The sequence below is a fragment of the Eumetopias jubatus genome, unplaced genomic scaffold (genome assembly GCF_037043125.1).
Source record: "Eumetopias jubatus isolate StellerSeaLion01/CBP00866 unplaced genomic scaffold, mEumJub1_p1.0 scaffold_5, whole genome shotgun sequence".
Lineage (NCBI taxonomy): Eukaryota > Metazoa > Chordata > Mammalia > Carnivora > Otariidae > Eumetopias > Eumetopias jubatus.
Genome location: NW_028274811.1, coordinates 133215911 through 133287999, shown reverse-complemented (window position 1 = coordinate 133287999; position 72089 = coordinate 133215911).

Genomic DNA, 72089 nt, shown 5'->3' with positions numbered 1-72089 from the left:
TGCATGTAGGCGATACCAAGACAGACAGACCTGCAGACAGGGAACATACCGGGGAAAGGGAGCTTTCTGGTGTCTCTTTTTATAAGAACACTAATTCCATCAGTTAAAGGCCTTATCCTTATGATCTCATTTAAACTTAATTACTTCCATAAAGTCTGTCTCTCATATAGTCATATTGGAAGTTAGAGCACCAAGGTATGATTTCGTGGGAATACAAACATTTAGTCCATAACATGGAGTTTTATCACATACATATATTTTATTCTCTAGTAGCATTTCTCTCAACCCCTCAACTATAGTACATCATTTTTAGGGTTGTTCTTGCTATTTATTCTTATTTCTTTTCCTATGTGAACACTATAATTAATTTCTCTCATTCACATACACAAACACAAAACTACTTAATATGAAGTAAGTTTACCATAATGAGTAAGGTATTTCACGTATGTGTATATATTTACATTTATATGTATACATGTTTTTATTCCTATAATGAAAAAACAACTTGTTTTCCAGGAAACTTGAACATTTACAAAAACTGTATTAATCTATATTAAATCATTTGTGAAAAAATCACAATATACCATAAAGTAAATAAATAAAATGCAGTATATGATAAAAATCCCACCCAAAAAGGAGATATTTATTTAAAAGAATAATGGATTTCCCACTTAAACATTTTAGGTCAAAGACAAAATAGAAATAGATGGAAAATAATTTTTTAAAACGTTAATGAATATAATAAATACTAGAATTTAAGAGATACAGTAAAGTTAGAGAGTGAAAGAGAATTTCAGTTACCTCCATTTTGACCCCAGTCTTGTACTTTCCAACTGATTAAGTTCTTTTCAGCTTACCTCTTAGCTCAAGCAAAAGACTCTACCAGCAAAGCATCCCCTGGTGGGAACCGAAACTACCCTTTGGACCAATAAAGACCACCTTGATTCAGCAAGGCCCCATGTGATTGACCCCAAGACAGTGATGGGCCTGACCTTTACTGCCCGTTTGTCCTACATTTCCTTATATAAACCTAGGAGTATTTTCAGCACAGTATATTCAACACTTTCAGCACAGTCTTTGAGACTAGTCTGCTGTCTTCCCTGTGTTGGCCTCAATGAAATAAATTCCTTTCTTGTTTCACCACCATTTATTTCTCTGCCTTTGGATTCTGACAGTGGCGAGTGGCTGAATCTGGTCTGTTTGGGACCCCCAAGCCAGGTGCTCTTGACCCCCTGCACCCTGGCTACAAGAGTAGTGTTCAATATTCATATAAACAAAAACAAACCATAGGCCCAAAGTGGTGTTACCTAAGGCTTTAAATCAGTAAACCAAGACTTAAACCTAACCTGTTTCAACCCCTTAAGAAATGGATCGTTTAACTGGATAATATTGGAATTTCCTGGTCAGCACTATGTAATTTATTGATAGACCCTTTCTATTCCCCTTAAGAGAGTGACCTTGACTACAATAGATTCTTTGCTAATAGTTTCCTTTATTTCTACTCCCTCTTTATCTTTAAAAATCTTTCATTTTCTGCAGTACTTTGGAGTTCCACTCTACTTGCTAGACAGGATGCTGCCCAATTCATAGATCAATTAATAAAGCCATTTAGATCTTTAAAATTTATTTGGTTGAATTTTTGTTAACTTATAAACACAATGAAAGAATAAAAAATAAATGAGTTAAGAAACAACTTCAAAAATACATAAAACTTTGACAAAGAAAACCAAAAGAAAGCAAAAATAGGGAATAATATAAAAATAAAAAATTAACTATCAAAAACATCCATAAAATGGAGCTGTTTAATGAAGAAAGATAACAAATATGCCCCCAAATAACATTCACAAACCATTCATTAACCTAAAGAAGAAAAATAAGAATAAATATAAGAAATTATACTACAACGCTATATAACTAGGTATCAACCACAAGAAAAAAATCTGGACAGAGCAAAGTACATGGAGGTCAAATAACATGCTACTAAACAATGAATGAGTCAACCAAGAAATCAAAGAGGAAATCAAAAAACACATGGAAAGAAATGAAAATGAAAACACAATGGTTTAAAATCTTTGAGATGCAGCAAAAGTTGTTCTGAGAGGGAAGTTTATGGCAATATGGGCCTACCTCAAGAAGCAAGAAAAATCTCAAACAGCTTAATGTTCCACCTAAAGGAGCTGGGAAAATACAGACAAAACTCAAAACCCGTAGAAGGAAGGAAATGATAAAGATTTGCACAGAGATAGATAAGATAGAAACTAAAAAACCAATATAATGGATCTATGAAACCAGGAGCTGTTTCTTGATCAACAAAACTGATAAACCTTTATACAGACTCATCAAAAAAAAAAAAAAAAGAGGACTCAACCAAACAAAATCAGAAGTGAAATAGAGGGGTGCCTGTGTGGCTCAGTCAGTTAAGCATCTGACTTCAGCTCAAGTCATGACCTCAGGATCTTAGGATCAAGCCCCACGTGTAGCTCCATGTTCAGTGGGGAGTTCGCTTGTCCCTCTGCCCCTCCTCCCACTCATGCCCACTCTCTCTCTCTCTCTCTCAAATAAAATCTTAAAAAAAAGAAATGAAATAGAAAAATAACAAGCAACACCACAGATACAAAGGATTATAAGAGAATATTTTGAAAAGTTACATGCTGACAAATCGGACAATGTACAAGAAATGGATAAATTCCAAGAACTATATAACCTCCCAAAACTGAGTTAGGAAGAAATAGAAAATTTAAACAGACTGATTACCAGCAATGAAGTTGAATCAGTAATCAAAAAACTCCCAACAAACAAAAGTCTAGGACTAGATGGCTTCACAGGTTAATTCTACCAAACATGTAAAGAAGAATTAATACCTCTTCTCAAAACTACTCCAAAAAATAGGAAAGGAAAGAAAACTTCCAAATTCATTCTGTGAGGCCAGCATCACCCTGATACCAAAACCAAATAAAGAACTGCAAGCCAATATCCCTAATGAACATAGATGTGAAAATCTTCAGCAGAATACTAGCAAACCAAATCCAACAATACATCAAAAGAACCATTCACCATGATCCAGTGGGATTTATTCCTGGAATGCAAGGGTGGTTCAATATTTGCAAATCAACATTGGTTGATCATATGATCATTTCAGTAGATGGAGAAAAAGCATTTAACTAAGTACAACATCCATTCATAAAAAAAAAAAAAAAAAAAAAAACCTTAACAAAGTAGGGTGAAAGGGAAAATACCTCAACATAATAAAAGCCATAAAGGAAAAACCCACAGCTAACATCATATTCTATGGTGAAAAAATGAGAGCTTTTCCCTTAATGTCAGGAACAAGACAGGATGTCCACTCTTACCACTTCTATTCAATATAAGACTGGAAGTCCTAGTAGCCACAGCAATCAAACAAGAGAAGGGAATAAAAAGCACCCAGATTGGTAAGGGAGAAGTACAACTTCCAGTATTTGCTGATGACATGATTGTATAGAAAACCCTAACAACTCCACCAAAAAACTACTAGAAGTGATAAATGAATTCAGTAAGGGTGCAGGATACAAAATCAATGTACAGAAATCTGTTGCATTCCTATACATTAGTAATGAAGCTGCAGAAAAAGAAATTAAGAAAGCAATCCCATTTACAGTTGCACCAAAAATAAGAAAATACCTAGGGATAAACTTAACCATAGAGGCGAAAGACCTGCACTCTGAAAACTATAAAACATTGATGAAATAAATTGAAGACGACACAAACAAATGGAAAGCAAAAATAAACTATTGGGACTACATAAAAATAAAAAGCTTCTGCACAACAAAAGAAATACTCAACAAAACTAAAACTATTGAATAGAAAAAGATATCCAATAAATGCATATCCAATAAAGGGTTAGTACCCCAAATATATAAAGAAATTATACAACTCAACTCCAAAAAAAGACAAATAATCCAAATGGGGAGAAAACATGAATAGACGTTTCTCCAAAGGGGACATACAGATGGCCAACACATGAAAAGTTGTTCAGCATTACTCATCATCAGGGAAATGAAAATCAAAAAGCCTGAAGAGATACCACCTCATACCTTTCAGAATGGCTAAAATCAAACACAAGGAACAAATTTTGCAGGGATGTGGATAAAAAGGAACCCTTGTACACTGTTGGTGGGAATGTAAACTGGTGCAGCCACTGTGGAAAACAGTATGGAAGATCTTCAAAAAACTAGAACTACCACGTGATGCAGTAATTCCATTTCCCAAAGAATATGAAAACACTAATTTGAAAAGATATATGCAAAGTATCCATGGATAGATGAATGGATAAAGGTGTGTGTGTGTGTGTGTGTGTGTGTGTGTGTGTGTGTGAATATTACTCAGCCATAAAAAAGAATGAAATCTTGCCATTTGCAAAAACATGGCTGGATCTAGATGGCATTATGCTAAGCAAAATAAATCAGTCAGAAAAAGACAAATACCATATGATTTCACTCCTATGTGGAATTTAAGAAACAAAACAAACGAACAAAGGGAAAAAAAAGAGACACACCAAAAACAAACTCTTAACTATAGAGAACAAACTGACGGTTATCAGAGAGGTGGTAGGTGGGGGGGGTGGGTTAAATAGGTAAAGGGGATTAAGAATACACTTACCTTGATGAGCACTGAGTAATATATGGAATTTTTGAATCACTGTATTGTACACCTGAAATTAATATAACGCTGTATGTTAACTATACTGTATTTAGTATTTTTAAAAAATTCCAGATGGAAACAAAATATAAGAAATTACAAAGGAGAAATGATTATTGGAATGAGAATAATTTAATATATTTATAAAATACATATTTCTAAAACTTCATCAACATTTTTCAAAATACTTTTATATGTATCATTGGATACAAAAAATAATTGCTAAAATTGCCCCCAAAGATAATTTTTTAAAGACAAAATTTGTAGTTTTATTTTTTTAAAGATTTATTTATTTGAGAGAGAGAGCAAGCAGGGGGAGGGGCAAAGGGTGAGGGAGAGAGAGAATCTCAAGCAGACTCCCCACTGAGCACAGAGCCCGATTCGGGTCTCCATCTCAGGACCCCAAGATCATGATCTGAGCCAAAATCAAGAGTCAGACACTTAACCAACTGAGCCACCCAGGTGTCCCAAAGATAAAATTTTTAAACAGATCAATTTCCAAGGGAGGAATAGGAAAACTTTTTAAGGAACCAGCCCACAAAAATGCAACTTGTCAAGCTGGCTTCACAGGAATTCTACCAAACATTCAGAAGCCCCAACCATGTGTTTTTTAATTATCATAAGACAATATAACTACTATGCTTAGTTTGTTCTAAGTTCCTTGTGGAAAAGAATCTAAAATGAAACAAAATGGCAAACTATAATATGCCCATTTATGCTGTTTAGGATATGACTTGATGTTTGAAACTAATTCTTTATGTTTAGAAACAGCCACATAGAGAGAAAATGGACTTTCTACCAATGCCTCCAGTTACCTCAGTGTAAACTCCCCAAGGGAGTTTTAGATGTTCTTTACAAACTTTGGGAGAGCATTTATTTGGGAACACTTGTTTATCTGAGCACAGGGTGATTTGATGATCCCTCTTAAAGAGGACTTAGATGGTAACTAACATTCTGTTATGTAGATAGCTTTGCTTCCATAATGCAACTTCTTGGAAACAAATGAGCCTCACTGTGCTTGCTGTTAGAAAACAGCAGGAATATGTAGGAAGCAACCTGTTTAATTGGAACCATTTATAAGTTGTTTGACTATATGGGCAGTCTAACCATATGTATTTTTCAATATTTGGTTGCTTTTTTTGGTTTGGCCAAAAATAAATCAGGGCTCTAGAAAGAATATTAAGATGAAATCATTATGAAATAGTATGGCAAACACCTAAGAAATTTGTACAGTATGCCTCCAAAGTGCTAATGGCTGTTTGAATTGAGAATGTTAGGTTTGGGGTTTGTTGTTCGTTTTGTTTATCTCACTTTCTTCTACCTCAATGTATGTTGAATGGTTAAGTGTTTTCATAACCAGGGAGCAAATTAGTTATGCAAGATGGAAAATTTGAACAATTCTGAGTAGTAATTTTTTCTTTCTCTCCCAATATTTACATACCTTTAATTCTTCTAGCGTATTTAGGAGAGTCTCTTCTCTTAATTGAATTTATTCTTGTCTTTTTTTAGTTTACATATTCTGGGTCAACATATGTCTGTAATTATTTCATTGGTGACAATTTCATCAATCAAAGCAAAAGAACCTCAGTATGATGCTGAAACTGTGGGAGAGTCTGAGCCATGAACTCAGCCGTTCCTGTCTGTGTAGAGAGCTTTCTTCCAGGGATTATACTTTGATGAGTCTTTGTTTTATCTATATTTTTTATGGCTGTTAATGCTTTTATTGGAGTGGGTACAAAATGCATCAGTGCCGAAGAATGTTTTACATACTCATTATGAGTCTTTGTTTTATCTAAATAACTTGTTATAAAGGCAGAATAGTTGCGATATTGAAGTAGAATTAGCTAAAAGTTAGTAAGTAAAAAGATACCTGTAATAATATAGTTTTATCTCATTTAGATATGTATAACTTTAAAACACAGTCTGACTAGAAGTATGTTGGGATTACCAAATGAATTTTATTCAAAAGGGAGATATAGTTGAACTAATAATACCACACTCTACTGACTGGGTCCTACGTGAATATATTCCTGTGAGAGTTAAGCTTCCAATTTTTTATATAAGAATCTTGGGAGAATTAAAATAAAAATCCATGCTCTGAGATTTCTTTGTCATGCAATAGGACCTTATTACTAGAGAATTTACTTAATTGCTATAAAAAATTGTTCAAATAAGCCTGTTCTCCAGAGGGACATTAAGAAGTAAGATGAACTTTTTGCATACTTTAGTACACAAACCCCCAATTTTGAGAGTTAAGGCAATTTTCAGGATGGGTAATAGAAACAGTTCTTATGACAGATCCATTTACTTGCTTTCTCATTACCTATTGCTTCTATGACATAATTTACCCCTTATATGGCATGCTTTACTACTGGTCATAAGATCCTGTTTCCTTGTATTTTGTAGGCAGTGGTATTAGAGTTAAGTGCTTTTTCGCTAGAATTGGCCATCTTAAATCATAGCTTAAAATCTTCCACATTCTCCTTTTGTATGTCTTCTGTACGTATTCTGAGCCTGCTCTTGTCTTCTAATAAGGTATCTGGATAATACTGATTATATAGCTCTCTGTGATGAGTGCTGAAGTATAATAAATTTCTCACTTCCTCTCCAATTTTGTTTGTTATCACAGTATTTTTTTTAAATAAGAAACTGGGAGATGGTCTGTCATTCAGTTCCATGAGTGCATCCTTCTTATCCATACCACTGCCCTCATTCTTCTCTATACTTCCCATAAGTTTTCTCTGCTTTTGCAATACTTCTTGCGTTGAAGCTCCACAAAACCACCCCCATTTTGAAGATTTGTTAGGAGGACTTGCAAGACTCCATATATAATCACAGTGACATAGTAGGAGTATATAGTCAGATCATAATGGGAAAAGACATGGTTGAATTCTGGAGGAATTTGTATTCAGACGATCTTATGCTCTCACCCTCCTATGAGTGGTCACAGAGAAAATTCTTCTTCAAGCAGTGAAAATGCAGCAATATGTATATGATGTTTCTGCCCAGGTAAGCCCATTAGAGACTCAGTGTCAAGTTTTATTACTGGGAGCTAGTCACATAGGCACCTTCTACCTAAAATTTATTACAATTCCAGAGTCCCAAATGAAAGCAAATATTGAGTATAAATCATTTGCACAGTCTAGGCATGATGAAACATTATCATCATTTAACACTCAAAATCCTGGATCTGAGATTTTGACCCAAGGACCAACCTTGCAAGCGACCGTATTAACTCTTTTCTGTGTACTCTCCACCCTGTCTTACTCTCTATTATAATTGTTTTTTCCAATCCATTTTCTACATAGCAGAAAAATGGTTTCCTAGCCATGAATTAAATTACGGTCTTAAATCCTTGAAGGCATTCCAAAAATCCCTTCCAGATGTAGGAGATCTGTTTGGTAGCATCCTTCTCAGGAAATTATTTTGATGTGTCCATCAAAAATTTACTACTTAAACCATGATCATTTTTCAACCCTCACATCCTCTACCATTATCAGAGGTATTTTACGAATGTGTACATGGCTGTGTGTGTGTGTGTGTGTGTGTGTGTGTGTATTTTTCCACTTAGTACAGAGTTGACAGATTTCTGTAAAGGGTCAGATAACCAGTATTTTTTTTTTAAGATTTTATTTATTTGTCAGAGAGAGAGAGAGAGAGAGAGAGAGAGCAAGTGAGCACAAGCAGAGGGAGAAGCAGGCTTCCTGCCAAGCAGGGAGCCCCATGTGGGACTCGATCCCAGGACTCTGGGATCACAACCTGAGCTGAAGGTAGACGCTTAACCAACTGAGTCACACAGGTGTCCCAGATAACCAGTATTTTAAGCTTGGCAGGCAATACAGTCTGTCACAACCACTCAACTTCATCATTGTAGCAGGAAATCAACCATAGACAACAGGTAAATGACTGGGAGTGTGTGTTCCAATAAAGATTTATTTGCAAAAACAGCTGATGAGGTAGATTTAGGCCATTGGGGGGTAGTGAAAGAAAGACTGAGAATGACTACATATATGGTTTTGGAAATATTTATAGAGGAAAATGAATGGAGAAATGATGATATTAAAACTGATACACAACAACTGTGTCAATGTTGTGGACTGGTAAACAGTTTACTTGCTTGTATCTAAACAACTTTACTGATAGAATCAGCCACATTAGCTGTTTAGTTATTTATACATATTTAAAATAATATCTATAGCAAAGGTAGAGTGAAACTAAATGATCATGAAACCAGAATTATGTGTTTGCTTCCTGTATCCTAGAATTTGCAATCAGCTAGTTATCACTTAGATTTGCTCTCTTCATTTCAGGACCTCACAGTTTACACAATTGATGCTTTGAGCCCACTTAGAACAATCTCAAGAGGCTTTACCATATCTATTTAGCATCTAGGTCAGCAATCTAGAAATGTAGGGTCTAACAAGTTTTACTAACATGATATATTGCTGCTCTGTTGTTATGCAAATACTGAAAAATTTAATGTTCCTTATACTCATGAAATTGGTTATATATCTCTTCAGTTAAAGGATCCCCCATCTAATAATGCCTATAATTCTTATTACAAAGTAAAGGATAACAGTGTCAAGGTTCTTGCTAAGCTAGAACTTAAGAAGGTAGACAATGACAGGGAAGTAATAATTTAAATAAGTAGATTAAATATATGTAAATTATTCTACTTTGGCATAGACAGCAAGGGGAATAAGAGTCCAGCTGTATTTAAATCATCATTTTGGAAAGGTTTACTCCTAAAGGTATTGCACTTATTCTGCATTTGCCCAACCTGAATGTGGAAAACATTCTACTTTGGATTGCTTACACTGCAGAAAATGGAGAAGAAAAGAAAGTTTTTGTCAAGAATTGAATATAGGAAAAAAAAACCCTGAGGTAAGTAATTGGGGTCCATGTGTCATATAGTTCTTTATAAGGAAATCTTTAAAAAAGAAGAGGGAAGTAGAGAGGGAGGAAGAGGAAGAGATGGTTCAAGTTTGTAAATATTTACAGTAAGAACAGCATATCCAGTGTCAATCAGAGGAAAAGAAAGTAGAAACAAAATGGACATTATTCTGATGCTACTTTGAAGGATTCTGGATCTATAATTTAATGGACCAGAATGTCTTGTCCCTATCAGAAAGTATCAACTCAGCATTCTCTAGAAGGAAGGATAGTAAAGTTATTAATAAGATATGTTTTTGAAGAGATAAAACCAGATTATTCTGCTGGCCCTTACTAGATTTATACCTTCTGTTGAAGCTACTTATATAACCATAAAGCCTCAGTTTCCATGCTTGTGAAAGGAGAGCAGCAATTTTTAATTTATTAAATTTTTAATTTATAAACTGGTTGAGATGATTGCATCAGATCATACATATAAAATGCTTTTTAATTGTTTATATTATTTATTGCTGCTTCTGTCATCTGATCCTTCCAGTGTGACTTTTGGTAAAGTCACAGAGATTCACCATATGGGTATTTCTCAGAACTTATAGTCTCTAAACATAAGCAAAAAGAGAGAATCTTAAGCAGGCTCCACCCCCAGTGCGGAGCCTAACTCGGGTCTTGATCTCACAACCCTGAGATCATGACCCCAGCTGAAATAGAGTTGGACGCTTCACAGTGCCACCCAGGCACCCCTAAGCAAAAGAGTTTTGAATGTATTTCATCAAAGGAACATAACTTTCCAAAAACCACTTTAACTGTGTACATTTAAACATTTTCTTTCTTGGTTGTGCTTCCTGATGCAAGTAATTCTTGGAGCACTGACAGATTAGTGACACTATGTGATATACCAAAATGATTCCATCTCCATGGGGGAACCTGTTGGTGGTTGGTAAGGTCAGCAGAAGAATCTGTTTTTTACCCTGAGAACAATATGTGGGCTCAACATAATGAGGTGAGATTTTATGAGAATGTTTATTCTGGATGCATTGTGGGGGCTAGAACAAAGGGAGGCAAGTATGAGGGCCTCTTCCCACACAGCTCCTGTCAGCACTCCATAGCAACGTCTTCTCTCAAGAACAAATTTACTGTTGACAGGAAGAGCAGATTCCATAATTTCCCCAATTTTAATTGGAATTAAGTTTTGGAATTATATGGAAATATGATATTGATTTTTATGGTAACCACTTGTTGGGAGGGACTAGAAGTTAGGCTATTTTAGAAAAAAATGAATATAATAAATCATTCAATTTATTGTGGCCATTTTCCTTACCTCTCACATTGTGGTTCTGTGATTTATGAAACCTGTGTTCAGTTTTGTCTCATTCCCTTGCTTACTTTATTTTTAAACCTTATCTAGAGGATGATATTATGCTCATTGATTCCACATAACATGGAGTTGCAGAGAAGGGAAAAGGAAGTTTCAATGTTAGGGTTGTTTTAAGTAAGATCACATCTTCACGGTCATTTTGAGTGATATTAAGGATCTCCCATTTCTTAGAAACCCTTTTACATTGCTTTTAGGATATTAAGGAATAGAAAGGGAGTTAGATTTTGTTGGTGGTGTTAGGAGATGGTGCCTTTGGGTAGTAGTTTGGTTTAGATGAAATCATGAGGATGAAGCCCTCACAATGGAATTAGTAAGTTGATAAGAAAAGCTGTGACAGAGCTCTCTCTCTTTCTCTCTCATATGTGCTCACACATGGTGAGGACTGCTATCTGCAAGACGAGTGCTCTCACCAGGAACTGCACTGGCTGGCACCTTGATCTTGGACTTCTCAGCCTCCAGAACTGTCAGAAATAAATGTCTGTTGTTTAAGCCAACCAGTCTCTGGTATTTTGTTAGGGTAGTCTGAGCTTACCAAGACAAGTATATAACAATTATGAATCTTTAAAAACAAAAAACAAAAGCCAGCCCTGAATTACAGAAACTTTCTCCATTAGCACATTGAAATATTTAATTTTTAAACAATGTGAAATCTGCTTCTTTCCCACCTCCTTATAATCTTTCTCAGCAATAAACCAAAGGAGAACAAAAGTCAAAACTTCAAATGCCTATAGAGTATTTTTTTAAAAACATTTTATTTATTTTTTATTTTTTTTGAGAGAGAGTGAGAGCTAGCGAGATCACAGAGGGAGAGGGGGAGGGAGAAGCAGACTCAATGCAGGGCTTGATCCCAGGACCCTGAGATCATGACCTGAGCCGAAGGCAGACACAATTGAGCCACCCAGGTGCCCCGCCTATAGAGTATTTAAGTAAAATCATCCCATTTGAAATGTTGGTAACAAAATCAAACACAGTATACCCTGAAGTCAGCCCACGGACTAATCTGACTTTTTGAGCTAGAGTATCATTTGGGTACTTTATAACTTTCATTCCTTACACATAAGATTCAAGCTTCAAACTTTAAGCATATATAGCTTTCGAATTGAAGTATATATTTAAAGAGATGCATATATATGCATATATATGCATATATATAATTATATATATACAAATATATATTCAATAACCTGGAAATATAATAAGGAATATCAAAACTTAGAACTGTTTTAGCTTGAAGTGAGTATAGCAAGATATTTAAAAATATCCATACCAATATTTCTGACCCAGAGAAATAAGCAACTGGAAAGATTAAGAAATTTGAAAAAATAAGTAATTACTAAGATTCCACAGGTAGAATTTTTTTAGCTAGATTAGAAATTAGTAAATAGGTAGAAAAATCCTCTCTTAAAGAGTCATCTTTAGTTATTTCAAGATTTGTTGGAGTGACTGTAACTAAATAAGAGAGCAAAAACTCTGGAAAGCTAAACAGTTTCCTTCAAAGACATTAACTTGAAATGAGTATGAAAGGTTTTATTTCTATAATAATGTAAAGAGCTTTTTGTCAATGCAAAAAGAAAAAAAAAAAAAAGAGACTTCAAATGCAGCTTAAGCACAGAGATACCCTCCAGGCTAGTGAGAAAAGTCTACTTAATTTTATTGATTTTTTTCCTTCAGTTTAAATTCCCCAGTCCCCATGGTCTTTTATCATTTTTATTCAGAGGTGAATATGAGGTCAAAATTCAATTTTACTGTATCTTTCATATTATCATTTATAATCATATTGTGGATTATTGAATATCATTAGCTACCCATTGAAAGTTTCAACCCAAGAAGCCAGCTTAGAATATTCTCTAGAAGAAATTGAAGTTTCCATTTATTTTACACAGCTTGTATATTTTTAAGCAGATACAATCATTTTGAGAGAGAAGTGCAATAGCAGGAGCAGTGTATATGTTATTAAGCTAAGAGTGGGTTTTAAAAAGCATAAATGACTTTTGATTTGTATTTCTTAATAATTACATAACTGTTATAGAATGATGGGCATAACTCTCACTATGCATACATTGTGCCACATTCCACAAAAGGTTTTATGCTATTTCCAAAAAAATATTCAAAATGTCATGTATTTAAGAGAGGCCACTCCCTTACTACTTGAGTCAGTCCCGTTGAGAAATGGATTTAAGGATTGGCAAAAATCAGCTTTCCAGGGCACACATAAAATATGCACAAAATGAGTTTTACTTTCGTTATTCATAAGTTTCAGCCCGAGGAATATTCATGAACATACATTCCCCTGTTTCCCTACCACATTCTCTCAGGAGCAGTCACTCTGCCAGCATGAGGAAAGTGGAGTCCATGATCTCAGTGTAGGACTAAGCTTTTCAGATTTCTTGTAGCCTAGCCATGTTTCCAAGTTATTCCAATATAATTTTTTAAATATAGATGTTTTCAAAAATACCTTTTTGATGAGCTATTTTACTCACATGTAGCAGCTAGGTCCTGGTTCGAGATCTCTTAGGCAATCAGTGCCATGTCACTACACTATCCAGTCATGTGGTGGTGAACAAGCGTCATACACAGCTGATCACGCCACAAGTATATAATGTAAGTTTTAACAGTTAGGAAGGATGTAAAATGAGAAAATACAGGGAAAAATCATTTTTGAGTAAAAATCCATTCAGAGCACAAGACAGACCAATGGATTTTATCATTGATCAGATTCTACATCACATTCAGTGTAGGATCAAAGAATATCCACAATTATCTCAGAAGTCTTTGGAAAAAATCTTGCTCTTATCCAACTACATATCTCTGTGGATTTCTTAAAAATACCATTCCACCAAAATAACATGATATAACACTGAATGCAGAAGCAGATGTGAAAATCCACCTGTCTTTAATGAAGGGAGACATTAATGTAATCTCACATTTTTTTTTGTATTGGAAATGTGTCTTAAATAAAAATATTTATGTTAACACATATTGGGCTTCTTATGGTTTTTTTTTTTTTAATTTATTTATTTGACAGAGAGAGACAGCGAGAGAGGGAACACAAGCAGAGGGAGTGGGAGAGGGAGAAGCAGGCTTCCCGCTGAGCAGGGAGCCCGATGTGGGGCTCGATCCCAGGACCCCGGGATCATGACCTGAGCCGAAGGCAGTCGCTTAACGACTGAGCCACCCAGGTGCCCCTATTATGGTTATTTTTAAGTCAATTAATAAATATAAATATCTTGGGGCACCTGGGTGGCTCAGTCGTTAAGCGTCTGCCTTCGGCTCAGGTCATGATAATATTATGCCATATTAATGCACCCCAATGCAATATTATTTTTCTTGGTAAGAATACTTCATACTTCATTGTTTTTTAAAGTTTCTTTTTATTTTTAAATTTATATGGTTCATTTTTTAAGTTCTTAATATTTACTGAGTTTTGTTTTTCTTTTTCCTGAAACAACTATTTAAAGAAAGTTTGTGTTGTAGGGAACATAGAGTGATATTATTGACTAGTTAGGAAATTCCTTATTTTAAAAATATGTTTAGTCTTTATTTCTATCCAGCCAATTGACTTTATGAGCTCTTTTTTAAACAATGCAGTCTCTCTTTTCTGTTAGTGCCACAACGAGAGACTGTTTTTCTGTAAGTATGAATTGTCTGTGTGATCACTTGTTTCAAAATACTTTTGATTCAAGTGAGTGTCATTACTTATAATTTCTGTTTGTACATTCATAAAGAAAGAGATTTAGGATTTGCCATAGGATCCAAAAAGGAAATTCACTGTAATTTTAGAAAAGTTTAATCAATTATGGTGATTTTGAAATGTATAATATTCTTACACATGCCTATTTTATACCAAAAAAAAAAAAATGCTATACTTGCACTTGAGGTGTGTTTTTCAATGGTCTTATATATTTCATTCATAGATTTATCTGGAAAAGCCAATATATGAAATACATTTATATATACTTAAAGTATGTATATATATATCTCAATTTGTTGCTTCATATTTTTTCTATAGAATGAAATATTGTTTTGAAATACACTTTTGATTTCAGAACTGACAAGCATTTTGTGTTTATTGAGTCTATTTGTGGTATTTGAGTTTATTTTATATATATCTATTTTTTTTCAAGTAAATGTATGTCAGATGTCATGAGGCACAGTATTTTTCCTGAGATTTGTTTTTAGATTTGAAGTGATTGCAACCTTTTGTACTCCACTGCTAACAGATACTCTATTTTATATCTAAGTATAGTAACCCATTACATATTATTTATAATAGGGATATATCATGTATATATACAGACAAAACATGTTTTATATGTATATATCTATATGTAATATTTCTTATATTTATACATATGCATGTATATGTGTTGATTTTTGCATACAAAACTTAGATTTTATGTATCTACATAAATATATCTTTTTATATATTTATCTTAACATTTCCATATATTTATTTATATCTTAATTGACTATTGATGATATCTATGCTTTTTACTTGTGTTCAAAATTTTAGAAATCTAATGAAAATGGAGAAGTATGTAATAGAGATTTGTAGACCTTAAAGTTGCTCATTGGGGGGGCGCCTGGGTGACTCAGTCAGTTACGTATTGGATTCTTTATTTCAGCTCAGGTCATGGTCTCGGGGTCCTGGGATTTAGCCCCACATCGGGCTCTATGCGCAGTGGGGGGGTCTCCTTCTCTCCTTTTGCCCTCCCCCTGCTCACTCTCTCTAAAAAATAAATAAATCTTTAAAAAAAAGGTTGCTCATTGCTTTTTATATACATATTTGAATCATAAAAATAAATATTCCTGGGGCACCTGGGTGGCTCAGTCGTTAAGCGTCTGCCTTCGGCCTAGGTCATGATCCCAGGGTCCTGGATAGAGCCCCGCATTGGGCTCCCTGCTCAGCAGGTAGCCTGCTTCTCCCTCTCCCACTCCCCCTGCTTGTGTTTCCTCTCTCACTGTGTCTCTCTCTGTCAAATAAATAAATAAAATCTTAAAAATAAATAAATAAAAATTTCTTAGTTATTTGACATTTTTTTCTTTGTGAACTTGCCAATCATATCTGTGCTTTTGAGCAAATATTCCCACTTCTTTATTTTTCTAACATAAAACAGATACCACATCTACTCCTTTTCTTTCATTAAAAATTTTTGTCTTATTTGATACTTCTGCAAAACCACATCACTCTGCCTTTTTAATTTTTTTTTAAAGATTTTATTTATTTATTTGATACAGAGAGAGAGACACAGCGAGAGAGGGAACACAAGCAGGGGGAGTGGGAGAGGGAGAAACAGGCTTCCCGCTGAGTAGGGAGCCAGATGCGGGGCTCGATCTCAGGACCCTGGGATCATGACCTGAGCCAAAGGCAGATGCTGAACGACTGAGCCACCCAGGTGCCCCTGCCTTTTTAATCTTTAGATGGCCTTAATGATGGTTCCTTGTGATTTCCTGTCAAATATAAGATATGTTTGGTCAATTTTTAAATAATTATGTTTCAAAGTTGTGTATGTAAAGACCACGTCAGATACAAATAACAAAATCCTCCAAATAAGTGGAGTCTCTGACTACTCAAGAAACCATTAACTTTGTTGAATAACATGTTCTGCCTCCTGCCATTTTGAAGGTCATGCTGATTTTATTGATCTGGTTTGCTATTTTTTCCCATTAACTTTTCTTTTAAAGGCAATTGTACTGAAGAAGCGGTATTCACTGACAGCTTCAGCTCCATGTCACCCATGGAGATCTTTAGTTCTCTGTGGTGTTTTCGTGGTTTAGGTTGTTAATGAGCTGTCTTCTTCAAGGCTGATTGTCAGTTCATAATACTATGCTGATTCGGCAAAGCCACCCCTAATCTCCTTCTGTGTGCACTTGTAAGGAATGGTTATCAGTTTTCTAGAGTTTCTTTGTTACTAATATCTAAGAAGTTGTGATGATGCCCTTGGCTTATTGGACTAGAGAGTTTCCTTAGACAAACTAAGAAATGGGAAATCTGTCATGGCCTTCAGGATGTCTTGTTGCCTTTTTGTACATAATTATATAAAAATGATTGAAATCAATCTTATGCTGCACATTTCTAAACTTTCTTGGTGAAGAAAAACAGTTTGCTCCTATATTCATATAAACTCAAGAGATGAGTAGCTAACATAACACACAGAAACATACTTTTAAAGGTTAACACCAGGCTCTCCAAAGATCTTTGAGGAAAGTACATACACAGATGCTTTGCTGATTAGAGCCAGTATCTTTTACACCCCACTATGCATTCAAGGCAAGGAATACTAACTCCTTAAACGTATTGACATTTTATTGCAAATTTGGTGTCAAATTTATTGCAAATTTGATTGTATATTTGTGTGAATATGTGAATTTTGATATACCTTTTAGTAATTTTAAAATGAATTCTGCCATGTAGAGTTAACATTAGGAAATGTATATGTATGACTTTGGCATTAACTTTCTACTATAAACGTTTTTGTTTTATAGGAACCTGATTATTTCAGTGAATACATTTTAATCTGAAGTCTATAAAGATCTTCCTATGAAATATCTAATTAATTGATATTTGGAAACCCCACTATTGACATAATTAACTTATTTTTTTTAAAGATTTTATTTATTTATTTGAGAGAGAGAGAACACAAGCAGGGGGAGTGGTTGAGAGAGTGGGAGAAGCAGGCTGTCTACTGAGCAGGGAGCCCAACATGAACCCTGAACCCAGATCCCAGAACCCTGAGATCATGACCTGAGCCAAAGGCAAACGCTTTAACCGACTGAGCCAACGGACGCCCCAACAGAATTAACTTGTTAAAAACAGATGCATGACTATGGGCATTTCAGGGTAGTGGGTGCTTGAATTGGAATTGTCTTCCTTCATCAGATTAGAAGAATTTACACACCACCACCCCCTTTTTAAGGATTTTTTTTATTTGGGAGAGAGAGAGAGCACATGCAAATGGGGGGTAAGAGCAGAGGGAGAGAGAGAAACTTTAGGAGACTCTGTGCTGAGTGTGGAGCCCAACGTGAGGCTCGATCTCATGACCCAAGGATCAGGGCCCTGAGATCAGGACCTCAGCCGAAAATAAGAGTTGTACACTTAACCAACTGTGGCATCTTGGTGCCCCAGCCCTAGAGAGATCTAGAGAGACCTGTAAATAAGGATAATTTTGATGAACTATAAAAGGCTGCAGAGGATGTTTTCAACTGGATATTTCTCCATATATTTCCATATAGGTTACTTTTACTTTCTTGCTCATTATCAGTGACTATTTCTGTCTTAATTATATCCTGGAAGTTAGAGTTGTTATTTTGTACTTGTTCCTAATTATTAGACATTTTTGTTTTATTTGTTTTCATCTTGATTTTTCAAAATAGATTTAACGATCTACATGTTGGGAAAACTAGTATTTTTGGAGATGTATTATCTGTGGAATGCATTAACACAATGTATCAAACAACTAGTTTCATATCAAACAGTGCTGTAGATCACATTTCATATTATTTTGTTCAAGATTTTTGTTTAGTTGATATGTTTTGATATTGGCTTGATGTCCAGTTGTCCCTCATGTGTTGCTAGTCATTGTATATTGAATTTCCATGTGCCTAGTGCAGATTTAAGCTGCTCAGACACTTATCTTTACCACAAATAAGGGAAGAGGCTTTTTCTTCTATGTTCATATCTAAGCTTTTCTTTTAAGTTAGGTTCATATCTTCATCATAGAGCCACCTTAACAATAGTAAGCCCTTTCCCTCTTGGCTGAATTAACCCAAGTTCATGCACTCCAAGAAAGAAGGTATGGCCACTCATAAGGGAATTTATTTGTTTTCTAGGATATATGCTTGTTCATAGCTATCATGAAGTTTTGTGGCTCATGGCATTTAAAAAAATATTGGCAATCCCAATATATGGGTTGTGTGATCTGTTTGTGGGAAAGAAAATAATTCATATAAATTTACTATTAATAAATCTCTCAGCATAATTAAAATGTAAATATGGTTGGTAATACTTCATTTATCTCTTGGTATGACTAAGCCAAATAATGAAATAGTATGCACTTTCTTTGTTAAAGACCGTTGAATATATTCCTGATAATTCACAAATTATCCAAGATTTTACTAGTTTTATTAGAAAGGGAAGGGCAATATCATACAAGATTAAGAAATAGGATTATGAAAAGTAAAGTAGCATTGTGTTTTCAGTATGGTAAATTAGAAAGGAAATTAAAATCTAAATTGCATGGTATCTTATATGTTTGTATTACATGTGGCAGAAGCGGTGATAAAATTCTACCTAGACTACACTAGTAACGAAAGGCAAAATTACTTACTGCTGGAAATATATAAATTATATGCATTTGGGAATAAAATTGAAATAACCAGGAGAATGTTTCTACTCAAAAGATTCAATTGTGAAGCAAATTCATTCAAAGGAAGTAATGGAATATGGATATGGAATTAGAATATCAGACCTAAATATACTGATTCATTCTTGGTTAAAAGGAAAAGAAACCATAGGTCACAAATTTCTTTTGCATTTGAATGCAGACTTGGGGGGAAGAAATGTTTACATAATACTGTGAACATAAAAAGTGTCAGAGTAATTATTATGCTTGGCTGCACAGGTAAGGGAGAAGGTTAAAAGGATGATTACATAAGGGTAACTTGCAAATGAGACTAATTTTTTGAGTTAAATCTATATACATTCTGTAATCATGGTCATGAAATTGCCTTTAAGCCATTAATTCCAAGAAAAAATAATAATAATAAAAGCTTCCATGTGATATTCTGCAGTTAGGTACAAAAAAAAATTGTGTGGAAAGATTCCATGGAAAGCAGCCATTATCTGTAAAATTGCTTCACTGTTTAATTCCAAATTTCCTGTAGTCACAGTGTTTGCAAGAATGCCTGCTAGAGGAAATTTAGTTGAATCAAACATAGGGCATCTCTGCTTTTGATGGATAACTTACCAAACATAAACTTACATCTATTACCTTGATAACAATTATACATTTTCTTATTCTAAACAGAAAACATTTAGACCCTGGCTTAAGTGTCTCTCTAAAATTAAAAGAAAATAAATGGATGCTGAGTAGGTATATGCTGTCAATGTGAAGCTTTTTTTTTTCTATATACTCACTGTCATACTGAGAAATGTCGCTTCTATAGTTAGTTTGCTAAATATAACTTATCATGAGTAGATGATGAATTTTTATCATTAGCATTTTTTGATTCAGCTAAGAGAAGCATATGTTTTATCCCCTTTAGTCTGTTAAAGTGTTCAGTTTTATATGGAATGCCCCTTCCATGATAAGCTCTCCCTGATAGTGATGGAAATGTATTTAATGCATTGTTTGTATCATTTGTCCTAATATTTAAAAGAAAAATATAGAAGAGAATACGTTCATAATTGAGATTGGCTTACCCTTTTCCTTTGCGGTGGTGTTCTTGTCCAGTTTGGTAAAGACATCACATGGATCTCATATAAGTTGGGTTGATTTTCTGCTCTAGACTCTTGGCCAGATACAAGAAAATACCTGTTTCATGGATGACTGTTAGAACTGGCCTATAAAATTGTTGGATTTAGTGCAGTTTGTGTGGATTTTTTTCCCCCTCCGGGCATGTACAGTGTGTTGAATAGTGTATCCCAAAGTTCATGTCCAACCAGGACCTCAGAAGGTGTCCTTGTTTGGAAATAGGGTCTTTTGTGGTTGTAATTAATTAAGATAAGGTCATATTGGGTAAGTGTGGGTCCTAAATCCAATGTCCTTGATGTCCTTATAATGAATATCACTTTACAAGCCTTAGTTTTATAAGACTTTTAGATAACCTACTGTATCCCAATTTGTTTTCATAAATACTAAAATGAAATTGTATAGTATTCATAAAAATAAGGTCATTCACATAAACTTAAAAATATGTCTTTGCTTTTGCTTAAGATGTTACCTTAGTATAAGAACCCTGATTCTTTATGTTGATTAACATTTGAGACACATGGTTTAGACAAGTTTAAAACAAACCAAAAAACTGTATTGATAAATCTGATGGGTTTGGTAGATAAGACCTTATAATATATGGAAGCTAGGTGAGAAAATGTTAAAACTGGTTAGTAGGGAAAAGGTTGTGAAACTGGACAAAAAAACAAGCTCTTTCTAAATAGATTTTTTTCCCCAAAGGTTGTCATATCAGTACTTTAAATTTTGATATCTCCTATCCAGCTTCCTGAAACTATGGGCTGCACTACTAAAGACATTTTTTTTAAGTGAAATGGATTAAAATTAAAATTCTCTTGTATTGAATGATGACATCTTTACTAGTGACTTAAATTATCACAATCATAAAATGAGCCAAAAATCTTTAAACATGTTGTAGACAAACACACAGTTAATTTCATTAATAGGTTTTGATTTTTAAAGTTTAATCTAGAGCTAAAACAGTGGAAGACACCAAATGAAACATAATTTTCTTCTAGTTTTTTCAAATATTTTCTAAGAAGTTTTAATAGTTGGTTCAGTGGAAAACATAATGTAAAGTCTTTATTGTGTAAAGTTTTCCTTAACTCAAATTTTAGCCTTATCTTAGATCATATAGATGATTTTCTGTTAAAAGTTGGACTGGGAAAATCAATCCATTTCATATAAACTACCAAGCAGTCATTAAATTGAAACCTATCTATCTTTCATTTTATTTTGATGTCTTAAAGTGACATTTCTTTGAGCAATTTCTTTTCTTTTAGCAATTTTAGTTAATATATCCCCCTTGACTACTTTTAGTTTCGGTCTTTGAAATTTTATCATTGTTAGTTTGCAGTTCTTCTTTCTGCCTTTATTTCAACTAAGTTTTAGAATCATTTTGGACTAATATTCCAAATAATGCTTGGAGAAAATAAAAACATAACACTACAATACAACAAAACCAAAATATATCTCAATAAAGATTTCTATGTTCTAGCAATACTATTCATCTTTTCAAAACAACATTCTATAGAGAACTCATTCTCTTGAGGGAGCAATTCTAAAGAACTTCTGCAACTCACAAGTTTAAGTTCCAGTATTTTATTTTATAGCAAGAAAAATAAGGTTACAAAAAGTCCAAATCAACTTGTATCAGCAAGTATACTACTGTGATGTGCAAATGGCAAAGCAGACTTTCTCATCTAAAACTTTTTGTATAATAATAAAGTAAAACCAGATCTAAGTACCTGAGTATTTTTATCTAAGTACAGAACCAATTGTAGCATTTTGAGTTTGTAAGAATCTTTTGCCTCTTTATTAAGTAAATATTACTTTTAAAGGAACAAACTCAGCATTCTTTGTTTTATACTTTTTTTTAAATAATTTTAAACTTGAGATATTTGTTCCAAAGTTAGTATTTTCAACTATATATGGATACATATAGAGGTTTATATTATAGTGGGAAGCGATCATAGAGATCATATAATTCGCATCAGACATACATTACACATTAATATGAACACATACATTAATGAAGAAAAAGGCAATTGTCTAAAGTGTCACAGGTGTCTTTGGCTGTACATTTCTGTCTCTCTATTGCTCTACTCGTTTATCCCTCAAACTCTTGCCCTCTCATCCTCTATCATATAATCCAATATATGTTATAATCAATTTGTTAGGAGTTCATAATTAAACAAGACAATCTTCCATTCTCATGGAGCATACAGCCTAGTGGAAAGGAAAACTATTACTATTAAAAAAATAAGTAATATATAGCACAATGATAAGTAAAATTTTAAAAAATTAAAACATGATGATTAGGGAGGGAGAGAGTTGAGGAACTTTAAAGAGATGTTCAGGAAGGATTTTCTGAGAGCAGAGACACGAATGGGGAAGGATATAACCATGTAAAATGTGGGGTTGAAGAGAATGAGTGGAGCCAGGAAACTAAGGTGAGAACTGGTTTTCCTTGGTCAGGGGCCACAAAGGAACTAGTGTGGTGTATTCAGGATGAGGAAAGCCGATAGTGTTGAAAGGCAGACTTTGCATTGTAATGGGAGTTCTGGATGGTCTGAGGCAGAAAGGATGAGTTGGTATCAGCATTTTTGCCTAATGAAAAAAATGGACCATATGAGATCCAGAACGGTATCAAGGTGCAGTTAAACATATTCATGATCAGGTGGCCTTTAGAGTGGCAGTTGTGGATATGAAGAGAAATGATCCAATTCAGGCCAAATTTTGGAAGTGTAAAAGAAAGAACTTTTTGTAAGTTTAAATACACCAAGTTAGAAAACAAAGAGCCACAAATTCAACCCACTTCCTAGATACCTGGGTAGCTTTACCTCCCTCAGTTTCTATAAAGTGCTATGAAGATAGAGTTACTGATATGCAACTCTACTGGGTAGCTGGTTTACCCAATGTTTAACTCTTGAGCAGCTGGACCCCCAAGCCCAGAATTCCCCCATACTATTTGGTGGGTCATTAGAATGCTAACAAAACCACCATATTCACACATCTGTTATGAAAAAGGTAGAGTATCAATGGGATAGGAAGGCTTTAATGAAGAACAATCTGCATCATGCCCATGTGGTAAGAACCTTCTTTCTGCTTCTGTCTCATTAGGCCACTGGAGATAAGATAAAGGAATGAAATAAAAATGTTTTCTGCCTTGATGGCTGTTCAAATGGGTGGATTACCTGAGACGGGGACACTAGGAGGATTGTGATCTTTGTAGGAAGGGTTCTATAATGAATTTTACTTTTTAAAAATTATTTTAAAGCTCAAAATAACCATATAGATTATCTAGTCAACTAACTCATGATGAAAGTAAGAAATATGACTCAAAGAAACATGAAATGACAACTTGTCCAAGGTTGTGTGACAAGTTATTGCAGCAGCTGAGACTAGGATGCAGAATAGCCATCAGTTCCTTTTCTTTCCACTGACACACTGCATTTTAGTTTACCACTTAGCTGCCAAGAAAATATATTAGTTAATAAGTGCTTAGAAGCTAACTTCCTGGAAAACGTCATGGTATGCCTTTCTTGTGTATACTTATGTTTAATTCAAATCGCAAACTGCCCTTGGAATGTAAATGAGTGTGTTCTTTGCAGGTTAAGTGGTAACATTGTGACAAAGAATAATTTAAAATGTAAGCAGTTTTATTAGTTATTATGCACAGTGTAGAACAGAGATACCATCTTGTGGGTATTAACATTTTATCTTTTCTCTAAGTGGAAAAATGCTTTGGCATTCTAGGGATCATATAGCACAATGAAACATACCTAGAGTTGGAGTCAATTAATTATACCTTGGCTCAGCCTCATCTTGGCTATGAAAATTCACACATGCATTTCACTCCACTGAGCCTCAGTTTCCTTTCTGTGAATTATGAATAGGATAAAAGAGTGTTATTATAAAAATTAAACAAGATAGCTCCTAAGAGACTATCTAGAGCATAATATGCATTCATTAAATGTTAGATTTAACCAATATTAGAATATAAGGTGGCATGCATTTTAATTCAAAAACAGTTGCTCCTTGAAAGAACCTTAATATGCTCCCTGTATCTTTCCAGACATACCTACTCCTATAGCCTGTTTTATAGATATCATTACACACCTTTTCAGAAATGTGATTATTCACATTTGAATCATTGGGAGGAACTATAAAAAAATGTAAGAGATGCTAGAGAACACTTTTAATGATTGTTCAGCAGAAGTTTTCCTTGGGGAAAATTTAATCATTAAACTTCCCAGGTATTTTATTATCATCTCATGCAATTCCCTGAATAACTGTATCCCTTGTTAATCCACTAATTGATTCTGTGGCTGGTCCTTCTGACTAATGTCCCCAATGTCTCTTAACTGAGTAGAAATACTGTCAACTATGGAGTTTCTTTTGACCTGTCAACATTTCTATTCCCCACCCCAGTGTTGATTATCTATATTGGGAGGGTATTTATTATGCAGAAAGCATTTTTATCTGAGTGGACCACTAGATAAAAATTAGTGTGGAAGTAACAGTTTTCCTTATCAAACCAATACTGTGTGTGGTTCCATGAAGAAGTAGTAGTTCTGGACAAATCTAGAATAATTATTTTAGTAACTGGGAAATCTAACTACAAATATAGAGCTTTCAGTTTTATGTCCCCCAAATTCCTATAGAGTTGGCATGTGTAGTACTCAGGATTAAATATTGATAAGTAGGAACATCTGACAGATGTGTTTTATTTTCCAAAATACAAAGCCACTTCACACTGTATAATAATATAATACAAATGCATATGTCATAATAGCATATATGTGTTAGTAATAATAAATTTAGTGAGTACATGGAGCTTACTTTATTCATCCATCTCTTCACTTATTAATTCATTTTACAAATATTTAGGGACACCTTTCACCCATCAGTTTCTTTCTAGACAGTGGGAATACAATGAAAAAAAGAAGAAAAGACATAGTTGCTGACCAAATCTATCATAGAATCTACAAAGGAACAGATATTAATCAAAGAGTCACACAAATAAATATAAAATTAAAAGTTGTTTATAAAGTGCTAAATAGATAGGCCCTAGATATTACGAACAGCATTATGAAGACAGTCTGTAGTTAATTCAGCCAAAGATCATCTAATGAAATAGTGGAGCTAAAATTGAAGACAGAATAGAAATTAACATGGCAAATGGAGGAGTGAATGCGAGAGTCCTGGGCTGTGAGAAGAGTATACGCAAAAGGCCTGTGCAAGAGTGAACATGAAGTATACAAGAGAATAAAATGAGTGTGGTGTATCTGGAGCACCAAGATCAAGATGGAAATATGTTTATATGAGGTTAGACAGGTAAGTAGGATCAGAATACCTAGTCTTGTTTTCTATTTTAATATATTTTGCTTTTCATCTAAGGGCATAGTATACTAAGATATTTTAAGCAGAGGGCAATATAATCAGATCTGAATTTTGATGAGTGGACTCTACTTGTTGGAGGAAATAGCTTAGTTAGGCCAAACCCTGTATATATTGGGATCGACTGAAGTATCCCAGTATGTAGGTGAAGTATTTCACACCAAAGATTATGATAGCTGGAAACTGCCAAATAGAAGAGGAAAAAAAGCTAATAGACTCAGTGGATATTTAAGTAATAAAATGACCAAGAAATGTTGATAGCCTGGATAAGTGTGGAAGAAACACCCTAGGTTCTCAAGTTCAAATATTTATGACGATGCTATGTATTAAGATAGGGGGCCCTACTAGAGTACAAAATCATGGAAAGGGAGTTCATTAGTTCTATTTCAAACTTGTTAGTTTTAAGGTGAGTTGAGGCTTCAAAGGAAGGTGTCATAGAGAAATGGAGCTACATAGGCATAAATTTCAAATAACAGAATTGGGCTAGAATTTTGTTAAAGCAAAATAAGTCAGATAAAAAATCAGATAAAAGGGACAACTGAATTCACTAGCATAGTGTTGTTTATTGTGAAAAAACTGACATAAGGAGAAATAGGATTTGAAAGAACACAAAAAGGTTAAGAAAAAAAAGGGGGGCATCAGGTAGAGGTAGTCAGTGACATAGAAAAGAGGGTGAACTCGAAGAAGCCAAGAAAGGTGGTTTCAAGGAAAGAGTGAATACAAACTGCTGTAGGATTCAATGTCCCCTAAGTCACTATTGATCTTAGCAAAATATATTTTGTAGGAGTTAAGAGGAGGCAGTCCCAATTTTAGTGAGGTAATTAACGAGTGATAAAAAATAGGTACAGCAACTTCATCACTCTGAAGAAGTTGGCTACATGGGTGAGTGTAGGGATATGTGATTGCTACCTAAGATATGGGATGATTAAAATTACATTTGCGTGTTTTATTCCCTATGGAAAATAAAAAATCTCGATCATCTAATAAAATATAATAAAGAGAAAAATAAATACATTAATTTGATTTGAGAAACAGAGGTAGAAAAAAACCAGCAAGGTGCAGCTTTGCTATAAAAATGGGAGCATTGATGTTACGTGAAAAACAAAATGTTTTAGTAAATGCAGGTAAACAGGGAAAGCTCTTTCAGTAAAATAGTGAATATGGACATGACTGGATTTCATTAGGAAAATGATAAGGAATAGACATGGGATTTTTTTTTTCTTTCACCAGGTTTACAACTTAGTGAGTTACATTTACAGTACAGTTAGAGTTTCAACCTGAAAGGGGGGGAGGAGAACTTGGAAGTCCATGCCACATAGCCAGGCTACTTTGTATTTTTCCTAATGTCAGCAAGGGAGGCACCTCCAGGTCATTTTCCCCATAAATATTTGAAGACAATTCAATTGACTCACTCTCCTTTCTCAAGCCCAAATTAGCTCCTCCTGGAGAGAAAAGGTTTTACTCATCTTTTGGGTAGTATTTTAGATTGTGATAAGTCTCACTTTTGAAAGAAACACAATTTTAACCTTTAAAATTGTAAAAACTTCCAGATTCTCCGGAAGGCAAAGGTTCAGAAGTATGAGTCTATTACTTCTTACTTGATATAGAATAAAACCTTCCAAGCATCATGATGTAATTTCAGTCCATGAAGTAACTCTATTTTTTCTTAATTTTCTCCTTCTTCTTCATCTTCATATTTTTCACATTCTAAATTTTCCTAATCTCATTTCCCCTCTGCTCTAACCTGCTTTCTAAAATCATCTTGTAATTTACATAATATTGGTAAAGTTTTAGGAACTATTTTTATTAGTTACTGATTATTATCCAAACTAATTACTGTTGTAAAAGTGATGCATCATTAAGCTGAGTTAAAAAATCAGGTACTATACAAGATTATGTGTTGAATATTAAAAAGAGTACTTCTCTTCAACCCCCCTAAGGTGATGAGATGTAACAAGGTGCTCATTTTACTACTTATGTTCTAGGAAGGTACAATCTACACACAAAAAACCATATACGTACACATACACATTCACATACATGTATATATTTATACATAAATAATAAATTTTACATAAATGTTCAATTTACAGGCTTACAATTCACAAACAGTACTGTAGTGGATATTTTACTGAATGTTTTACTAAAGTATTACAGATATTCTATTATGTTTTATCCTAATAACTTTCCTTGCTTTTAAGGCTTCTCTGCCTGATATTAACATAGCTACTCCTACTTTCTTTTGATTATCAAGAGCATGGTGTATCTTCCTTCATGTATTTACTTTTGATCTATATGTGTCTATATTTAAAGTAGGTTTCTTATAGACAACATAGAATTGGGTCTTATTTTTTGGTTCACTTTGACAATCACTTTTAATTGATATATTTAGACCCTTGACACTAAAAGTGATTATTGATAGAGTTGGATTAATAACCATTTGGTTACTCTTTTCTATTTGTTGCCATATTCTTTCTTCCTAGTTTTGTCTTTCACTTTTTTTCTATATTTTGTGCTTTAAATTGAGCATTTTTATATGATTCTTTATTCTTTCCTTTTTTTTGCAATATCAGTTACAAATTTTTAAAAACTTTTTTTAGTGGTTCCCATAGAGTTTCCAATATACATTTGCAGCTAATCCAATTGCACTTGAAAATAACACTATACCACTTCACAAGTACTATGAGTACCTTATAAAACAAAAAATTCTAATTCCTTCCTCCCATCCCTTGAATTACTGCTGTGATTCATTTCATTTATAAAGAAGCATATTTATATATGCAAATATATACACACATAATCAAATATTCTGTTGGTATTATTTTTAATAATTTAAAATACCATATACATGCTGGAAAATCTCAAATATGTATTTTCAACCCAGATTTCTCTTGAGAACTAGATATTATTATTTTGAACAAACTGTGATCTGTTAGATCAGTTCAGAATAAGAATAAGAAAATTAAAAGTTTTTATTTTACCTTTACTTATTTTTTGATGCTGTTCTTTATATAGATCTTAGTTTCTAATTATTATTTGCTTCTCTCTAAAGAACTTCTAACATTTTTTGTAAGGCAGGTTTACTGGCAAAATTTTCCTCAGTTTTTGTTTGTCTAATAAAGTATTTTTCTTTCACTTTTGAAGGACAGTTTTACAAATTCCATAATTCTAGGTTGGAGTTCTTTTTTTTTTCAACACATTAAACATTTCACTCCACTCTCTTTTTTCTGGTATGGTTTTGGGGAGAGGAAGATACAATTTCTTGTTCCTCTGTAAGGTGTTTCTTTTTCCCCCCTCTAGTTTCCTTTAGGATTTTTTTTATCTTTGATTATTTTATACTTTGAAAATGATATACCTGGGTGTAGTTTGTTTGTTTTTTTCTTTGTTTGATTTTGGATTTATCCTGTTTGGTGTTCTCTGAGCTTCGTGGGTCTGTGGTTTGTTGTCTGACATTAATTTGGAGACATTCTCAGTCACTGTTTTTTTTTTTTTTCCTCTAAATATTTCTGATCTTCCTTTCTCTCTTTTTTTTTGTTTCTGTGTCTGGTATTCCCTTTATGCATATATTATATTTGTTGTTGTCCCACAGTCCCTGGATACTCTGTTCTGTTTTTAGTTTTCATTCTGTTCTTTTTGCTTTTTGGTTTTTGAGGATTCTATTGATGTGTGCTCCAGGCCATAGGTTCTTTCCACAGCTGTGTTCAGTCTCCTAAAAAGAAACTATCAAAGGCATTCTTTATTTCTGTTATAATATTTTTGATCTCTAGTATTTCTTTGTGGTTCTTTTTTGGGGGATTTCCATCTCTCTGCATATATTGTACATCTTTTCTTTCAGTGCTGTCCGTTATAGTCCTTAGCACATAAATTGTAGCTGTTTTAAATAGCCAGTCTAATAATCTAACATCCTTGCTATGTTTGGTTCTGATGTTTGCTCTGTTTGTTCAAATTGTATTTTTCACCTCTTAGTAATATTTATATATTTTTTCTTGATAACCAGACATTATGTATTGCATAAAATGAACTGCTGTAAAGAAGCCTTTAGGAATGTTGTGGTGATGCATGTTGGGAGGGGAAGCATTCTATAGTCCTATGATTAGGTCTCACATTTTTAGTGAGCTTATGCCTCCAGACTGTGAACCTCACAAGTGTTCTTAATTTTTCTCCCCCCTTAGGTTAGACAGATTGGCTAGTATGGGTTGAAGTCGGGTAGTTCCCTTTTATGTGGAAGGCTAAGGGGTGACTGGGTTGATCATTTCCTTTCTCCCAAGGTAAATTAGGCTCTGATAATACCCCAGCAAGTTAGACTTCTGTTTTAACTAGTTTCCCTTGAGAGCAGTTTTGTGTAACAAAAACAGAGTGCTCTGGCATACTTCAAAATGGTTAGTAATCAAGAAGGGACAGTTCTCTGATATTTTCTCTGGCAATCTGGTTGAGCTCATGGAAATTAATCTCAGAAAAGTATGTGGCTACCTCTGACTGGATCCCCCTGGAGTTTTTAACTCTCAAACTTGTCCACCCTGAGACTTCAGCAAGTTGTCAATTACTGTTAAGGTTTTCCTACTCTGTCACTGCTAAACATGAGTTTATACCAATGTCTGCATAATTCATTACCCACCAACTGGATCACTCTAGCATCTCCCCTTGCTTATCTGTAAATTCCCACCATAACAGAGAGAAACCTAGCTCCTAATTATTCACCAGCCATTTAGTTAATTGTTCAGTTTCAGCATACATGTATAGCAGTAGCAGATATGTTAACCCATATACTACATGGGAAGCAATTTTATCAACTACAGTATCATACTGATGGGCAGTTTCTTTTGTCTTTAGTCCTAAAGACTGCATTCATTTCCAAAGTTAGTTACATCAGCACCTTTTTCTTTTTTCATGTTTGTCGTACAGGTGGATTGGCTTGTCAGAGTTTGTTTTTCCTCTTATCTTTCAAGTTCCTAAATGTTTTTTTAAAGAAAATTCATGTACATTAAGGTTCCCTCTTTGTGCTGTGTTTGACATATCCATAATGTCATATATGCACCATTACATAGTAGTTCACCACCATCAAAATTCTTTAAGCTTCCTCTGTTGAGACCTTTTTTAACCCCCAGACCACTGCCAACCATGGAACTTTTTACTCTCATTAACTTTGCCTTTTCCAGATGACATTTAATTTCCAACATACAGCCTTTTAAAATTGGCTTATTTTATTGAGAGAAAGACAGTTAAAATTTGTCCATGTCTTTCTGTGGCTTGAGAGCTTATTTCCTTTTATCACTGAAAATATTCTATATATGCTCTATTTTATTTATTCATCAACATATTGAAGGACATCTTGGTTGGGTTGAATGAATCTGCTAGAAACATTTATGTACAATGTTTTTGTGCAAATTACAATTCACTTGGATAAATACCTAGGAGCATAACTGCGGGATTGCATTGTAAAACTGTTTTCCTAAGAAACTGCCAAATCGTCTTCTAACGTGGCTAAAAATTTTGCAGTTTTGTATTCTCACAGCAGTGAAAGAGTGTTCATGCCATTCATTATCCTTGCTAGCATTTGGTAATGTCAGATTTATTGATTTTTCTTTTTAGTATTACGAATATTCTAATAGATATGCAGCAGCATCGTGTTGTTTTATTTTGCAATTCCCTAATGATAAATTATTTTGAGTATGTTTTTATCTGTATATTTTCTTTGGTGCGGTGTCTGTTCCGATCTTTTGCCCATTTTTCAAAAACTTAGGCTGTTTTATTTTCTTACTGTGATTTTTAAAAAAAGTCCTTACATGTTTTGGTTACGAGTAATTTATCAAATATCTTTTTGTTTTCAAAATTTCCCCTATCTGTGGTTTGCTTTTTATTCTCTTAATAGTGTTTTTCACAGAGTAAAGAAGTCCAACTTTTCATTTTTTGTTTTTTAAATAAATCATGATTTTGATGTTGTATCTAAGAACTCATTGGCAAACCCAAGAGCAACTAGGTTTTCTCCTGTTTAGTTCTAGAAGTTTGGTTAATTTTGAATTTTACATTTAGGTCTCTGAACCATTTTGAGTTAATTTTTGTGAGGTTTGTAAATTTTTGTCAAGATTTTGTATTTGCATGTCCAGTTTTTTCCAGCACAATTTGATGAATAGACTATTTTTTCTCCATTGAATTGTGTTTGTGCCTTACCCAAAAATTGGTAGACTATAGTTGTATGAATTTATTTCTAGGTTCTCTGTTATTTTCCATTCCTCTAGCTGTCTATTTTTTTATGCCAACACTACAGTGTCTTCATTATTGTTTTGTAGTAAATCTTGAGATCAGATAGTGTCAGTCCTCCAATTTTGTTGTTCTTTTTCATTGTTATGGTGACTATATTGTGTCTTTTGCCTTTCCATATAAGCTTTCTATCATGTTTACAAATACAATTTTCCATCATGAACCTCAATACACTTTGAGACTCTACTTATTACCTAGTTCCAGATTACTTCAAAATTTTCAAATATTTGTTACAGCAGCACCTCACTCTCATTACCGAAATATGCATTAGTATTCTAGATCTGCCATTAACAAAACACCACAATCTGAGTGATGTTAAACAGAAATTTATTTATTCTTTCATGGTTTAGGAAGCTAGAGGTCTAAAATAAAAGATGCCGGAAGGGCCATTCTCTCTCTGAAGGTTGTAGAGGAGTATTCTTCCCTACCTTTTTCTATAATCCTGTTGTTGCCAGAAACCATCCTGGTGTTCCTTGACTTGCAGGTGCATCACTCCAATATCTGCCTCCACTGTCACATGACATTATCTCCATGTGTGTCTGTGTTCAAATTTTCATCTTCTTATAAAGATACCAGTCATTGGATTAGGGCCCACCTACTGTAATCCAATATGACCTCATATTAACTTGATTACACCCGTAAAGACTCTATTTACAAATGAGGTCATACTCAGGTACCAGAGTTAGAAATCAACGTATCTTTTTAGGGATACAGTTCAACTTAGGACATTGTGTAATAGGAACTGATGTAAACAATCTCTCATGTGAGATTTTATGTCAATATGGTTAACATTGGGCTGTTTTGAAGATTTACTGTAGCTTTAAGTAGAAGGGACATCACAATTCTCAGGTGTATCTTGTTTTCCCTAAGCCCTCTCTTTTTTCCTTCTATTTAAAGGGTCTTTTTTTAAATTTTTAATTTAAATTCAGTTAGCATACAGTGTAATATTAGTTTCAGGTGTACAACATATATTTATATAAGTCCTCCTCTCAAATAGAGGCTGAGCCTTGTGACTCTTCAGGCTGTAAGCCTCTGTTTTGTATATGTGAGTATATGTGAGCTCTGGGATGCAGTGGTAAGGAGTAACACAGAGAAACCTGTCGATAATATTATAATTAAGTTTCAGGGTTTTAGTGAGCCTGTGTTTCTAGACTGCAACCTTTACAAGTGTTTCTTCATTCTCTCCCTTCCCATAGGTGAGAAAGGAAGGCTAGAAGGAGCTGGAGTCAAGGAAATGCCCTTCCACCAAGTGAAATGAGGCTCTTGAAAAATCTTTTTTATTGGAAGTAGGAATTTGTTAAGGAGAACACTCTCGGCATATTTCAAAATCGTCACTTTCCTCTCTTCCCGCCAGAGGTATGAGGTGAGTTTTCTTTTTCTTTCTTTTTTTTTAAATATATCTTTATTTTTGAGAAACTAGTGGAGTTCTTAGAAGTAAACCCCACAAAAATATGGGGTTCTCCTAAGACCGAAAACTCCATGAGGTTTATATACACTCTCACTCTGTTTCACACATCCTCTAGCAATTTGTCAAAATTACCGTTTTTGTGTTCCTACCAGTTTATGGCTCCAGCAACTTCTACTGCAGGTAAGCTTTTTCTGTGATTTTTCTGTATTTGCCAGGCTCTCCAGATTTCAGAGTGTCAGTTTGGTCTGTGATCTCTTTTCTCCAATGGGTCCAAGAAAATTTATTGATTCTTAGTTTTAGAATTTTTCTTGTTGTAAGGATGGGATTGAAAACTTCCAAGCTTTTTCGTGTCAGAGTTGAAGCTAGAATCCTGTTGCTATCAATTTTTGAAAGATAGTTTCGTCATTTATAAGATTCTTGTTTGGTTCTTTAAGCGCTGTGATTATGTCTTTGCACTGTCTTCTGAACTCCATTCTTTCCACTGAGCAGTCACATATTTGGATCTCTTTTGTATTTTATGTGTAACTTTACTCTGGCTTTTTTCAAAATTTTCTTGTCTTTGGGTCTCAGCATTTTTACTATTAATGTATCTGGGTGATATGTTGACTTAAGATTTTTCTGCTTCTTGTACTGTTACATTGATTGAGTTTTAAATATTATTCTACATAGACATTTCTGTTACAAAAATAACTTAGCTTTGGTTTATCTTTTTACATATTGTTGGATTTGATTTTCACATATTTTTTACATTTGTGCATCTATGTTCAGGAAATAACGTTCCCTTACTGTATTGTCCTCATTAGATTTTGTACTGAGGTTGGTTACTCTGAACTCATAAAAATATTAGGAAGTGTTTTCACTATTCCTATTAAGAATTAATGTAAATTTGTTATTCATTAAATGTTTCAAATATTTTGCCAATGAAGCTATAAGTTTGTGAAGGTTATTTTGGGGATGGGACGATTATTAATAATAGATTAATATACCTAATATGAATCAGACCAAATCTATAACCTTATTCATTCAGTCTTATTAAATTCTGCTTTGATGAATTTTTTACTTAAATCCAATTTTTATATGTATTGGGGTAAAGCTGTTCTTAAATCAAGTTATTTTCTTTTTAATGCCTCTGTGTTCTCTAGAATATAACATTTTATCCTTCTATGTGATATGATATTTTCTTACTTATTTCTTTATTAATCTTACTGTGGTATTATCATTAAAAAATTTTTCCTTTGTTGATTTTCTCCATTGTAATGATACCAGTCCATTGATTTTCTGTTACCTTTATTATTTAGTTCCTAATAGTTTCTTTTAGTTTGATTTGGTTTTCCCCTAAATTCTTTTTTTTTAAAGATTTTATTTATTTATTTGAGAGAGAGAATGAGAGATAGAGAGCACGAGAGGGAAGAGGGTCAGAGGGAGAAGCAGACTCCCTGCTGAGCAGGGAGCCCGATGCGGGACTCGATCCCAGGACTCCAGGATCATGACCTGAGCTGAAGACAGTCGCTTAACCAACTGAGCCACCCAGGCGCCCTCCCCTAAATTCTTGATATGAAGAATATATCACATAATTTCTGACATCACTTTTCTTGTATAGAGATTTAACTATAAACTTCCCTCTGAGTTTTTAGGCTCAGATACATGTTTTGAAATCTTCTACTCTATTACCGTTGTCTTTTTTTCTTGTTTATTTTGTGGATTTTCTTGATTCACATATTATTTAGAATTCTATGTTTTTAGTTACAAATGTTGTGGAGGGGGTAGTTTCAGACTTGGCTATTTCTGAAATAATGGCTAGAACTCCACAGGTCACAGAACCAGTGTGAGTGTTTTGCCTGCTGCTATTTCTATCTCAATTAGGCAGTTCAGTGTGAGAAATAACCAACAGCTATATGTATAAAATCAGGTTGTTTTGCCCTTGAGCTGGAATTTCATTATTTCTCCTAGCCTAATTATAGCTAGATCCCATTCAGATCCCACTGCTTCCACATATATTCATGTTCCATGTTGTCTCTCATGAGAAAATATCAATAATTGCAGTACTCCTATAGTCCGAAGGTTTTATCACCCCACATACTAGCATCAGTAGAGTCCTTATCACCACTTTAGGAGAGATAGAGGTCATATTCTAAAATTACATTCTGAAGATCTTTGTAGGGCCACCCCTGCTACCAAGTGCATTAGTTTTGGTTTCTCCAAGAAAGTAGAGCTTGATGTAAGACTTGAGTGCATATATTTTAATGTGAAAAATTATCTGAGGAAGAAGACGCTTGGAGAAGAGTAAAAATAGAGAAGGAAAACTAGTACAGAGTTATTATTGACGTCATTACTTCTGTGGTTAGTTGGGGCATGATTCTGCTTAGATCATTTGAGGAGTTTTATGAGAACACCTAAAAAGGTTTTTTTGTTTTATTTTGTTTTGTTTTGGGAACACCTAAAAAGTATTAACATTATAGGCAGAGGGAAGCATATCTCTACTGGTTCATTTTCCTCCTTGGTCAAGGGTCCTAGCATGGAGTATAATTTCCACATGATGTTGGGTTTTTAAATGTTCAAGGACCCAGGGTGTTGCTCTAAGATTCAGACACCACAATGTTGCAGAAAGTGTGGGATAGAAATAAAGAATGACATGGTGGCATTGAAGCAGGGTGCTGCCAGGGCTTACCAGCAATGCTGGTTACCAAAGTATGGTTAAGCTCAAATATGGGCTAAGAGAATTTGAGGTGATATACAAGATGGGTCTGATAAAGTAGTGTATTCTAACTCTTAAAGTTGTGACTCTCGAGAGAATGTTTCAAAAATAGAAAAAAGAGGTAAGTATGCTAAGCAGATAAATTCTCCTCTCTAGTTTATATATAATATTTATTACATTTTTAGAAAGAAATACTAAAATATAATGGTTATGATCACCTGTTGTGTCATTATAACTAGGCTATAGTATCTAGTTTTTCAAACAAACACCAATCTGTGTTTGGTAGTATAATGTGTTACGGTAGTTTGTAGATGTGATTAAACCATATTTAGCTCACTTAAAGGGGAACTTATCCTTGATAATGTGGACCTGAATCTAGCAGTTGAAAGGCCTTATTAGCAGAGCTGAAACTTCTCTGAAGAAGAACAAATTCTTCCTCTTGATAGCAGCTTCAATTCATACCTGAGAATTCTAGCTAGCCTTTCCATATGCTTTGCTATAGGGATTTCAGACTTGTGTAGCTAGACCACACAGTTGTGTTAGTCAGGTATTTATAGCATTTTTTGTAATGTATATCTCCTGCTCGTTCTCTTTCTCTGATTGAACACTTTCTGATACTGATTTTGTCACCAAAAGTGGTTCTAGAGAAAAGAATTTTAAGAGTGTGATTTCTGAATTGGTTCTGTCTCTTCTAAAATTTGTTCTCTGGTCAGATTAGATATAAAGCCACTAAAGACTATTTTCAGGAGTAAAGAGAGCACTGGTATTTCATGACATGATATGGAAATATTCATGAGGAAAATATTTTCATTGTATATTCTCAATAAAATATCTATAGTTGTTGAGGTTCTGTTGACTAGGTATATCACCCATAGAACATTTTAGTCAAACTAAAGACTATGATGTGGTTGGCTCATAACTGAGCTGGAAAAACTAAAGAAAGAAAGAGGCAATCTCATGGCTTCAAATGACCAGTTTAAGTTCCACATATGTGACCTGCAATGTTCTATATCTGTGTCCAAATAAACCCTATGTCCTGGGCCAAGCTTTCTGAAAGTCAAATTCTGTGAGCAGTTAAATTACAACACAAATTGAGTTTCCAACTTAGTGAAACTTCTGTTAAAATTAGGGCATTTATGGGCAGGGGGAGGAAATGGCATTCTGAAAATGGAATGGGAGCATATGGATAGATCTTGATGAATCTAGGGTCATTGACACCTAGATTCTACCAAGTCTTCTTTGCCTGTAGAAATAGCTCTTCCACCCCTGGTTATGGAGTTTGGCACTTCATTGCCCAAAGAAGTGGTCTCCACTGAGTTAGTTGCCATACATGGAACTGCTAGTCCTTGTTAAGACCTACCCCCATCACCCTTCTTATTTCCAGACCTATAACACATCCCATAATGCCACAAAGGGTAAGAAACAAAGTGTGACCTACAGAGAGTTCTGCTATACACCAAAAAAAAAATTACATGTTTCTTTCCAATTTATCCTAACAGAAATCTGAGGAATATGTATAGAAAATTGTCATAAGGATGTAGGATCATGGTAGAAGGAATATAAATTTGGATCAAGACAAACTTATTGATTTGTGCCCACTAAACTGATTCCAGATTCAATGTTTTAGCTTAAAGATTTAGAAAGAGCTGTAATAGTTTGCAAGGTTTGCTGAAGTGTGGACCCAAAATAAGTAAGTTGAAATATTAGAAATTTCCTAGTCTATAGAGAAAAACATCAAAGCTCGGGGAAGTTGGAATATTAGAGTGGATTTAGTTTATAAGAATTGTTTACCCACGATTTTGAGATCTGGAGGACACACCTTTCACCAGAACTGTGAGGGAAGCCCCACCATCCTTGAGGAGCTCTATGCTGTCATCTTTTCTGTGTGTCAGAAATTACAGTGGGAGTTGCTGCCCCTGAACTGGAATCCCCAAATTCCCTGGGGGTAATTGGATCCTGGGTTGAAAAGGCAAACTGGTGGCATTTAATCACCAAAGACAAGGGTGTGGTTACCATAATGGACGGTTGAGTCAAAGCAGTTGACTAGTTGATCATAGCATCCTTAGAAAAGAAATAGGACAGTTCATTAAATATTTATTTGATCTGTATAAGCAAAAGAGTTCAGGATAGAATGAGTAGAATTCTAACTTTAATTATCTAAACAGTCATGGCTCTTACATCAGTTCTCAAACTGGAGGCAGTTTACAGGTATAGAACCCTTTGAAGGAAAGGGAATCTGGGTCCACCTGAAAAAGGACCCTGTTAACTGTCAATTTGTGTTGCTAATCTATCTCTCTTAAATTTTTCCAAAGGCACTATAGAAAGTTATTAATGTGACTCTGCATTAGGGGGAGAAAAATAATCATACTTTTCTGAAATTACTAGACACTGACTCTGAACTGGTAATAATTCCTGGAACTCTCCACATTGGTTCCCTGACCTGTGGATTGTGGACTATTATGTTAGAAAAGACCAAATAGAAGGCACTAGAACTGCCTCTCCTAACAGAAATAGTAAACCAAAGGCAGTGTCACATTCCTGGAGTGATTGCAGAGGTTAGTGCCACCACTAAGAACTTGAAAGATGCAGGAGTTGGGACTCCCTCCTCATCCCATTCAATTTGCTAGTGAAGAAAATAGATGTGAACAATGACCGTAGTCCTAAAATTAATTGGTTGGTGACTCCAATTGCAACTGCTATTTCAAATGAAGTTAATATTGCTTTATCACATCAACAGATATCCTGGTACTGGGTATGTAGCTATAATCAGTCAAATGTTTTTGTTGGTGTAGCTCAGGGGAATTTCTAGTGGTCCAGTGGTATGGGGCATGCCAAGATATCCTTTCTAAGGTAAAGAATAAATGGTTACATCTGGCTTCTTCTATATCTGAAAAAGTGGCACAATGCCTAGTGGACATCTTTGAATTTTAGAAGCAACATATTTCTCATTTGAGTGTTAATGTGGTCCAAGAAGCCCCAAAGCTTCTACTTTAAAAGATTGATTGATTTGAAAGATAAAGAGCGAGAGAGAGAGAGGAAGCATGAGTAGGGAGGAGGGGTGGAGGGAGAGGGAGAAGCAGACTCTCCACTGAGCAGGCAGCCTGATGCAGGACTTGATCCCAGGGTCCTGGGATCACAACCTGAGCCAAGGCAGACACTTAACTGACTGAACCACCCAGGCGCCCAGCCAAAGCTTCTACTTTTAAGTAGGACTCAAGAGAAGGCTGCACAACAGGTTTAAACTGTCGGGTGCGATGCTTTTCCACTTAAGTTGCATGATCTAGCAGATCCAATGATACTTGAACTACCAGTTGGAGATAGTCATACCGTTTGGAGCCCTTGGCAGGATCCTGTAGGTGAATCACAGTTCTGACTCTTAGGATCAAACTCTACTAACCTATATGGATAACTACTCCTCTTTTGAGAAACAGCTTGGTCTTGCTGCTGGAACTTAGTAGGGACTGAAGTCTTAACTATGGGCCAGTACTCACCAAACAGCCTGAGCTGCTCATTATCAGTTGGGTGTCATTTGACCCACGAAGCCATAATGCTGAGTGTTCCTAGCAGCACTCCATTATCAAATAAAAGTGATATATGTGAGATCAACCTCATGCTTTCAGGGTCACCTTAAGAATAAGATAGGGACACAAATTTCCGTGGGCCTCACTCCTATATTACTTTCTTTCTCCTAATCTGTATCTATGAACTCATGGGGAGTCCCTTACAACTATTGATGGCAAAAGGGAAACCTCTGGCCTGGCTTATAAATATTTCCATACAACATACAGGCACCATCTGATATAACACAACTAGAGCACTATAAGCCCTTTCTAGGATAGCTCTGAAGGACAGTGATAAAAACTTCTCAGTTGGGGTGCCTGGGTGTCTTAGTCGGTTAAGCATCTGCCTTTGGCTCAGGTCATGATCCCTGGATTTGAGCCTTGCATCGGGCTCCCTGCTCTGCGGGAAGCCTGCTTCTTCCTCCTCCCTACTTCTGCTCTCTCTCGCTATCTCTCTCTCTCTCAAATAAATAAAATCTAAACAAACAAACACCAAAAACCTAAACAAAAAAAAAACCTCTCAGTAGGCAAAACTTCAAATGGTAAACCTGGCTGTTCATTTATCCTAGAAGGATAAGTGGCTAGAGTAGTAGTGTATATGGGCAGTGACCAGTAGTTTGGCTGGACGGCCAGGGACTGGGAAGACACATCAGTGGGATATTGGTATCAAGTAGATCTGGGGAAGGTGTATTTGGATAGTTCTTTCTGAATAGGAAACAATGTGAAGATAAGTGTGTACCATGTGAATTGTCATCAAAGTGTGACCTTAGCAAGGGAAAATTTTAGTGAGTGCTTAAGATGACTCATTCTGAACAAGTCCAGTCATGCTCTAGCCACTGCTGAATGACTACCAGCAGCAAAGAACAACATTAAGTCTCCAATGTGACCCTCATTCCCAGGGGTGGTCAGCTAGCTACCCGGTGGCTAGTTAATTATATTGGACTGTTTTTATCATAGAAGGGGTAGCTCTTTTGGGAATAGTTTTGGGAATAGTTACTCTGGATATGTGTTTTCCTTCCCTGAATGTAAAACTTCTGCCAAGACACACATTTGTAGATTTATACAATGCCTAATCTACCTTCATGATATTCCACACAGCATTTCTCATGATCACATAAGTCATTTTGCAACAAATGAAGTATGACACTGGGCTCATGCTAATGGAATTCACTGGTCTTATCATATTTCCCATGATTCTGAAGCACCTGTCTAGATAGAAGGGTGGAATGGCCTTTGGTGACTCAGTCACAGTACCAACTGCATGGCAGTCCCTTGTGGGATTTCCAGGAGGCTGTATATGCTCCCAATTAGTCTCCAGTATCTAGTGTTGTTACTCCCATTGCCAAGAATTGCAGGTCTAGGAAGCAGTGTGTGGAAATGGAAATCACTTATTAGTGATCCACTAGTAAAATATTTACTTCTTATTCCCACATTAGGCTCTGTTGGTGTAGAAGTGTGTCAGAGGGAGAAATGTTTCTACCATGAGAGATAGTAATGATTCCATTAAAGTTGAAGTTTGTCATTTGGCCATTTTGGATTCCTCATGCCTCTAAACCAACAGTCAAAAGAAGTTATTGTACTGAATAGGATGACTTTTTTCATGATTATCAAAGGGAAATTGTGTTATTACTATAAAATAGAGATGAGGAAAGGTACACCTGGAGTATAGAAAAGTCCTTACCTCCTGGGATTAAAGTCAATGAAAAACTTCAGCAGTCTAATTGATGCAGGACTGCTAATGATCCATACTTTTGGGATTAAGGTTTAGTTTACCACCACCACCATCCCTCCCTGCCACCAAAGCGATGATCCAAAAACAACTAAAATGTTTGCTGAGGGCAAAGAGAATATGAAATGGTAGTGAAAGAAGTTAGTTATAAATACCAGCTATAACCACATGACCAATTGCTGAAATGAGGACTGTAATAGTTATTTGTTCTTAGTTTTGTTATGATGTTTTATATTAAAATATTTTTATTATCATCCAACATAAGATATATTAATGATTTAATTTTGTCATCATATTTAAGTTATAGGATGTCAGAGAGCAGGGTAAACATAGCCAAAGATTTTGCATCCTTTTCTGAGGAAAGATCATTTTTTTAGTTGTATGTAGGATAGTTTGTATCTTATTAAGTGCAAATATCATATTGTTGGTATCCTTATTTGGAGATTAATTATGGATCGAGGAGATGAGTATGAATGCCAATTTGAGAAGAGGTAGACTGTGATGCCCAATTTTATATGTCAGCTTGGCAAGGCTAAAGTCCCCAGTTCTTTAATCAAAGACTAATCTAGGTGGTGCTGTGAAGGTATTTCATAAAGGTAGATAAAGTCTAAGTGAATTAACTTTAAGTTATATTATTTTAGATAGTATAGAGAGGTCTGATTTCATCATTGAAAGGCTTTAAGAATTGAACTAAGGCTTCCATGAGAAAGAAAAAATTGTGCTCGTGGCCTGCAGCTTTACCTGATACATTACATTCCCTACAAATTTCTGACATGAGTAGCCAGTCCTAATGTTCACATATGACAGTCCTTCGCAATAAATCTTAGTATATATTTCCTAATGGTTATGTTTCCCTGGTTGATCCCTGAATGATCTATATTTTGGTACCAGGACTGATACAGTATCGAAGTAATATGCAGAAGGAAAGTAATCAACTTTATTCTGTCTTAGCACACAGACTGATTAAAAACACAAAATGACAATTTTAGAGCATGATTTCCCTTCACACATTGAAACTTAAAACAACACATTAAAATGGTTTCCTTAAAGATATTGCACAGAACATGATCTAAGCAAAAGGAGTAGAAAATGAAATATATTTGATTCTTTTTAATGTATTTACTCTCATTAAATGATTTAAGCTGATATTTCTGGTTTCAAAGCAAGTTTTTCCTTTGGTGTTGAAGTATGTATTAATTCCTTAAACAAATTAGCAAGATCTTTATAGGTTTTTGCCTGTATTTTCTAATAGACTCCATTTTAAAGAAAGTTTTACCTATTTGCACATTAAAATTTAAATGATATAAAATTCATGGAAGAAATTTAGAAGCAGGCTTTTATCATGTTAGATATATTGGAACTGATGGGAACTATTTATATTTATAAATAGTTATATATAACTATATATATAAATATAAACAATTTATATTAATAAATTGTTATGCATTCATGTCACTGTCTTTAGTTATATTTGGTTATAGAATTGATAATGATAATGAACAATAATCTCTGGTAGGAAAATTTTTAAATGTTTAATTATATGCTATGCTATTTAATATTAAAATAATCTCCTCCTCTCAAGTAAAAGAAGAAATCTATCAATGTTCTTTTGTATAATAAATTCAGTGATTAAATATTTAATACAAATATACATATATTCAGTATGGCTTTGCTTCTAAAATGAGCTCTTTATCTTTTCTGCTAAAAAAATGTTGGGAGATAGACTAATTTCATTGATTAGTAAGGAAACAGTGTAAAAAGGTATACATGGAAAATATTTGGTTTATAACCTGTTTATCACCGTTTATAGATGGCATTTTCTGTGTCCATCTTGTAGTTCATATTAAGATTATCTTTTTGCAGTATAATGTGAACCACACTTTGCTTTGATTCACGCAATAACAAAGAAACAAAGGGTGAACGTTCTCTTTTGCCATGATCTATACTAATGGTTTACAGATTCTTTTTGGTCTGCCATTTTGTACTGTATTCTCACATAAATCTCAAGTGCCAACTACATTTTGATTCTATTAGTTTGGTCCCAAATTTGCCTAGATAAACTTTTTTTTTTTTTTTTTTTTTTACAATGCATTTCATTAGAAAGTTGACACATTGACTTTCTAGAAATGAAATGGCTCTTGACCATGGAGTTTAGAATCTTTAATATTCAATCTAGTGTCATCTTATCATACTCAGACTTCTAGATATGTTATAGAAGGACCCAGTGGCAAAGGTAAAACCTAAAAAAAAAATTTTCTCTCTTAATTGAAGCTATCAAATGAAACAAGTAGCTTTTCTGTAATGTATTGCTATGTTTCTTCAATATACATATATATTATAAAAATACTTATAAAAATATGTATTAAATACAATTAACTGTTCATGGAGATTGCTTTTTAAAACAATTTTTTATGACTCTAGGAATTTAAATTTGTATTTTTACATCAATATGGAGGAAAATTATCTTAATTTTTGAATGATACAGTTTTAAAACAATTTCTAGTCAATATCAAAAGTAAAACTCTTCTTAGTTTTCTGTATCTAGTACTCTGCTAAATCCTTTACAAATATTTATAAATGTTATACCAGGTTAACATTAGAAATAGAATTTGTAGATTATGGAGTTGAGGTTTAGAGAACATGTTTTACTTTCATAAGGCCTCAAAGCTAATAAATGGTAGAAACAGAATTTATATATTTTTTCTTGACGCCATGGAATACATTATATATATAATTGGATTTGTTTTCCATATAAACATAAAAAAATAGTTTACAAACTGATTTCTCAAATATTAAACATTTAAACAATGTAACTGTTGATGGGGAATGAGTAAGGGAAAGGAAAGGAAAGAATCCAGCTCCCCCCAGCTTCCCTGACTCAATGGTGTTTGAAAACTGAATATCCACATGAAAAGTAATGAAGTTTGGAGCACCTGGGTGGTGCAGTTGGTTAGGTCTTTAACTCTTGGTTTCGGCTCAGGTCTGATCTCAGGGTCTTGAAATTGAGCCCTGCTTTGGGCTCTGCACTAGAGGCGGAGTCTGATTGAGTTTCTCTCTCTTCCTCTGCCCCTCCCTCCTCTCTAAAATAAATAAATCTTTAAGGGAAAAAAGAATGAAGTTTGACCCTTATACCCTGCCCCCACCCACCACCACCACCAACACACACACTCAAAATCAAAGACCTAAATGTAAGATCCAAACTCTTAGAAGAAAACATAGGGGAAAATCCTGATGAAGTTGGACTTGATAGTGATTCCTTGAACATGACATCAGAAGCAGAGGTAAGAAGAGTAGATCTGTTGGAGTACATCAAAATTAAAAACTTTAGTGCCTCAAAAGATACTGTTGGCAGAGTAAAAGGGAAAAAGTTTGCAAGTCATATCTGATCGAGGGGTTAATATCTAGAACATGCAAAAAAACTCTGACAACTTAACAGCAGCAAAAAGAAAAACCTAATTAAAAAATGGTCAAAAGACTTGAATGGACATTTCTCCAAGGGGTGATATGCAAATGGACAGTAGCATATGAAAAGATACTTAGCATTACTTACAATAAATGCAAATTTCTCTAAACCATAATGACCTGCCACTTCATGCTCATTAGGGAAGTTAAGGGGAGGGAGAGTGAGAGAGGGGGAAGAATGAATAGTAAAATGATATTTTCTATCTTCATAGCTATTGTTCTAGAACATTATTTAGTTGGAATCAAGCAGGATGCAGCCTTTTTAAATTGGGTTATTTTACTTAATAGTATGCATTTAAGGCTCCTTCATGTCTTTCCATGACTTGAATGTTCATTTCTTTTTAGCACTGAATAATGTTTCATAGTCTAGATGTAATACAGTTTATTTATCCATTAATCTACTAATGGACATCTTGGTTCCTTCCAAATTTTGGCAGTTATGAAAAAAGCTGCTGTAAATATTTGTGTTTAGGTTTTTGTGTAGACCTAAGTTTTCAACACATTTGGGCGAATAACAAGGAGCAAAATTTCTGGATGAATATAGTAAGAGTATGTCTAGTTTTGTAAGAAACCGTCTTCTAAGGTGATTGTACCATTATGCATTCTCATTAATGAATGCGTTCCAGTTGCTATGCATGAGCTATAGCTAATTTTCAATTGTCTCATTGTTTTATAGCGTTCCCTTGAAGAACTGAAGTTATATGTAGAAGCATCAAATTGGTATCTAAGCATAGTTCAGATTCCCTTCTTTTCATTTTCTGGGGCAGTGAAAAGAAGTATCTTGCTCCTTTATATTATGTCTTAATCCATGAAACACTGTGTTTCTTTAAGAAATGCAAAAGTAGGAAGAATGTTAGAATATTATTCAGTTAAAAGTAAATGAATAGAAGCATAAATAAATGTAAATAAAACACCTGGACATTATAATCTGATAGTGTTAAGTGACATATTTATCTCTCTCTTCTTAATTTAGAAATGTCTTTGCAAAGGGCTCTTGTAGGAAATACCTGACCGATGGCCCAATGACCATTTTTGTGTTTTATAAATGTCACAATTATTATGTACTGTTTTTAACAATAAATTTAAATTAATTTTGCAAGATAGGTATAATTCTGTTTAGAGATAAAGAATCTGAGGCTTAGGCAAGTCAGTGTTTTCCCAAGGTTTCATTACTAGAAAATAACAAAAATTGATTTTTTTTCCCCTAGAGAAACCAGAGGTGGTACAGCATTCTGTGAGTTTTCAGAAATGTTAAAATTTAAAAAGGAAATTATTCTGATGGTAGAGGTGGGTGCATGATATAAATTCAAATACATGCTCTATCCAATCATAAATCTTTATAATACTGTACTATAAAGCTATATTGTTAGATATTATTAATGTACTTGTCCATCTGCCCACTAAATTTTGAGCACCTACAGGTTTAAAACAAAGTATACTTCAGTTACTTTTTAAATCTTAAAGTCCTTAGCATGGAGCTCAATTTACAGTGTTCAATATATATATTTTTTATTAAGAGAGTCAGTGAAGGGGCTTATAAATTCACATTACTATAGAATAGTAACAAAAGGTAATATGTTAACTGAATATTGGGCATTTAACTTGTTCAGTTGGAGAAAAATGTCTGCTTCAGTATATTCATTGTCATGAATTACATATATAAATGAACATATGATATATAATGTATATCATATACCACACATGTGTGTATATATATGTATATACATTATATGTGTCATAAATACTTCAGTGTAAAAATGTAGAATGAAAACTGCTATATGGAGACAAGAAAGAAATGTTTGTAGCAATTGAATCTCTTTCAGAGCTTCTATCTCATGATCCTGCTGAGTCCATAGTTCTAAAAGGATGTCTTTCCCTGAGAGCAGGGCTTGGCGCATGCATGACTGAGCTTTTTGAAAAAGTGTAGCATCCTATAGCAGTGAGTCATGGAGGTGCTGAGAGGCCTCGATCTTCATTGATTCAAGCGGCATATGTTGGAAAATTGCTTCAATTTATTACTTTACCATTATGTCTTTAAAGATTTTATTTATTTATTTGACAGAGACACAGAAAGAGAGGGAACGCAAGTGGGGGAGAGGGAGAAGGAGGCTTCCCACTGAGCAGGGAGCCGGATGCGGGGCTCGATTCCAGGATCCCGGAATCATGACCTGAGCCACTCAGGCACCCCTACTTTACCATTATTTATCCAGTCCCAGATTATCTTATGAGTATATGTCACTAAAAACAAATAAATACAAATTATTATTATTGTATTAAAAGCAGGAACATTTTATATATACTTGAGGCAATAGTCTCAGTGATTATTCTTAGAAGAAAAAAGCTAAAAATAGTTTTTCTTGTTTTTCAGCCTTTTGCAGATTTTGAGAAGGCAATTCTCATGTGCTTTATTTTTTTAAAGCAGTTTTTATGGTGAGATGCAATAAGATAAATGCATTGCTTAGATATTTTTTTTCTTGGAGAGAGGAAAAATATGAAGGTAATGATAGATTGTTGGTGGGTTTTAGAAGTATTTTTTTATGATTGATTTCTCTGTAAAGGAATTGGTATGAGTTTGTCATGCATTTATTGGTTCTTGATAGAGAAGGATATTTTTTTACTGACAAAAATTATGAACAGAATTTTCAGTTGATTTCTAGGCCAGGACATTTAGAAGTGTTGACTGACTTAATTGAATATTTACTTATTTTTCTTTGCTGATATCAATAATTTTGTAATAAGAATTTAGTTATAGAAGAATGAATGGTATGATCATTTAACAAATTTAATTACATGTCTCTTTTTCCCAGTTGCTGCATAAAGAATTAGTGATTAATATGATGCATCTGAAAGATTTAGTGGGCATTTAGGGTTCACTTAGTTCCTCCAGAGTGAAGTCTTTAAAATTCAGTGTGCTCTTTTCTTAATACTTAGTAACCTGGCTTCTGTTTTTAACCTATCCTGTAGCATCATCTGTGCTATTTTCTTCAAGTCAAATATAATTATTTATATAATATAAATATAAATTATTTCCTCAGGTTTTACCCCCTTTAACTTTTCTTCAATATTTGATGCTCATTAGTTATCTCAGCTAGTTCCATGTCACCTTCTATATTAATACGGTCTTTAATTTCTCTATCTCTCACTGTCACTTTCTGTGTTTCCTTTAATTGGATCTTTATTTTGCATTCACTGATACCTAAGACATTTCTCTCTTGCAATAAAGAGCTTACATTTCTCTAAGTGAATTTTCATTTTAAATTTGATTCCACATTTCTAGCTAATATAACTCATGCCTTCTTTGATACCACACAACTGCCTCAAATACAATGTATGTAAAATTAAATTTATTTCACAGCCCCATCTCTACAACCAGAATAGGTCCCTTTCTGTGTTTTACCTCTTTCGAAAATCCACAGAAAAATCTCCTTTGCCTTGTTTCTCTAGAAACCTTCTGAATGAGATATATATTAATTTATAGTGTATGAAATAATTTTACATATATTTTCCCAGCTGATATTCCTACCAAAAGCAACCTGTATTTTATGGTAAGATTAAATGACTTTACTAAAAATGAGTATAATTAAAAGGATCCCATTACCCATTTATTCAAATCTTTACTCTGAGAAGGCAAAGTACAATTGGCTTTCATTTGGATAAGAAATAGTTTGGATTACCAAATATTTGTCATCCACAGGAAAAATAAATGACACAACAGAGAAAGTTTAGATAAGTTAAAAAATCTTATCTTGTTTGATTGAGATAGAGAGACTGGGAAACTACAAAGTGGAGTTGAGGAAAAACAAGAAAGTCAGAATGCCTATAAGCTTCAGTGTGGGCAAATAAAAGAGAGAGAATTGAGGGAGAGTTCTCTGCTTTTTAGTCTTGTATATATAGGTAGAAAGGGGACAGTGTTTCTTCCTTAATCTTAGGGAATTGATGTAAAGACCCTAGCAAGTGTGAGAACTCTTTCTTGGCAGTCTTTGGAAATGTATGTTTTTTTCTGAATCTCATATTCTGAGGAAGACTGGTTAGGAATATGGGAAAATATAATTCTCTTATGAGATTTGGATTTTTAATAATCAACAGAGATCTTACTGTTTCAAAGGTATCTGCTAATATCAAATCAAAAGCAAGTTCAGGACCATTGATCATTTCTGAGACCCAAAGCAGGACCATGTAGGAAAGAAGAGGTTAGGGTCTAATCAATGAGTCCTGTTTGTAGTTGTTGCCATGTTATGAGTGTGTTTGTGGCTCCAGCTATTGTAGAAGGTGAACCACTTTTCAAATAAAACAAATATTAATATATTTATATACATGGTACACATTATACACATCTTAGGAGTGATGTTCCAAAGAATAACATGTTTTTGGAGCAAACTGTGCCTTCACTTCAGCCATTGACAGGGAAATTTGAAGGTTATGTTTATCTGAATACTACCCAATAATATTTGCTGGCATTTCTCAGTGCGTCCATATTCATTATGGGCTGCTGTCCATTATATGCAGTACTAAACTTAATATTTCTTACTCTCTAATTAATGTGTAGGTATCTGTAATAATGAGTAAGAAGTATGAAACATATTAGAAATATTTCAAGAATAACTCATGGTTCTAGAATGCCAGAGAATTCTGATTTCTCCATTCTGAATCCCAAAGATTAATATCTGTTGGTAAATGAGAAATATTATGAGTAGATTATAATGTTTGAGGTTCTACACTGAGATTGACTCTATTTCTATAGATTTATTTCTGTAGTTTTGGAAACCCCAACGAAATCTGGAATCAAGCACAGAAAGTTTAATAATTCTAGAATTTCTATTTTTGTTAAATATAATGTAATAATACTCTTCTACCCATTCTTCTTTCCCAGTGCTTTAGAACTTTTCTATTATACATCTGATGAAGACCTCATCATTGCTACTGCATGGTAACTTGCTTCATTTTTGCAAGTTTCCACTTTCTTTAGTCACTAAAATACCTCTTAGGCTGTCTTCCTAAATGAACTTTTTTCTATATCCCTCCCCCTTTTAAATGATAGTTTTAGTTCTATTTTTTAAAAAAATGTGGGTAATCCCCATGGCCTTTGAAAAATGACTATTTCCCTTACTTTTGTCTTTTAAATCTCATAAAATATCTCTTATGGCCCTCAGTAATTTGGAACAATGCACAAAAGAGTGTCGAGAAATGGAGTTCTGGCTTAATTAGGTTGGTGCTATACAAAACCCTCCACAACCAAATATCCATTTGGTATCCATGCATACTTCTTTCAGTGAAATTATATATATAATGCACATAAATATATTCACAAAATCATGCTTCTTCCTAACAAAATAGCTATTCTTACAGTTGAGAACACAGTAACCCTTGTTCCAAATGGGATGAAGAGCACTTTTTTCCCCATCTTCAGTGAGTTTTTTTCCCTCTTCTAGTTGAGTGGAATTCCTCCTTTAATATCTTATAACTTAATAATGAAATATATGGTTAATCACTCTTAAAAAGAATTAAGAATGTGATAGGAAAGGAGGCAAGAAAAAGGATTAATATATAGACAAATTATTTACTTCAAAACAAGTAGGATATACTCATACCTGTTACAGTCCTTAATTCAAAATTGGGTTACATTGTTTTAACTAGTAAGTCTCTATTGAGTAAGCTCATATTAATAAACTCCATGTGATCCAGCTTATATTCTTCCCTATCTAATGACCCCCCCAGTCTTAAAATACATCCCCACACATGTTTCCTAGGTTTCTTTTGATATCATTTGGCAAAATCGTGAAATTACATCTTTGTGTATCACATCTTCTAATGAGGTTGTACTTTGTCACTCATCCTCAAGGTTCCTTTTGACTGGAGTATGGGCTTCTTTTTGACTGGATAGATATGGGATCAATGAGAAGTGAAGGAGTGTAAGAAGGCAAAGTGCAGTAAGCCAGATTACTACCCTAGGATGTTTGTGTCCTAATCTCCAGGACCTGTGAATGTGTTGGCAAAAGGGACTTTATAAATATTATGTAGTTAAGGGCGTCGAGACGGAACTTTATCCTGCATTTTGTGGGGTGGGCCTCAGAAAAAAATAGAAAGACTAAAATCAGTTAAGGAGATAGGATGAAAACAGAGTCCAAGACTGACAGATACTACACTGCTGTCTCTGAAAATGGAGCAAGGGTCCTGGAATGTGAGCACCCTCTAGAAAGTGGAAAAGAGAAGGGAACAAATTTTCCGCTAGAGCTTCCAGAAGGAATGTAGACCTGTCAACGTTTGTTGTAATTTGTGTGAAGAAACAATAGGAAAGTAATATAAGGGGATACATCTTGGAGAGGATCATCAGTATTTTGCAAAGCAGTTATTTCAAATGAAGTTAGAGTTCTTTTCAGGCAAGGAAAGATTGATCTCATCGGGGGTATAAAGAAATGCTTCTACTAGCAAAGGAGGGTCAGAACAATGTAGAATTTAAGTTCCTTGGTTTTATTGGAATTTATCTATAGACTCATTCTGATTTTCAGAGTTGTACTCCTACAAAAATGATCCCCTAATATAACATAAGACACATCAAAAATTCTGGAATTTCTTTTGTGTTATAACTCAGTCACAAGCAAGATTAGATTCGGGGCTTTGTTTTCAGAAATCTTAACCTTACAGCTATAAGAGTTTCAGAGCATTCATAGAAGCAAGACCTCAGCCAAGTCATGAGCTCATCTTTTCACTCTAAGTTCTCTAGTGTATTTGGAAGCAATTGCCTAACTCTTTTATATCCTTTATTTCCACTATATATTTTTTTATGGCAGCAAATAATTTTTCACCTAATTCTCTTCATAGACACTTGATTACAAGTGTCCACAGGTGATACTTAAGTCATTGTTTTGTCATTTTTCATGACTTTCCACATTTCATGAACTACTAACACTGTCTTTACCACTGGAAATACTGTCATTAATGCCTTGAAATATAGTCACATAAGAGAAATCATTACAGATGCAGTGTACCCAGTTCAGATAATCCATTTTTAAGTTTTATTCCACTAGAAACACTTGTACAAAATTGTATTATCAGAAAATTAGAGAACTCACTAGAGAATATGGATAAAGGCATTTATTATAGACATAGAGGGAATAGTTAAAAAGTCAAGGTGAGATGGATGCTCCTATATCTGGAACTAGATACTAAAGTCAGTAGGGCCATCAGCAGGAAAGATAAACAGGAAGTAAGAAAGGCAAGGAAAACCTTGAACCAGTGTGGGTGTGCTGGTGCTTACAAGGAAAACCTGGGACCCTCCTCAGTCTCTAATTATCTGGATGTCTTCACCTTCAGTGATAGTGTTCCACAGGAAAGGATGATGCCATTTATCATGAAGCAAAACATACATCTGGTCCAGGAGTTGGACAGTCTTTTTTTTTTTTTAAAGATTTTTATTTATTTATTGAGAGAGAGAGAGAGAATGGTAGAGAGAGAGCATGAGAGGGAAGAAGGTCAGAGGGAGAAGCAGACTCCCCGCTGAGCAGGGAGCCCGATGCGGGACTCGATCCTGGGACTCCAGGATCATGACCTGAGCCGAAGGCAGTCGCTTAACCAACTGAGCCACTCAGGCGCCCAAGGAGTTGGACAGTCTTAAGGAAGAAATCCATTGGGAACTAGAGATGCTTTGGGCCTGCTTGCTGCCTTACATCAGCAGCAGATGAGACAATTATGTGATAAGAAACAATCTCTCACACCCTGCACCAACTTTTTGAGTATAAAAAGAATCTGCCTGCTGTCTTACTTCCATCTTCAACGTCGCAAACAAAATATGTGTGTTTCACAGTAACACGGTACTAAGTAGGGAAGACAGTTCTGGGAAATGTAGTTTCAACCTAGCTGAGTTGTCCCAACACAAATCCACAATAGTATACAAAAGCTTTAGAACCAGTGCACTAGTGTTGGCTTTTCAAGGTAGGTAAAAATCTTAGCGTTGAAGTCGTGTCCTGGAGACTTCCTGTTTTACCTGGATTTGAGGCTTTCATTGTGAGGAGTTTGGAGCCCTGGGGTGTTGAAGAACACTCATGGAATGGTTGGGACAGGGGCTATTAACCTATGAATAAGTATTTCAAATTTTAATCACTTGCATGACTGTACTGTTAGCACATGTAAGAGTTCAACCAATATTTGAAGGATGAATGAACATTCATATGGTCCTGGTGTTTAGTGTCCTTGTATCTTACAACTTCCTTTCTCATTTTAAACTCTTAGCTTAATGTGCTATTTCTAACTCATTTAACATTTATTTTAAATTAATTTACATATGGTTATGGTGAATGTACATTTCAAAGATTCTTCAGGTTACAAATTTAATGAGAACTTATTTGAACATATTAGTTTACTTAATATGTATTTCAAATACAGGCATTGATTTAAACTATCAGGAAGATGATATAAGGAATCTGAAAATATGTAGTGTCTTAATTTATATATATATATATATACACACATATGAAATAAACTAATATGTTAAAGTTTTTTCATTTTTTGCTAATTACTGTTTGCACAGTTATTTTGTGAAAACTTAAAAAATAAGTATTCTTTGTTATATGTTAGAATAAATTATTCCACATTCTCAAACTGTATATTAGGATTAAAAATGATAGTTTTGTCATTTATATATGAATATTTTACCTTTATAATTTCACAAAATGTTAATATAACTCAGTATATTTCCCTTATTCAAATATACTCTAATCCAGTGTTTTTATAATTTGATGTTTTGTAATAGTAGCTTACATATTGTTTTCTTCTAAATTCTGAGTTTGATATTTACACCAGATAAAATTGAAAGATATCAAACTTTCTCAGGAGGAAACTAAAGACTATTTGACCCTTAAATCTCATTTTCTTCCTAAAACTCTAGAGAACCAGTTCATTATTTCTTCAATTCTAATACTAATAGTATTTTTCTGAGTGTATAAAATCTCCATTAATACATAACTTGATTTCCATTTTTGTAATATATTTTGGCTTTAGCCAATCTGCTGTTAATATATGCAGTAAACCTAAATGACAGAAAAAAATTTAAATGTCATCCATTGCGTTATTTATAATTAGTATTGTTTGATCATTATAATAGATTATATTTTAAATAATTCAGTATTTTTAAAAATAAAATTGATTTATTTGTAAGTATTTTTAGGCAATACCCAAAGTGTGTGTGTGTTGGGTGAGGGCTATGCATGGAAACCTACCTAGGAACCCAATGACTCTGTCGTTTGAAATGAGCAAAATTGGGGTTGATATGTTTGGTTTTTGTCCTAATATATGTCACTTTTCTATGTTCACTGATGTTGATGTAACAGAAGTAATAGAATGCTTAATATTTCCCAATTTCTGTGGATTTTACATACTTGCATATTTACTCATTTTTATTGTGGTCCTTGGGTACTTTCATCTATTCATTCACTGAACAGTGGCTGCATGATGGTGAATAATCTCCCAGGCAAGATAGCTCTTATTTGGGGTTATTTATTTTGGAAAAGAGAGAAATTCTGCAATTATGTACCATCAGCATCCAATACTCACAATAGTTCTAGGATAAGTGGCCCAGCCTCATAAAGGGATCTGAGCATGACCACTCTAGCATTCATCCTTGGCTTTACTCATATTCACTTACTTCTCACATTAAGTTTACTCCATTTGGGCAGAGCTTTAATGGGGTTATTTTCAGTCATAACTTGCAGAACAAACTTAGGAGAGGTGGGTTAGTGAGACAGTCTGGTCTGCTCTGCCACAGTGGAACTTGAGGTCAAAATGGTAGTCATCATATCACTTCTGTATCATTCATTCAAGATCACCCCATTCTCTCAGCTATAATTCTCTGGTTGAAGAGACTTGCTTGGAGGAGTGATCCAGGATCTTTTCCTGATGGTTCCTATGCCTGTTTCTTTTAAAAATTGTAAATAGAAGTACCAGGAGATACACAAGTTTATCCACTTGAATCCCAAATCTATTTATGACTGTCTCTTTTAATTTACAACCACTCCCCTTTTTCATGATGATCAGATTCAGGTATTCTTGCTAATATGGGAACCCTTTCTGTGCCTTTTGCTAGACTGACATTAGAAATCAACCTGACAAGGCAAAGCCACACCATTAAATTTAGTTGTACTCTTAAAATGTACCTTGGTGGAAATGAGCCTATCTGGAACCCAGACTCTTTGGAGAAGTCTACATTTTTAGAAATTAGGAATCAAAAATTTTCAAATGTGTCACTGGCAATAATGGAGAATAGTGCCTACTGCCACCCCTCAGTTCCAAGAGTCATGCATTTAACCTACCAAGGCCAGAATACATGTACTGACCCTTAGTTAAAAGTGTATTCTTGGGGTACCTGGGTAGCTCAGTGGGTTAAGCATCTGACTCCTGATTTCAGCTCAGATCCTGATCTTGGGGCCTTGGGATTGAGCCCCATGTCAGACTCCGTGCTCAGCAGGGAGTCTACTTAAGGATTCTCTCCTTCTTCCTCTGCCCCTCACCCCCCACACTTGCACTCTCTCTTTCTCTTTCAAATAAAAATAAATCTTTTTATTTGAAATGTATTCTTCATTGTGAAATAAGTTGACGCACTGGTGTCAACATCAAAATGGCACCTAAACTATATCTCAAGGCTTTCCAGTGTTCCAATGGGTTGGCACTTCCTAGATGGAGTAAGTGTAAGAACTCTTTCATCTCCTGGTCATATGTTTATTACCATACCATTCTAAGATGCGAGTCTGTTAGAAGGTATGCTACCAGGGATTTTCTATCAGTAGATCAGATACTCTGTGATCCCTTGGGAAGTAGTGCTCACTGAAGTACTCTGTGCAGAAAAGGCAAACCAATATGTGTCTATTCTAATCAGCATTGCCTGATGTTATCAACTTACAGCTGAGTGGCTAACTTTCTTCTCAAGGGATGGCCATGTTCTTGTATCTCTGAAATTATTTGATTTGTTATTTTTTCTGAGAGGTGGTTAGGTTTTTTGATGTATTATATTGGTGGAGGGGAAACAATTTTCAGTACTTCAGTTTGGAGTTTCGTACTATGATAAATCTTTACAGATCAAAGAATCAGGGTAATGTTTCTGCCAACTGCTAAGCATGTTCATTTCATTTATATATTTAGTTATTTGGAGAATAACCAGTTGAGCTGAAGAGCATCACCCAGACCAAGGAATTGTCTACTTCCCAGGGCACTCATTACGTTATGACAGAACAGTGTAGGGCTCTAACGGCTGTTATGGACAGAATTATGTACCCTCAAAATTCATGTCAAAGCCCTAATACCCAATGTGACCATTTGGAGATAAAGCCTATAAAGAGCTTATGAAGGTTAGATGATCATTGGTAGGAGGTTGCTAATCCAATAGGACTGGTGTTTTTATAACAGTGGTATCAGGGATGCGGGTGCACAGAGAAAGGACCATGTAAAGATACAGGAGGTAGCCCTCTGCAAGAAAGAGAGGCCTCAGCAAAACTTCCAACATTTTGATTTCAGACTGAAAGCCTCCAGAAATTTGAGAAAATAGTTTTCTGTTATTAAACTGTTCAATGTGTGGTATTTCCTTATGGCAGTCCTAGCTGAGAAATACAATAGCTTAGTACTCTTGCTCTAACTTTGGATCACTTTTAAGGGTCATCTCCGCTTCAGAGTTCCCTACAGGGTAAGTTGAGGCCTTGTTCCTGCAATACTCCCTGAGTCCTTCTGTACTAGGTAAATACCTAGTAGTGCAACTGTTGGATTTTAAAGTAGTTCTATTTTGGGGGCACCTGGGTGGTTCAGTCTTGGTTAAGTGTCAGAGTCTTGGTTTCAGCTCAGGTCTGATCTCAGGGTCTTGGGATCCAGCCCCACACCAGGCTCTGCACTCAGTGGGAGTCTCCTTGGGATACTCTCTCTCCCTCTCCCTCTGTCTCCTTCACCCCACTTGGGCCCTCTCACTTGTGTTCTCTCCCTTTCTCTCTCAAATCAATCAATCAATCTTTTTTTTTTAAAGTAGTTCTATTTTTAATGATTGAGGAACCTCCTTAAGGAACATAAATTATTTATATACTTTGGATACTAACCCTTTATCAGATATGTCATTTGCATATACCTATTCCCATTCTATAGGTTGCCTTTTAGTTTTGCTGATTGTTTCCATCACTGTGCAGAAGCTTTTTATTTTGATAAAGTCCCAATAATGCATTATTGCTTTTGTTTCCCTTGCCTCAGGAGACACATCTAGTAGGAAGTAGTTACAGCCAATGTCAAAAGGTCACTGCCTGTGTTCTTCTCTAGGATTTTAATGTTTTCCTGTCTCATATGTAGGTCTTTCATATATTTTGAATTTATTTTTGTGTATGTTATAAGAAGTGGTCTAGTTTCATTCTTTTGCATGTTGCTGTCCAGTTTTCCCAACACCATTTGTTGAAGAAACTATCCTTTTTCCATTGGACATTCTTTCTTGTTCTGTTCTTTTGATCTGTTTGTCTGTTTTGTGCCAGTACCATACTGTCTTGATCATTATAGCTTTGTAATATAACTTGAAGTCCAGAATTGTGATGTTTCCAGCTTTGCTTTTCTTTTTCAAGGTTGCTTTGGTTATTCAGTTTTTTGTGGTTCTATACAAATTTTAGGATTGTTTGTTCTAGCTCTGTGAAAAATGCTGGTGGTATTTTGATAGGGATTGCATTAAATGGGTAGATTGCTTTCGGTAGTATAGACATTTTAATAATATTTGTTCTTCCAGTCCATGAGCATAGAATGTTTTTACATTTCTTTGTGTCCTCTTCAATTTCTTTCACCAGTTTCTTACAGTTTTCAGAATACAGATCTTTTACCTCTTTGCTTAGGTTTATTCCTAGGTATCTTACAGTTTTGGGTACAATTGTAAAAAGAATCAATTCCTTGTTTTCTCTTTCTGTTGCTTAATTTTTAGTGTATAAAAATGCAACAGATTTCTGTACATTGATTTTGTATCCTGTGACTTTACTGAATTCGTGTATCAGTTCTAGCAGTTTTTTTGGTGGAGTCTTTTGGGTTTTCTACATAGAGTATCATGTCATCTGCAAGTAGTGAAAGTTTGACTTCTTCCTTGCTGATTTGGATGCCTTTTATTTCTTTTTGTTTTCTGATTGCTGTGGCTTGGACTTCCAGTATTATGTTAAATAACAGTGGTGAGAGTGGACATCCCTGTCTTGTTTCTGACCATAGAGGTCAAGCTCTCAGTTTTTCCCCATTGAGGATTGTATTAGTGGTGGGTCTTTCATATTTGGCCTTTATTATGTTGAGGTATTTTCTCTCTATCCCTACTTTGTTGAGAGTTTTTATCATGAATGGATGTTGTACTTTGTCAAGTGTTTTATCTGCATCTGTTGAAATGATCCTATGGTTCTTATCCTTTCTTTTATTAATATGGTGTATCATGTTGATTGATTTGCAATATTGATCTACCCTTCCAGCCCAGGAATAAATCCAACTTGATCATGGTGAATGATTCTTTTAATGTACCGTTAGATTTGGTTTGCTAGTATTTTATTGAGAATTTTTGCATCCATGTTCTTAAGGGATATTGGCCTGTAGTTCTCTTTTTTTTTTTTTTTTTAGTGGAGTCTTTATCTGGTTTTGGTATCAGGGTAATGCTGGCGTCATAGAATGAATTTGGAAGTTTTCCTTCCTTTTCTGTTTCTTGGACTAGTTTGAGAAGAATAGGTGTTAACTCTTCTTTAAATATTTGGTAGAATTCTCCTGTGATTCCATCTGGCCCTGGACTTTTGTTTATTGGGAGCTTTCTGATTACTGATTCAGTTTCTTTGCTAGTTATTCGTCTGTTCAAGTTTTCTGTTTCTTCCTGTTTCAGTTTTGGTAGTTTATATGTTTGTAGGAGTTTATCCATTTCTTCCAGGTTGTCCAATTTGTTGGCATATAGTTTTTCATAATATTCTTTTATACTTGTTTGTATTTCTATGGTGTTGGTTGTTATTTCTTCTCTCTCATTTGTGATTTTATGTTCTTTCTATTTTCTTTTTGATAAGTCTGGCTAGGGTTTTATCAATTTTACTAATTTTTCCAAAGAAACAGCTCCTGGCTCATTGATCTGTTCTATTTATTTAGTTAGTTAGTTTCTATATCATTTATTTGTGCTCTAATCTTCATTATTTCCTTCCTTCTGCTGGCTTTAGGCTTTGTTTGCTTTTTTTCTAGCTCCCTTATGTCTAAGGTTAGGCTGTTTATTTGAAATTTTTCTTACTTCTTGAGATGGGCCTGCGTTACTATATATTTTCCTTTTAGGACTGCTTTTGCTTCATTCTAAAGATTTTGGATCATTGTGTTTTCATTTGCATTTGTTTCCATGTATTTTTTAAATTTCCTCTTTGGTTTCTTGGTTGACTTATTGCTTAGTAATATGTTGTTTAACCTCCATGCATTTGTGGTCTTTTCAAAGTTTTTATTGTGGTTGACTTCAAGTTTCATAGTGTTGGGGTCAGAAAATATGCATGGTATGATCTCAGTCTCTTTGTACTCATTGGGGCCTGATTTGTGACCTATTATGTGATCTATGCTGGAGGATGTCCCATGAGCACAGAAATAATTCTTAATTAAAAAAAAAGTTAAATGATTTTGTGCTATGATCTACATTATTCACTGTGTGTGTACACACACACATACACACACACACACACACTCTCACACTCAGGAAATCTTCCATCTGACTCAATGTCAGATGCTCATGTGAGCACCCAGTCTTTAATGACATCTATCTGTTTGACTGACAGTTTTTTTTCCAGAGAGATCTTGACATCCTGACTTCTCTTCCATTTCTCCTTTTCTATGACCAGGAGGTCTTACTCTAGATATATTTTCATTTTCTAACTGCATTTAATGTTTGTTCATTAAATGTCTTCCTTAAGGTCATATCCTTGGCTCCCTTCTCTCAGATTCTCTGACTGTGTGAAGAATAGATATCTCTCATATCTGTGGCCTCATGGAATTCTAAACAGAACTGTGTTGCAGTTACTACTTTTATCATAACAATTTCCATGTCTGTTCTCACTCCTAGGCATATCATTTACTAAATCACTACCCTAAGCTTCTGCTTATTGGTTCCTCTGATCCCAGTCCTTCATTTTCAATATCACACCATACAGAGTAACTGGAATCATTGAAGTGTCTTGAGAAATGTAAGTGGAAATATAAATTAGGCAGCTATGTGGCTGTAAGTGTCAAAATAAAGCTTGGTTGCAGGAACTATCTATTCATATCCTAGAATCCATGTTGCTACAGAAACTATGTTGTGGGGGCACAGTTCCTAAAATCCTGTAAAATAGACTGGTCCTATTTACCTTAAATTATCTCCAGATTCTCATATCCAAAAGACCACTGCTACTGCACATTGTATAGGGGCACAGGTTACAAAATACATCATGTTTATTTTTTTCCTTCCAGAATTGGACTGTATATCTTTTTGAAGTTATACCTAATCTTTAATATTCAGGTTATACTGGGGTTAGAATGAACCATGTGAAACTGTTTAGAAGTCTCAACACAAAGTAAAATCTCTTTGTAGTGTAACAAATGCTGTACCACATTCTAATTTTTTTCAAATTGACATAAATCTGTATAACTGGATTTCTTAGTATAAAATATGTACAGTATTTGTCTTCCCTCTACATTGACTATTTCTAGTTGGGAGGACGTGTAATATAAGCTTTTTATTTCTTAGCTACAAAGTTTAAGTACTCTGCATATAATTAAAATGATAATTTATTATTGTAAATCTTGACCTAGCCAACTTAATAACCTGATATTTTATACAGTTTCCAAATGAAATCAGTTGCTTTGACTAATCAAAATTTAGCATATCAAAATGGTATTTGTATAAATGATGTGTAAAACCACTTATCTAAAATTGCCAAGTAGGTACTTTCAAGTATATCCAAGTACATTATCTTAAGAAACTCATATATCTGACACTTTCACAAATGACACTACACAACTCCTATACTGTATGCTAATTTTAAAAGATGCAGATGAAAGGAAAAGGAGTCGCTATGCTTTTTTTTTTAATATTTTATTTATTTGACAGAGAGAGAGACACAGGGAGAGAGGGAACACAAGCAGGGGGAGTAGGAGAGGGAGAAGCAGACTCCCCACTGAGCAGGCTGCCAGATGCGGGGCTAGATCCCAGGACTCCGGGATCATGACCTGAGCCAAAGGCAGACGCTTAACGACTGAGCCACTGAGGCGCCCCATGGAGTTGCTAAACTAATGAACTGTTCATTCTTTCATAGCCTTATTGTGACAACCTCTGCTCTTATTAGATCCATTATAGTCTTCAAGAGAAATATTGGTAACATCTACTCAATAGTAATTCATAGGAGACCATGAATCCATGGAAATTAAGATCTTCTGCAGTTAAATATGTAGTTTTATGAAAAGAAAAGGTGAACTTTACAGGTACATTCTAGATGCTGTGGACATAGTAATTTGAAGAGTAATTACTCCTTTAGGATACAGTTGTAAACGTGTTTTCTGTTGGAAATATTTAGAAGCAGATGTAGGAAACTTAAATTCATAACAATTTGAAAGTCTGTTCAGGAATTACATATTCACTTGTTTCTTCCCAATAACAATACTATATAGTGTTTATATATTACTACAGCACAATATTTTATTATATATTATACCTTAGTGATCCACTAAAATGTGAACCAAAAAAAAGTACTACTAAAGGCATCTTAAATCATTTGAAAATGATTTTTAGAAGTTGGAGTTCTGAGAAATTATCTAATGGTGGGAACCTTCCCCAAATTAGTTTTTTTCCCAAAATATTTGAGAACACTTACCAGAATAGTTTATAGAATTTAAAAATTATATCTTTGATGTATTTTTTAAAGTATTTTTCAAGTGTACAAGGTAAGGGTATTCACACAAAGACACTGTGATGATATAGCTTTACCAAGATCAGAAATAAAGTGCTGTGTATACTTTATCATTATTTATGGTTATATGGAAAACCCAGTAGTGGAGATGAGTCCAGTGATGAGTAATGAAGATAGGTATGTTAAGAAGGAAAATATTGGGCTATCGATTTTATTCTTTTAAACATGGTCAGTGTTCTAAAATACATTTTTTGCCCTCATTTATTGGTTTCAGTATTAGAAAATGATTTTATTCTTGCAAGTGCATTTACTGCTTGTATCTTTTTGACAAGCAGAAGTTGTAACTTGAAGCCAAGTGCCTCAGCTAAACTCCCAAAGAGAGTAGATTACAGGTTGCCATCCTCTTTGATATTCATATTCCAAGACCCTCAAGAAAGATAACCCCTGGAATGCAAAACTGGAAAGAGCCTCATTTATCATTTTTTAAAAAATACACACATCTCAAAGATATAGAGAAATCATTTACAAATATATTCTTTCTTTCTTTCTGGAAAAGGCTAAAAGAAAAGAGGAGGTTACCTTTCTCTTTGAGCACTAGGGCAATCTGAAATTTATTATTTTTAGATTAGTATTTACCTTTCTCATGTCTCCCATTTGTTCCTATTTGATAGTAACACTGCAGTTCTTGTCATTATCATCATTACAAGTTGTACCTTTCTCTGGGCAATTAAAGAAAAGCCTGGTTATCTAAATATCTAGTAAGTTTCTAATAGAGTGCAAAGCAAAACAGTTATTGGAATTACAACTGTATGAATTTTAAAAATTAAATACATTTGCCTTGGGGGAATTACCTTTAAATATATTAATAATGAATGGTTAAAGCAGATTCTTGGTTAGCAATGTGATAAAATTTTTATTTATCATTCATTAATTACACAAACTGACATGATATCTTTATTGCTTGACTCTGGAGCTTGATAATCTAAATTTTTATCTAAGGGTTTTTCTTGTAAAGCCCAATGCATTTCTCTTGAGTTTTTGTTACATTACATTTACATACCAATATAGGTGCTTCAATACTTATTCTGTCTTCCCAAATAATTTTTCCCAGATGTGAAACACAAAGACACTCATGGCATTATTCACTTTCAGAGTCTTATGAGGCATTCATTGAAGTGTAGACTGAAATTCCAGTGTTCAATATACATGGCTTTAAGTCATTTGAACAAACACAGCCTGTGGTCCATTTAAAAATCACTGGTCAAAATCAATACCTATATTGATGTCAGTTCTCCATAAATTACAGATATCTACCTTTGTTTATCTACCTATACTCTTCTTGGAGAGAATATCTCATTATTATTTGAGTGACATTGGATATGTCTTTTGCAGCTTCTGTCTGTAAATGTTAAATTTCTGTTTGTCTACTAATTAAAGTTTTTCTTTTCTACAACCTCTTTCTGTATTTCTTGGTGTAGTACAGGCTTATTACCTAGGTGTTCCCTTTTATATGTATAGGAATCATTACTGGGACTATAGAGAGAAAAAGTAGTGCAATGGGTTAAATGTTTATCTTCTAGTAAAAATATCCTTAAAGTAATCTCAATAACCATCACTGTGGATAGGAAAGGAAAATATGAGAATAGTAGTAAGTTTTCTAGAATATCTCCTTTCAGCTGAGTTCAATACCCATGTCAGTCTGGAAAACTTAGTTTTCAAGTGCTGTGGAAGCCACAGTGCAGTCCTTCTAACATGCTCACTTCTCATGGGAAGCATTATTCCGGCTGAGTATTCATGTTACTTTATAGCTTTCTGAATGGTCAGCAGCACTTGAAAGGGTCCCTCTCAGCGTGGGGACACCCCATTTTTCCTCTGGAATACTTTTATGTAGATAAAATCTCCCAGTAGATAAAGGTGACAGATTTCTTCAGGTGGGTCCATTCGGATTCTTTTGACTTTGTCTCTGGTGTCTTGGAAAGAGAGATAACTTTTTAAATATGAAAATGATTATGAGAAGTTTCATCTAAATTGGTCACAGGACACAGTCTCAGACCTGCGTTTATAGACCTGTCAGACAGAAGTCCAAAAGAAGAGGAGGGTATGTGCTATGGTGAGCGCTGTGAATTGTATAAGACTGTTGAATCACAGACCTGTACCTCTGAAACAAATAATACATTATATGTTTAAAAAAAAGAAGATAGCAGGAAGGGAAGAATGAAGGGGGGGAAATCGTAGGGGGAGACAAACCATGAAAGACTATGGACTCTGAGAAACAAACAGGGTTCTAGAGGGGAGGGTGGGGGAATGGGTTAGCCTGGTGATGGGTATTAAAGAGGGCACGTACTGCGTGGAGCACTGGGTGTTATACGCAACAATGAATCATGGAACACTACGTCAAAAACTAATGATGTAATGTATGGTGATTAACATAACATAATAATAAAAAAAATAAAAAAAAAGAAGAGGTACCATTCTTGCTTGCAGGATTACTTAGTTCTTAACAAAGCTAATAGTAAACCTCTAGGTCATTTTGTTGAATTGAATTTTTTTTTAATTGTTATTGTTGTTTTGAATTTGGTTCCTCCATTCCATTTGTCCAAAAAACTGAAGATCAGGAAATATGAAAATAACAGGACTCTACAAATATTTTAAAAATTTCTAGATTATAGTAGAAATAATTTCATTTGATTCAATATGCTTTGATATCCCCAAAGTAGGAATTTTGTGTATTAAGAGAGCTATTACCACTGTCTGATAATCAGCTTTTGAAAAGGGAAAGACTTCAGATCATCTGAACATCATACATTTCATAATTAAACCAAATCCCTACCTTCTACAGGCATTGATTCTATGAAACCCAATTGCCACCAGGTCCCTTGTAAGGTAGGTGGTGAACTTCTGCACATAGCTTAGGAGTGGATTACAAAAGTTCTGCTGACAAATAGCGTGTTCCTTTACTATGTTTTGAATAGTTTTTTTTTTTTATTTTTTGATGGGGATACGAAGAGTCTAGGTACTCACATGGTTTTATTAGTGACATAGCAATTTTAACCAAGGGAATAAAGATTGTGGTATAAGAATTATTTCATCAGCTAATTCCCATTACTCATTGAATTATTTTTATCTTCTTTCTAAACCCATTTGTTCTTTTCCTTTTGTGACTTTTTTTTACATAAATGAAAATTTATTATTTTGTTAAAAATGCATCTTCTAAGTTTGGAGTCTGCCATATTTTAATATATTTTTAAAGTTGTCAGTAAAATTCTTGCCTTTAGTTATATTATTTTGCCCTATGTGAGCTCTACAATGGATTACTGATATCTAAGCAGGCAGTTAGTTGTAAAGCCTCTCACAAATCAGCTGTGAATTTTCTGTGAGACATTTTAGTTCCTATCAAAGTCAAAAATCCCTTATTTTTTCCCAAATGCTCCCTGTTTCATGACAGACACCAAACACTCAAACACACAAACTCACTGTGTGTGTGTGTGTGTGTGTAGTAATCTTTGAATCTTAAACCAACAGTTTTAGTTCCTGTAACTGCCATAAATTCATCTGTTTATACCTACTTTTAATTTCAGACAAAAAATAAGCTTTCCAAATTTCAAGAGAAATAACCACAACATTGGAAAACTTAAGTTGGTCAATTTTGTCCTAAGGATGTGACTCATAATACTTCCATATTTGTCATATCTGTATTTGGAACAGGAATATCAGATATATCCAGTGAGAGACTGGTGCCTTCTGTAGCATGGTATAGTCATGATCATCTATTTGATCAGGATCTGGTTAAAGAACAAAACAACAACAGCAAAAAATGCAGCGAAGTTTAGGGAACTGTATCTACTACATACATATCAGTATTAGAAAATAATGCTCATTCTTAGCTAGCCTGACAATGGACTGACAAATCCTGGGTCCTGTGCACTTGTAAGGTAGCTGTTCAGTAACCCGAGGTAGGGCTTGAGCTTTTTCAAAAATGTGGCTTGTTGGCCTGCTTGGAACATCCAGGCATTCCCAGTGTTACTACTGCTTGCAGAAGAATGAAGAAAGATACTGTTGATCTCTAGTCTACATCCAAATTTTGAGTTAAAATTTTCTAGCATTACCTTTATTTTCATGACAAGACAAATGGAAAGATTTTTCAGAATCTGGAATTTCCAAGCTGAGAGAGACTATAGCCAATTTTAGTTGTTCACAATCTCTTTAGTTCGTAGGAACTATCCCGGGGATCTAAAGAATTACCATGCAGTTGCTCCATCAGTGGTTTCACTGCTTCTGCAAAAGCTGGGATCAACTGTCTACAATAACCTCTTAGTCCTCAAATTGTCTATTTGGTTTTTTGTTTGCTTGCCTTTTTGTTTGTTTTTTAGTAGGCCATCACATTTGCAGGCTTATAGATTGTAACATTGACTGTGTTAATTAGCTGATTCCTTGATTTTAATACTTCCTGCCTTCAACAGATGCCCTAAATATTTTACTTCACTTTGGCAATATTGCAATGTGTCAAATGAGGCCTTATGTCCCTGTGAAGCAAAGAATTGTAGCCAAGTTGAAGTATCCATTTGCATTACTGTTTCCTTTCTCAGGGTACCAACAAATCATCTACATGGTAAATAATTCATGGATCCCTCTGGTGGGACAAATTTCTCCAAGCTTTCCTATAAATGACTAAATAAAATAAAAAGCATCTTGAAACCTTGTGGAATCCTTTGCCATAAATACTGAACTCCTTCCTAAACAAAAACCAGTAAGACTTTGACTCATCCACTAGAGGAATAGGGGAAAATAGAAAGCTGAGTATAGATCAACTACAGAGAAAAAGTTTGCAGACGATGGTACCAAAATCAGAATAATTACAAGGCTAGGAACTACAGTAGTTATTAGAACAACACATTTATTTACTTTACTAAGATCTTGAATAAATCCATATAATGGTCAAGTGGTGACCATCTTGATCAAATTTATCTCCCTTCTGTACTGGAATTACAGAATAACTTCCCCTTTTACTTTGTATTTTCTAATTCTTTTATAACTGCTTTACTCCTTTTAACTGAACACTCAAGAAAGGGCATTTTTCTATACATGACCATGGCATATTATTTAAGTTATCTATTTTTAGTAGTTTTATATATCAAATTAAACCAGTATCAGTATTCTCCAGGGCCCGAAGTAATATTGATTTCTTTTCATTCAGGACATTTTCCCCAAACATAGTGTGAGATTGACACTCTCTGTCATACCCCTTTTCTTTCAGAAAAGACAAAATAACCAAATTACATGCCTTCCTCCCTAACCCCCCAGAGAACTCCATAAGCATTCCATCTGGAGTAGTGAATATTGATGGGGGTCTTTACTTTGCATAGCAAATGTTTTCCCAATCGGTTTATGAGTAAATCAGGAGAAAGAAAGCATGTTCCTTCAGTTAGTGGAAACTATTTCTATGAAAACCACAGAAAAAAAGGAAAAGTAAAAAAAAAAAAAAGTCTGACTCAAAATACCAACCAATATTGATTTATCATCATACCAAAGGCAAAAAAATTTTATGAAACAGATGACACCAATATTTACCAGAAAAGGCAAGGATAGGGTAGCATAAAAAATTATTGACACATATTTCACCATTTCCTACCCCTGAGATTCCCTCAATCTATCAACCTAAGCCATTTGACAATTATTTTCTAGCTGAGAGTTTTATCCTTCTGGGATTTCCTAAATTCCTTGTTTTTGCCATCTCTGCATTTTCCAGAGTCTCTTTCTACAGTCCATCTTCCAGTGTCCTGGCCTCTTGCAATAATGATATACAATATTTGTTTCTTCTTTTTCTGTCTTCGGATGATGCCAGACTAAGGGTTATATTGAGTAAATTCTTCTAACTCAGCAGCTAAGACTCTATTTTTATTTGTTTGTTTTTATTCTTTTCTTGTCTCTGTTGTCCTTAAACTGAGTAGCTGCTGTTAATGTTGGAGTCATAGTCTGTCTTTGCCATCCTACCACCTTTTCACTAACTAGAGTGTCAATAGTTGGCATGAGAGTGCAAGGGGAAGAAAAAAAAATTGAGTAATATCAGCAGGTGAGGAAGGCAGGTGAATTACCTGGGAAGCCTAGGGAGCCTCTCAGTGGCATCAGCTCCATGGGCAATTGGAATAGGAAGTGCTGATTTCCTTCCTATTAAGATGAGAACAATGTAGAATTTATGGTGCTTTGATTTTTTTCTCTGTTAGTATTTTTGTACCTAATAGTTCTCTTTACCTTTTTCCAAGTGTCTGGTATAACTACTGTCCAACTGATTGCATTCATGTGGGGACAGAGTATTTTATCCAAGTTCTAAATTTTTCTCTGATCATATCTCTTTCATTTCTGCTTCATCATGACGTGATGCATTGATGACACAAAGGATTCTTGTAGGTGAAATTGGGTTAATATATAAGTGGACTCAGAGCTAGGGCATGAAATTCATAAACTCATAAACCAAGTGATTCATTACCAGCTGTAGATATTGTGGAGCCATCCCCCTTTTCAGGGAAATCCACAAATGGAAAAAACCCACTCATCTAAAAGATCATTCTTCCTTCTTCCTAGGAGTTGATCTGAGGGATGGACAGAACTAACAGATGTGACAGGATGAAAGAGAGTGGGGACAGTAGGGAAAGAAAGAGGTTCTGTAAAAGAAATTAATTATATTTCTCACATTTCTATTTTTCTCAAGATTTTCTTTTGGCTATCTAATTTTTAACTTTGCTCTTAGAATGATATACATCACACAAATACCTGCCTTCTGTTTACTTGAGACAAATTCCTTCTAAGAACTAACATAAATACCTCTTTTCACCCAAATCAGAGGCACCATCCTTAGGTTACTGCAAGACTGGGTTTATGTGTGTTTACCTATTCCAAATGTGACAGAGATATATACTAATTTATGAGAAAGACCTGCAGGATACATTTCTGGCTTAACCGTACTTTTATACCATCAAAACTAATGGTGGTCTTGACTAGATTTAGGAACCTGTTTTACCAATTCTTACTTGGCCATGAAATCTTGAATTTGGAGAGAGTATTTTGTCTGGCTATGATTCCAAAAAGCAGAGTGCTGGAAGGGAGATTTTTTTTATAATTTGAGGTCTCTTACCTGATTGTTATATTGCCAAAAGACCCTCAGCTGGTGCACTCAAGTCAGGAACCGCCAGACCAATTCCATCCTCATTGTCAAATTTTTCAAGAGATATAATTAAAAATAAAATATCCTGCCAATCCAGTAAACCTATCCACAAAATAAAAGAACAAAGCAATTTTATCACTGAATAAGCATTAAACCAGACTGCAATGTGCATCGCAGATCATCTGCTGGAGAGATTACAAACCCCAAAAGATATAGCCAGACAGATACAACCTATTATATACATGCTGTTTTTTATTCAAAAGAACTATAAAACTTCTTGTGTCTTTTCAACAAGCAGAAGATACTACTTGGAACCAAGTGCCTAGGCTAAACTTCCATCGGAGTACCACCCTCATTGATGGTCACATTTCAAAATAGATTTCTCCAAGATCCCCTAAGAAAGACACCCTTAGAATTCACAACTGACAGAAGACTCATTTATCTTTTAAAAGTATTTAAATATATCTCAGAGAGACAAAGAAATAGTTTAAGAATACTTTTTCTCTAAGGAAATGCTGAAAGAAAAGTATATGGAGGATATCTTTCTCTTTGAGCACCAGGAAAAAATTCAGAACTTTATGGTTTGCATTTAACACTGCAATACACATTCTTGAACACAGCCACAACTAGCGAAACATTTTTTTTGCATAAATATGTGCAATATATGATTAGCTTAGTGACGTCAGTAGTGGAAAAATAATTATTTCTCTGTGATTTCTGATGATTTTATGGTTCTGTCCTTAAAATATGAGTGAACTAAAATAGTACATCATCTTCCATTAAGTTTCTTATTTATATAAAAATTAAAATTAATATGGGTTAATAATACTTGTGAAATTCTGATATATATTTATTATTTCATTTACTCTTATAGTAACCCTATCATCTTTTAAATTTTATAGATAAGGAAATTTGGATTATTAAAATTAAAGGGTATACATTAGAACAGTCTTTCAGGGGTAGGTAATTGATATTACAGGTAAGAGTGACACTTATGCAATCTATTATAATTCCTTAATGTCTACATACATCCTTCCCTAACTGGTCGTCACTATCATGATTTATTACTGAGAGTAGTTGGATTGTTTTAAAAAAAGTACTGAGTCACTACCATTTTGTGGCTAATCTTGAATAGATAGGTAGTGTGTAATAAATCAAGTGAATCAGTTCCAGTTCTTTTCCTGCTTCTCCTATTCTATTACTTTAGAAAATTTATTTAAATTACCTTAGATTAATTTGTTTTGACTGCAAATAGGTTAAACAATGTCTACATCTCAGAATACATTTGTTATATAGTAAAATATGTTAATGTTCCTGAAACATTTTAGGTGATCAATAAATGTCAAATTTCCTCCCACTTAATATTTTATTGATACATGTACCCCCATACCCAGAGAGTCGCATTGCAAGGTAATCATCAAATTATACTTTGAAGTCAAGTACCATTCTATCCATAAGGTTATCTCTCTTCTGTTCAAAATATAGCAGTAATAGTACCTTTTGGGCGCCTGCAGATTTTCTTTGTTTTCATATAGAAGGCAGGTCCAAGGACACATTGTTTCAGTGATTCATCCAGAAGTACAATATATCTTTGATATTTTTGCCAGGTATAACTAATACACATCTCAACTTTTTTTCTTTAATCTTTCCAGTGCAGAATTTTCTAAGTTATTTTCTGTGTTATTATAGTTGAACAATCCTGTGCAAATGAATAAACTAGAGATTTCTTTAGTTGTCCAAGGAAGAAGCTGAGTTAACCAAGCCCCCTCTTATTTCCTGCAATACCTCTTTAGTTATCAGTCCATAACTGACATGATGCCTTGTGTTTCATGATATTCTCATGGTCTTCATGGTAAAGGAATCAAGCTTTTTCCATTAAATACTTCATTATGAAAGTACAGACCCTTAACTTTATGATACAACATTGCAGTTAAAATTTAATTTTAGCCATTTCCTCTGTCTTTTTGGTAAAAAAAAAAGTTGGAACGAACTAACACATGTCAAAGGATGCAAGCTGGGTTATCTCTAGGAAGGTTTTCTGGCATCAACTACATGCCACTTCTGCTTACACATATTTGGCCCAAATTTAGACACATGTACGTGCCTCAGGGAAAGGAAATGGGATGTAAATCCTTCTCAGAGAAGAAATACACCCTGTGAGGAGTTCTGTGGAGAAAGGCAGAACCAAAATCTGGTGATAACTCAGCATATCTGTCACAAAACATGGTATTACCAATTTCTTCTTGAAATGTCCTTCCTTCCAGTACTTTTTATGACCACATCTTTATTATTCATATCTTAGTTTATGTATGACTTTGTTAAGGAGATAACTCTCCCTTATCAAAGCAGTCTACCTTTATCATTTACCTCTTATCATATTACCCTATATCAATTATTTGCAGAATATGAATCACAGACTTATATTGTCCAAATGGGTATTTGATCATTCATTCATTTTGTTTTTTGTTTTTTTTATATTTTGTTTTTGTTTTTGTCCCTTCTCAGAAGAACGTGGGCTTTCTGGGAAGAGAAAACTCTCTGTCTTTTTCAGAGATGCATTTCAAGATCTTCAAGTAGTGCTTGGCATATAATAAGCACCAAATAAATACAAGTAGGTTGGATGCATGCACATGAAGTCAATTATTTCTAAATATTTTTAAACAACTTGAAAAAACTCCATGTAAATTAACACTACCTATTTTGTCCCTCTAACCACTTAAAGTATTTTGGGAATACATTCCATTAGAAATTATAAATATATTTCCATTATATAAGGACAGATTTAATGGTTTTGCACACTCCCGTGTTTGAAATGAGACTATTAAGTGGAAACAATATAGACCGAAAAAACATGAAAAATTATATAATTGCTATAAAGAGAAATTTATTGTCAGAGTATTAATTCATACACAAGAGAAAATGATACTTTGAGGATACTTAGTGCATTTTTCCATCAAGTTGAAAAATTGTTGCATTTTAGCATAACAACAACAGAGGCTTAAATTTGGTTATAGCTAATAGATCATTTTGTACATTAAGCCTTCAAATGCTTTTAAGAATTTTTGATTCCATAGTACTTTTAAACAACTGTGATGCAGTTAATTTCTGTGTACAGGGACAGCTAAAAGCCATTGAGGCAGCATTCAGGCAGTTAGAAAACAT